Genomic DNA, 70,982 nt, shown 5'->3' with positions numbered 1-70,982 from the left:
CGCGGAGTCACCTGAAAATCCAAACCTATGACCAAAAATGGCTTTTGCTGAACACTGAACAGCAGTTTGAGAAAAACCAAAAATTACGAGCGTTCGTCTAATTTTGTCACCCAGTGTATTTGGCATCCGGGCCAAATCGATAGCAAATGGGTAGGGGAACATTTTCAGGCCGGATGCCATTGGCGGCCAGCTCCGCAAGTCGGACTTTTCCGCCAAAAAGCGCCGCTAAACACGACTTTTTTACATTTCGCTAAATAACTCGAGAACCGTTCGTGTGACGAAAAATTGTATTTTAAGTCTGACGAAAAATGTGTGAGAGGTCTCTATCATTTCTAACTGAGTCCCCCTTTTGCTTGTATTTAGGGTTTGACTCGTATGTGACCCTAAACAGGAACAATAACTAAAATGAAGTTCTGGTTTGTCCATTTCAGTGATCCCATTCAACAACCCCCCCTGTGAGTTCAAGTACGGAATCTACGCTGAAAGTTCCGCCTGCAGCACCAACTACATCAAGTGTGAAGAGGGCTACCCCTACTTGCAACCATGTGAACCCGGCCTAGCTTATGACGACAGAGTACACAAATGTAACTGGCCTGATGAGCTGAAGGACATTGGATGCAACTCTGAAGGTAAGTCGAAACTGCGATTGTGGGTTTGATCGAGTAGGTAGTTTTGTTGCTTCCTTGAGTCAAGGGACATGCATAGTGCATATCCAACATCCCCTTCACAGTAAAAATATTCATACCAGCCTAGTTACTCGTAGCTTGTTTGGTAGAGCGTCTGCCTTGTAAGCGCTGGGCCGCGGGGTCAATTCCTACCCGGGGCGGACTTTATCCTGAACGAATAATGTTCGTTCTCGGAACGGCTGGCTTTCTCCTATCCTGTCTTCCTTCTCTCTTGGATTTCGGGACGATAAATAAGAGACCTTGGCAGTTACAGTTCCTTTTTTCAAACCTCTTGGAAAAAAAATCCTTCAGACAATTTGGCTGATTGCTTTATTAAAGCACATTTTTTCTCCTTCTCAACAAAAATATTAATGCTCAAACATACCTATATTTTTTCTCCAATTGCAGCCATCGTTGGATTCAAGTGCCCAGACAGTGTCGACCCTCATTCAGTCGCCGCCAAGTTCTGGCCATACCCCAGATTCCCCGTTCCAGGAGACAGAGAGCGTCTGATCACCTGTGTTGATGGACACCCTCGTCTCATCTCGTGCGGAGATGGAAAACTGTTCGATGAAGCTTCTCTGACCTGCTTGGGCCCAGAGGATTATACTGATAAATACTGAAAGTGAGTTTGCGCCCAAAACAAGTTGGCAGTTTTAGTATCTAAAGGTGTATCCAAACATAGTCGACCGGTCGTCGATCGACGAGGTGAATCTATGTTGTCGAGGCAGTGTGGACGGTTCAGTCGACATCAATCGATGGTCGGTCGACTAAGTGTGGACAACTGTTGCAGATCAGGACTTTTTTTTGAGGATGGTGTTTGGTATTTTCCTTTATTCTCTAGTAGTCCTTGTACACTCATCAGAACTAACACTAAACGTTTTTGTTACAGAGAATCACATACAATAAACTATTTTGCCCTTGTCACTGTGCTTTTGCCTGTAATCCTTCAAACCCATTTGGTAAGTCAAGCTCTCTTCCTTTCTCCTATTTTTTTTTTTGTGAAGTAGGTACCCTAAAAGTGGGACAGTAAACAAGGAATAAGATTACCAGTCTTCCCATGTGTAGACACTTCTTACCTATGAGCTCCAGGCAAATAGGGTCCTAGTTGGTCCCTTTTGATTTTGGTGCTTCTTGTGTTGACCGATCATCTGAATATGTCTTTAATCGATATGCATAGGCGAATTTTCCGTCCACTAGTTTCTGGGAATCGAATATACGACCTCTTCAACACAAGAACACCAAAAATTCACCCAACAAACCATTTTTTGTAGGTGTGTGTATTAGAAGTCGAAACACAAAAGCAACTTTTTGTCGACTTTGGAAATGGAACACTCGGTATTCGAGGTTACTGATTGCGTTCTTGGACCAAGTCCATGTTCGTTATACCTCGTGATTCCACACTTTTCGCACGTCCTATAATAATTACACTTGTTTTATGATAATATGTGACGCGACGATGCATTTCACATAATAAATAACATTGTAGCCACATCCCAACATTCTCTACATAAAGTTTATCGAATATCGTCGCTTAACAACAATAGCGACTAACGACAAATTTGCAAATTTTCACGAAACAGGGTTTTTCGTAAAAAGTGGGGGTTTTTTTTTTTTTTTTTTTTTTTTTTTTTTTTTTCTACTATGCTGGAATCCGGTACTGGTGTGCAAGCCTATTATGATACCAACTTCGCCCACAGAGTTTGTTTAATACCACATTATTATTAGAGTTATATATTCCTATTTAATAATTATATCTATCTAATTTATCATTTTATTGACTGTAAACAATAGTATAATCTGCAAGATATTTTTTATATTATAAATTAAGAACAATAAAGGTTTATTGATAAATGTATGTTTGTCCCATTAGGTTCCAAATAAGAAGATTGTCAAGAAGTGGCGAACCAACAGTTGGAAGAGTGGTCACTATTCCACAGTCACTATCGATATAGAGCAGAGGTCGGATCATACTCAAGTTATTTTCAAACAGACTGGCGTCCCTGAAGGGTAAGTGAGACTAGGGATTAGAATAGCTTCTTTATCTTGTGTTTATGGGGTCGAGCGGATTTCGAACACAATTTCCCTAGCATACATACCAACAAAATCAATGTTAACAAATTCAATGTAAAGTCCACATCAGAAAAATCAACCCAAAATGACGAAGCTACCTAATATTGAGGCACATATTGATCATGATCATAAACAGTGTAAATAGGTGTAAAAAGTGTCAAATATATTTCCCCTCAGTTCATGCAATCAAGTGTCTTCTGACAGTTTCATTTGTCCATACTCGGTGGGTTTTGAGTCAGCTATGTGTGATACATTCCTAGGGTGTATCATGTTCTAGCATACATACCAACAAAATCAATGTTAACAAATTCAATGTAAAGTCCACATCAGAAAAATCAACCCAAAATGACGAAGCTACCTATATTGAGGCACATATTCATCATGATCATAAACAGTGTAAATAGGTGTAAAAAGTGTCAAATATATTTCCCCTCGGTTCATAAGTTCTGGCTTTGAACAATAAAATGTGTACCAGTATTTTTTTCTTCAACAGATAAATATCAAATAAATGTATGTTTGTCTTGTAGATATCAACTCTCATAACTGCTGTTTTTTTGTTTATTATTATTTTTTCAAATATTTGTGACCCTTTGTCTGGCTGGGGGTCGTCAAACAGGGAGTAGACCAGCTTAGTCAGGCTGGGGGACTTTAAGCAGGGAGTATACCAGCCTGAATTTCCCTTGCTAAAGAAATAGCGTATCATGTTCATGATTAATTCACCGGATATGGAGTTAATATTCCCCTAGCTGTGTGCTCTGCCTTAACACCCTGATGAACTCCAGCCATCTAACTTACTGCTGAGGTCCAGCAATAACATTATGGAAAAGTATTAGGTGCACGTCGGAGAATGACCTTTCTCAATGAGGTTGTAGATTAGAGAATGATTGTGCGTCAGGTTCCCGACATAAAAAGTATTGTGTATCCTCTAAAGTTTTAAGTTGTTAATCCACTCGTAAAATTTGTAGCCAAAACCAAATGTCAGCCCAAAGCAATCACCCTAGTTAGGGCTGATTGAGAGGCTGGCGAAAAACGCCGACTCCGTCTGTACACGGGAAAAGGCGAAGAAAAATCTAATACTTCTATACGTTATGGATAACGTGTAGAATAACCATGATGTTTGCCAACCTCCGGAACGGAGACGGCACCTCAAGAAGAAGAAGAAGAAGAAGAAGAAGAAGAAGAAGAAGAAGAAGAAGAAGAAGAAGAAGAAGAAGAAGAAGAAGAAGATTATTTTTTCAAACCCCAGTCCCCCTACTAATTTAACGCCATGATAAAATATACCCAATCCGCTCAATAGGCATTTTTTCCTGAGCCTTGAGCATTTTTTTCAACGTAGGTAACTAGGGACTTGCCTTCAATCTTCCCTAGGAAGAAGGGGAAAGCTCCAAGCCAGTTTATGATTTTACGGCTGCTAATAAACGCCAGAAAGTTAATGAGTATGCAATGTGCTACATTTAAAAAATCCCCTCCGATCCGATTCCATAAAAAAAAAAAAAAAAAAAATGTGCGTAGGTACGGTAATTTTTCAAGCTGTGTACGGTTTTTCTTTTCCACTCAATGTGGCAACACTGAACACTGTACCGGCCACAAAAAAAAAATTTCAGATGGCATGGTTTGTATTTGTAAATTTCTAGAACTTTGAAGTTGTGAAGTGAACTACAAAGATATTTGAAATTTGAACTTCTGGTCTTCTGTGTTTTTCTTGAAGTTAAAAGTTTACTATTTTGCCCTAAAGTTTTAAGTTGTTAAATGCTTTTGGCATAGTCACAGGCTTCTTTACAGGCTTTGGCAGATTTAATAATTCTAAATTGTTCTCACAACATGGCATCAATAAATATTTTCAAAATGACTCTTACATGTTCTTGAGTTAATTGTGATGGTCAGTACATTAATTGGACCTACTTGTCCACTGTGGCTGTTTTCCTAACATCTTCTAGGTTTTCAGCGACGAGGGTCCACAAACAAGTAAGTCTAATCCAATTAAAGCTTGACGTCATTTAACCCCACAATTGTCTTCTTTCAGGGAAGAAGATTCAACCCGCATCAACTGGAATAGATACTACTGGGAAGCACTGAAAAGAACTTTCGGATTTGGATTAACCCTATAGACCACGTAGTGAGGCGTCAGTATTTAATTTGTTTCAAGCCGTTTATTTTTTTCTCATTGCAGTTTCCTCTTTTTCACTATGAAATCCCACCTTTCTGGTTACTTTTTTGTTTAATATATTTATTATATTTCCTTACATGAGAAGGGAAGTTTTGCTTACCCTTTAGAAAGGAGAAGTAAATGGAAGTAGGTACTTGAGTAAAAAATTATATAAAAAAAAACCTTCACCCTGCCATTAATTTAATTATTTACGAATATACACCAACAATAAATTATTCTAATATTTTTAATTTAATTTAATCTATAAAACAGTAGTGAATATTGCGGTTTGACAGATTCAGAGTCGTATCAGAATTTAAGGGGGGGGGATAATTTTTGGAAAACTTTATACTACCTAGTTATTCCTTTGAAAATTGAAGATTTTAGGAGGCCTTAAATTAAACCGCCTTGAGATGAAGCTGTGCTCCCCTGTGGTTGTCATTACACGAAGTATAATTATTTCTGTAATGTGAATACTTTTCATTGGGAATTGGCATGTTAACGTGTCTCCTTATAACTCTGTGATACGATCCTCAGAGGATCCAAGTTACGAACTAAAGTATTTTCTCTTTATTCTTATGGGATTTCAGGAACTTTTGTAATGAAATTCTCTCGTAGAATGTAGATAGAAAGGGACAACTTAATATGCGCTTATCTTATAACAATGATGCATTAAGATATATCGTGGAAAACAAATTAGTATACAGATGTTCAATTTTGAACGGGTGAAAAGATATGAAAATAATACAAAAGTTGAAAACTTCACTGGATTGATTGTTATAAACATCACTTATTACGCATTTTGGTTTATTCAAGCTTCTTTAAAGTTATGAGTAGATTCTCTTTTATCATTTCTACTCTTTAGCTCTTTATTTTTATATCGAAAAACTTCAAATGTTTTTGTACATTTTCGATTAAAAGAATAAAAAAGAAAGAAAAAATAATTTAATTTAACTGTAAAAATGAGTTTTTATTTCATACATACGAACTATAAAAAATAATAAATTAAAAACGTAAAGTTATCGTAATTTTTAAGTTAATGATTAAGTCCTACTTTGAATGAAGTGTTTACCTACCTAATGTCTGTCGAGTTAAAAAAATAAATAATAATATATAATAATTCGGAAAGGTTCCGTGGTCCACAAACTGCGATACGAACTATAAAAAATAATAAATTAAAAACGTAAAGTTATCGTAATTTTTAAGTTAATGATTAAGTCCTACTTTGAATGAAGTGTTAACCTACCTTATGTCTGTCGAGTTAAAAAAATAAATAATAATAATTCGGAAAGGTTCCGTTCCGTGGTCCACAAACTGCAAGTGATTGATATGTCTACCTTGAACTGATGTCAGTATATCCCTACAGTATGAACAAGATTCATTCTATTTCAAGTATTCTATCTAACTTGTAGTGCACTTATGTATGTACCCTATATAAACCATGTCACAATTAATGTAAGCTGCTTCTCATAACTTACCCCGCTGCTGCAGCAGCTGCCAAGTTGGAATTCTGTCCATTATCTAGTGGGAACTGGCCATACTGCTGTGGATTATAGAACTGAGGGTTCTGGTTCTGTGGTATGTTATCAAATTGTGCATTCTGTTCATTGTCTGGCAGAGCATTGTTATTATCTTGAGCATTGATAGTGTCTTCACTTGGAAGGTTCAAGTCATCTGGTTGACCTCCGTCATTAGAATGGTCAGCCTTTATAGCTGATGCAGCATCATCAGATGCATCACCTGCTTTGGCATTGATAGAAGAGTCTGCACTTGCATCTTGGTCTTTGTCTTGTATTGCTTGTGTGGAATCTTGTGTGTCAGGTTGTGGTACTTGTGCCTCTTGATCTTGAGCAGCTTTCTGCTGTGCTGCAGCTGCATCTTGAGCATTTTGAATATTAGGATCAGGACCGGCAGCTGGAGACTGAGGATAATTTTGATTGTAGTTCTGCTGTGGATAGTTCTGTTGGGTTTGTTGAGGATAGTTTGCATTTGGTTGTGCTTGAGCTTGAGCTGGTTGCTGTGATAGTTTCGGTAAATTGTTTCCTATAGCATTTATGATAGCGTCATAAATACCTATACCTACTTATTACTAGGCGATAATCCGTAAGAATTATGCCATACTAGTGATAATATCATAGTCTGCAAGGATAATCGAGTATAGGTACCAGTATTGTCAAAACATCTATCAGTTATTTTGTCAACAAAATCTTTATCAACACCGTTGTAAAGTAGATTAGGTATACGAGTAGATTCTAATGCCAAATTGTCTAACATATGAACTAAATATGATATAGGTACCAGTATTGTCAAAACATCTATCAGTTATTTTGTCAACAAAATCTTTATCAACACCGTTGTAAAGTAGATTAGGTATACGGGTAGATTCTAATGCCAAATTGTCCAACATATTATGAACTAAATATGAAAAAAGTTATCTGTGTTACCTATGTACAAGACACGTAAAAATTTTAGCGGGTAAAGTGTTTTTACAGATTACATTTGTAGCATAGGAGCTTTAGGTTAAAGGGGTATTTTTTTCTGAATCTAATGAATTCCTCGAATCCAGATTTATTTTGAAAAAAAAAAAGTGTTTTAAAAATCCGATTATTATTATTATTATACGACCGTCAAAAGGATTGTAAACGTTTCCTTCAGATTATTGGAGTTAAAAAACATCAAGCGTAGCTGGCATCTTAATGGGTGACCTTTGAATTGGGGGACCGTCTTAAGATAGTTATAAGTGCTCTCATTAAGAACAAGCCTATTCCTGAAAGCAACTTGCCTGTTGAAAGGAGAAATTAGTCAATTAACCTGCAGGACTAACTGCATTCATCCAGATTTATTTTGAAAAAAAAAAAAAAAAAGTGTTTTAAAAATCCGAATCCAGTGAATGCAATGAAAGGGAATCCGAATTCATTGGATTCTCTAAATTCAAAACAATAATATACCCCTGGTCTTTTTTGTTGAATCAGTTAGGTACTGGCTACTGTCTTCTTTCTATAATTATAGGTACCTACCTGTTTATAAGAAAGTATATTTTTTCACATAGGTTTTACATACCTACCTGTTGTCGGAAATCGATTCCAGACCTCCTGCGTACAAGGCCTGTAACATAAAGTTTGAAAAAAAAAAGATCATTATATTTTTTCACATAGGTCTTCTTTCTATAATTATAGGTACCTACCTATTTATAAGAAAGTATATTTTTTCACATAGGTTTTACATACCTACCTCTTGTCGGGAATCGATTCCAGACCTCCTGCGTGCAAGGCCTGTAACATTATAGGTACATTAAGTTTGCTTCGCTTGATTAAAAAACAAAACGTGTAAAATCGTTCATGACACTGAGAACTGTCGGGAATCGATTCCAGACCTCCTGCGTACAAGGCCTGTAACATAAAGTTTGAAAAAAAAAAGATCATTATATTTTTTCACATAGGTACCTACCTGTTGTCTGGAATCGATTCCAGACCTCCTGCGTGCAAGGCCTGTAACACTATACATTAAGTTTGCTTCGCTTGATTTAAAAAACAAAACGTGTAAAATCGTTCATGACACTGAGAACAAAACTTTGTTATCGCTAGAGTCAAAATACTTGTCTAAATCAGGCACCCTAACGTCTGATAAAACATATTTAGACAAATTTTGATCAACGTCCTATAGGCCACACTCATCTTTGATTCTGGGAAAAATTAAACGGCCTTGCTGATAAATTCATTAAAAATGTACAAAAATCTAGGCTCGTGGTTAATTACAAAAAATAGGGCCTAAGAACCGGAAACATTTAGACGTCAACTCATCATTTCGAAGATGATTGGAAAAACATGAAGTTTCTTTTTTCCTTAGATTAATTTTATTCCTTCTTAGGTACATAGTTATTATTTATGTGATTGAGATGATCGTATTGATCAGTCGTACAATGTACATATTATTTTATTTGTATTTATTTAAATAGGTAGGAATTTATTTATTTTAAAAAGAAAAACTATTTATGGTTGAAGCCTTTGGTGAACATCTATAACCCCCAGGGGAGACCAAGTGATGTTACGCCACTGTTGGATTTAGATCATGTCAAGATAGTCTCAGTCAAGGTAATCTGCTTCTTTCACTTTGCCTTTATATCCCAATTTATTTCATTTGGGGGTCGACATTTCCCTCTTTTAACCATCCCCTTGACCCCCTCCACATAGGTACGATTCTATTAACAATGCGAAAGTCTGGCGGGGGGCTTTTTTAAACTAGGAGGATACCAGGTTGGAATTTCCTTTTCTAAAGAGATTAGAAATGGTTGAGTGGGAAGGGCAAACCAGTCGAAACCCAATGTCAGCCCAAAAGCAATCACACCAGATCTAATTGAGAGGCTGATGAAAAACGCTGTCCCCATTTGAACAACAAAGCGAAATCGCGAAATTTGTGCCGAGTTAAATGATATTTTTGATTGGCCAAAAAATCACACAGGTATACCGAATTTGCCAACAGTCACTTATATTATACCGGGTCAAAGAGGAATCACATTGAGTAAAATTTTTTGATTGTAGTTCTGCTGTGGATAGTTCTGTTGGGTTTGTTGAGGATAGTTTGCATTTGGTTGTGCTTGAGCTTGAGCTGGTTGCTGCGATAGTTTCGGTAAATTGTTTCCTATAGCATTTATGATAGCACCCATACCTCCCATTTGTCCCATACCCATTCCATTCATTCCCATTCCGTTCATACCCATACCATTCATACCACCCATTCCATTCATACCCATACCCATACCACCCATTCCGTTCATACCCATACCTCCCATTCCGTTCATACCTTGCATACCCCCACCGCCGCCATAGTTATTATAGTTGTTGTATTGTTGATTTTGTTGTTGTTGGTACATCTGTTGTTGATACATTTGCTGCTGTTGTTGTTGTGCTTGCTGCTGTTGTAGCTGTGCAGCTGCTGCTTGTGCTGCCGCTGCTGTCTGTGCCTGTGGTACTTCAGCATGCTCTTTCTCTTCTAGCTCATGTTCGTGCTCATCTTTTATCTCATGTTTCTTCCCGTCTTTCAAGTAAAGTTCTTCAAGTAATTTTTTGTGAGCTTTCTTTTTGTATTCTTCTTCTAGTGCAGCCTCCTTGGCGTGATGGGATTTTTCTTTTTCCAAATGGGCCTCGATATGGTGTGGATCATGTTCTTCTCCCATTTCATAATGATGTGCCTCATGTTCTCCATGACGTTCATAATGATGTGCCTCATGTTCTCCATGAGGTTCATAATGATGGGCCTCATGTTCTGCATGAGGTTCAAAGTGATGAGCCTCATGTTTTCCATGAGAATCAAAATGATGTGCCTCATGTTCTGCATGAGGGTCCAAGTGATGTGGCTCATGGCCTTCTCTGTGCATTTCTAAATGATGTGGCTCGTGCTCACCTGGGTGAAGTTTCTTCTCTCCATGTAGATGTTCATGAAATAGATCAGCATAGGTCTTTTCCATACCATGAACTTTTTGGCCCATCAGTTTATCAAGTCCTTTGTCGTGAAGTTTTTCTATGTGAGAAGCGTGCTCAGGAACGATTTTGCTCATCCAGGATCTGAATGCACTCCTTTTGTTGTCACCAACCTTGTTACGTTTTCTCAATTTTTCTGTAACAATATGAAAATCACTGTCATAGTGGTGGGGCTCGTCTTCTATCATATACTTTTGTAAAACATTGGTAGTTTGATCTAACGGTGGGTACCCTACCGTTTCTATTTCTTCTTCAATGGCCGAAGAATTACTATTAAAAGAAAAATCTTCCGTATCATTTATTATCGGTGGGAATAGTGTTGTTGAATAACCCTTTTTAACTTTACTAAAAACAATTATCTCACGAAATGGGTCATCTCTCGTTGTCATTTTTGGATCAAGGAGGTAATCCCTCTCACCGTCATCACTTTCAACATATTCACCTGAAGAATCATTTACATACATACGTCTTACTTTGCTATCGTCGTAATCTACTAATGACTCTAATATAGGGTTATTATTATAGTATACATCTGTTTGAAATCCACACTCATGCGAAGCAAGAGTGTGTTGTAATCCAGTTTTATTTTTAATAGGAATTCTAGGATGTAAAAGACGTGAGAGCATATTACCTTCATTCCCTGTTGAATCTAAGTCTCTTCTAACTCGGTTCAGTTTCTCTTTTCTTTCATCAACTCGTTTCATCTGGGGAGTAACAGCTCTTCTCTTATTGCGAATGACCACTGTTTGAGCCATCTCCTGAGTTTTCCTTTTTCTGCGTTCAGTCTTTCCTGGGGGTGGTCTGCCTCCCATATCGTACGGGCTAACCATTTTCCAATCATATTGATCATCTTGCTTAACCACTTTTTTCAATTTGGCTACTGCCCTCTTTACTCTTTTCTTTTTAGCACATTTTGGATTTTCGGTTCCGAAATAGTACCTCTTTGGGTATCTGCCGGGTCTATACTCAAAGTCTTTTGAGTTGAGCGGAGGGGGTCTACCTCCGAGGAAGTTTTCACTATTAATCCCACTGTGATAACCATTGGCACTTCTATCTTCGGGAATATTCCAATGTGCCCAAAGTTTTCTTGCATTCAGTCCACCATATCTTCCGTAATGTTTTTCAAAACTCCTCAATGGAGGGTAGCGTGGAAACATTAGCATAACTTCGTCATCAGCCCAATATTGAAGACCCAGTTTATAAGTTCCTTCTCTCTGCACGCCATACCTATTCACTCCGTACTTGTTGCGGTATTCTCCTGAAGCTGTCAGGTTGTACTTGTGCTGATCTGAGTCATATGAATCTACTGATCCTGATGGGAGTGGCGGGATGGTAAGTCTGTGAGGATGAATACGATGTGCAGGTCTCACTGATGTTTGAGGTTCTTCTTCTATCCTAGGTTTGGGCTGTGGTTTAGGAGGAGCATTGGCGATAGTTTGAACAATAACCGCAAACGTAATCAGAAGCGATGGCCATTTGTACGCGGATGAAGATGCATGTATAAACATACTTTAGATGTCATATGTTACGATATGTAACGCACTTGGCAATTTTGAAACTAAACAAAACACCATGTAGGAGAAATTGTTTTTTCATTATCACTTGCTACCATCTTATCAAAACATTCATTTAAATTACGTCTACTCTTACGTAGCACACATTACATGTACCTATATTATTATATTTAGAACTAGGTATGGAATGTCTTTCTCAAAAATTACTTTCGAGGTTAGCCTAAGTACGGGCTTGACATTTTTACTGTACTAAATGACAGTGTTCTATTTACATTAGTAAAGTAGACGAGGTTGGCCCTTTTTGGTCAACCTACCCTTCAGAATAGACATGATGACATCTCTTATGTCTCACATGAGACTAGTAGTACTGATCATACTTAGGTACATGACTAACTTGAACACGTCAACAGTTTACCAGAACTTCTTGAGCCCTTATACTACATTATTATTATTATTTGTCGATGTTAGGATTCGAACCTGGGACCTTCTGCATGGCAAGCGAACGAACGCGTTACCACTGGGCTAACCGTGTTCCCTCTGAATACCTACTTAATCTTTATCAACCACATTTTCCACCTTTGTATATTACAATAATTCTTTTAATTATTCTGAATCTAGATAACAACATAAGGAAGTAGGCAAGAACCTACGTAGGTATCCGCGGAAGTAATTACCCATATCACAAGTTAACAATTAAAACAATCTCTAAAGGTGAAAGAATGTGTGGTTTTTGAAACAAGATTTTGTTGGCCTCTCAGGTCCACCATTTTTTTTTTTTTTTAATTTGTCAGTAGGTCTGTATGATGTAATTTTCTTTGTAATCTAAACGGGGGACTGTCTGGATTATCACGTTTGTGCTCTAACTCATGATTCATAGCACTCTGAAATCACAGTGAACTATTGCCTGACTTACTATATTATTATTAGGTACACTTATTATTGTATCATTATAAAAAAGCCTTTGGAAGGTTCATAACTAGAATTTCTTCTGTTTCTCGGTTTTCAGCTGAAGCAGAAAGTGTGCAAGCATTTGCTGAACAAATACAAACTCCTCTGTGGCTGTGCTTAGATATTAAGGAATGCAGGAAGAAAAGACTTCGCAGGAAAAAAGGTTTTCCAAGGAAAAAAAGGACTTCCTCATGGCACATCTGAAGAAAATTTGTGTCTTTGCTTGCTGACTCAAGAGTTGATCACACTTACCAATCGCAAAGGAGAATGAGTGCTATTTCCGCACTCATAATGCTGCTGACTGACTGACACAACATTTAGCGGTCCAGTAAAATCTTGCTAGAAAAATTACCAGGAAAATTCATCAACAATCTATTAAACGCTCAAAAAGAACAGCAAAAATCTTGTGAATTGCTGAATTAATAGGCCCGTTCCCTCTTGTGAGTTTCGTCCGAATTTTTTCCAAATATCTTGTAGGCAATGTAATCTAAATGAGAGTGCTCCCACTACACACGATACGATTTTTTCCGAATGACAAGTGGGAACGAGCCTTTAAGCTTACGAGTACCAAGTCAGATTATCCTAGCTAAATTCCGACAGATTCTGACTTGGTATTCTAACTTTAATCTTACTTTCTTACTTGTGCAATTGTACGTGCGAAAAATTGCGAACTTACTAAACTTAATTGTACTTTCATGAACGCCTCACAAGTATCCATCCTTGATCACATCACAAAGATCAGAACTTAGATGTGCTTGACATTGATTGTATGAGTCAGGCTCGATAATGACTATTAATTAGTAATAGTAATAAAACTAATAATAGTCATACTGCCTCAGTAGTAAACGCTAATGACTCATCACACATAGATATCCTAAGGACAAGAACTTTACATTCATAAATAAGTAAAAACGATGGAGATTGGAAAAAAAACCTTGGTTCAAGGAATGAAGATCTGTATGAGCTATACTTCATCCATCAATTTATCTCTTGCTATATTTCTGCAGAAAATAGAACTGAGTCAATGCTAAGTATTTTTTAATCTACATGTTTCAAACAGATAAAAATCGCTACCTAGTAGTTTAGTTATTGTCCTACCAGAAAACCAGGGCCGATTGCTAAGGGGAATGAAGATATGACCGTCAAAAGGGTTGTAATCGTTTCCTTCAGATTATTGGAGTTAAAAAAACATCAAGCGTAGCTGGCATCTTAATGGGTGACCTCTGAATTGGGTGACCGTCTTAAGATAGTTATAAGTGCTCTCATTAAGAACAAGCCTATTCCTGAAAGCAACTTGCCAGTTGAAAGGAGAAATTAGTCAATTAACCTGCAGGACTAACTGCATTCTTTTTTTTTTCTGAGAGAAGTCACCATGAACTTACCTTGTGACCATGTACCTAGAAGCACCTGTGCCCTGTATCACCAAAGTATGGAAAAATATCTTACAAGTGCCAATGCAAAAGTAGAATTTTGAATGTGGACGAATTAAATCAAAATATGGAGTTGAACTTTTCCATATTTTGGTAATATAGGGCAATAGAATCGACCCTGCAAAGAATTTGCCTGAAAATTCGCTTAATGTATTTTTCTTTTTCTAATCTGAAGCAATACTATCAATTCCCCACATCTTCAGATAATGGTATCTTCAGGTGTTTATACGATAGCGCTGTGTAAGTTATAAATAATATAAACAATTCTGTTTTCTTCAGTTTCCGAAATCAGTGGATGTGTTGGTCGTGAACCAGTTTTCTTCTGGACCAGTTGTGCTTTTCACAGAGGAAATGGGAAATTACGTAATTTTTGTTTTGTGTTTAGTTGTTGTTTACACACAGGTAAGATTGTTACAAGTAGAGATATATATAGAACTGTATATTCATAAAGTCACAGAGGAAATGGGAAATTACGTAATTTTTGTTTTGTGTTTAGTTGTTGTTTACACACAGGTAAGATTGTTACAAGTAGAGATATATAGAACTGTACATTCATAAAGTCCCCCCTGGGACTTTATGAATGCACTGTATTATCCTAGTATTTGTGATTAAATAAACAGCAGTATCAGCTAAGTAGGTACCTACTCATTCACCTACTAAACCATCCAATGTGTTACCCATTTAATTGATTTATTAAAAAATTGCTATTGGAAACTTAGAGATCGGACCAAATGAAATTTAATATTATCTTCAAAAAACAATTGTTGGCAGTGTATCTGGTTGCTCGTAATCAAAATCCGAAAGATACAAGCTGACAAAAAGGGACTTTTCAGTCCTACGTTGGCATTCTAAATAAAGTATGTAATTATAATTATTGTAACAAATAAAATGAAAAAAAAACGGCATACCTATAAATAAACTTTTATAACTTCGGGGTATCTCTTCTAATAAAATACATCTTGTTTCCATTTTCCTTCCAGTTATCTTGGGCCAAGCCATGCCACCATGGTTGTGGCTGCGACTCGCCCTGCGCTCCTGAGGTCAAACCAACCCCCCTAGCCGTTCTAGATTTAGGGTATGCACCTCCTCCACCTTGCCCGATTATTCCAGAACCTTATGTATATAAAGGACCCCCTCTGCCGGTTGTAGTAAAAGAACCCTATCCGTACATACCGCCTGTGGTCCCTGTGGTAAATACTGTAAATATTGTACATAGTTGTAAATAGAACAATACTTTTTCATTATTAGTACGCTACGCTATACTTCGCTAGTAGACAGTAAAAAATTGCTGTTGGTAGCTGTAAATATCACTCTTACCCCCGGGTTTATGCCAACCACTCACGCTCAGACCTAAATCTGCCAGACGGTCTGCACGTGTGTTGCGGAAAAATCTTGAGACCTAGGTCTGACAGCCTCATCTCTCCCTCCACCTTGCCCGACCATCTGAGACTATCTGACAGACCTAGGTCTGAAGGTTTTCCCGACACACACGTTCAAACGGTCCGACAGACTGCGCTTTGGGTCTGTCAGACGGTCTGAGACTGAACACCCGGGGATAAGTACTTAGTTAGCTTAGTAGAACGGGTGATAGCTGTAAATACTCCTGGCACATAACATAATTTACCCCTAAATCTAGTAGAAAGACGTTGTACATTTTGTAAACATTGTATCCCTTTGTAAATAGTAGTACCGGTATCAGGGTTAACTGTGTTTAATTGTTTTGTAAATTAATGTGCAACCCCTTATTTGTATGTACTTAGAACTTTGCATGTTTTACAAGGTAAGTAGGTACCTATCTAAGTTATTTAAATCACTATAATACCTACTAATAACAGTCTCCGTGGCAATTATCTACTAAAACTAACATATCTAGATATTGGCTTTAGACAGGTGAGTACAAAAATCATTTCGTAAAATTATAATAAAATTTGTTAACCCTTTTCGGAAGGAAATTCCTTGTCACTTAACCTGTTAGCTACTAACTCCACTATATGTACTTATTACTAAAATTTAAGAATAATAAGAATAAAAACCAATCAAACTAACAACTAACAACCAGCTAAACTAACGTTTGAAATTGATCATCAATCATTAGGTTTGTGGCTCACCTCTCGTACTTTTTGTTTGGTTTATGTACTAACTTTTTACTGTCATTCATAAAGTCCCCCCCTGGGACTTTATGAATGCACTGTATTATCCTAGTATTTGTGATTAAATAAACAGCAGTATCAGCTAAGTAGGTACCTACTCATTCACCTACTAAACCATCCAATGTGTTACCCATTTAATTGATTTATTAAAAAATTGCTATTGGAAACTTAGAGATCGGACCAAATGAAATTTAATATTATCTTCAAAAAACAATTGTTGGCAGTGTATCTGGTTGCTCGTAATCAAAATCCGAAAGATACAAGCTGACAAAAAGGGACTTTTCAGTCCTACGTTGGCATTCTAAATAAAGTATGTAATTATAATTATTGTAACAAATAAAATGAAAAAAAAACGGCATACCTATAAATAAACTTTTATAACTTCGGGGTATCTCTTCTAATAAAATACATCTTGTTTCCATTTTCCTTCCAGTTATCTTGGGCCAAGCCATGCCACCATGGTTGTGGCTGCGACTCGCCCTGCGCTCCTGAGGTCAAACCAACCCCCCTAGCCGTTCTAGATTTAGGGTATGCACCTCCTCCACCTTGCCCGATTATTCCAGAACCTTATGTATATAAAGGACCCCCTCTGCCGGTTGTAGTATAGATTAATTTTATTCCTTCTTAGGTACATAGTTATTATTTATGTGATTGAGATGATCGTATTGATCAGTCGTACAATGTACATATTAATATTATTTTATTTGTATTTATTTAAATAGGTAGGTATTTATTTATTTTAAAAATAAAAACTATTTAATACTCGTAATGAGAACTTTAACTCATTGTGATAAAACTTGTGTTGTCTTCTTTCTAGATAGCTCAATTTTATTTCCTTTTGGGTCTTGAAATTTTACGGACTTTGCACTTTTCCGGGGTCCTCTGGGGAGGCTGGGACTATGTTTGCCTGATCTCCGCGCCTGCATAAGTTTACTTTTAAAAATGATATCAATGATTTGTAGGTACCAACGGGATTTTTTTGTGATATATTGATAAGAATTAGACTCAGTTGGAACAAAGTTTAACTCTATTCAGTATTTTCTACTCAGCATTAACTCCTCCACACTAATTATTTTTGATGGAAATAAGCCAAAAGAAAGTGTTTCGAGTTATTTAGTAAGTAAAAATGTATTTGGTGCATCTGTTCGTAATTTTGTGTCTCTTGAAATTTTCCCAATGTTACGTAAAAGTTGTGGCTCTCAACGGAACAAGCCTGCAGAAAATAGAGGATGATTACCAAGAAGCAGAACTTTTTATAAACAATAAATATTTTAACAAACTTAGCGAGGGTCCGTCGAGTGTTCGTAAACATTTAGGTAATGACAGTACAACTAAATCGCCTAAAAAATCTAGAAAGAAAAACAAAAATAGAAAAAATTCCAAGTGTTCTGGAGAGTTTGGTCGTGGTTGCCCCAAGCCAGTAGATACTAAGGATCCACCTGACATTCAAATAGAAACTGAAGTGTTCCAAATTGAAGATGATGCCATCAGTAGATTATTTCCCGTTAGGATATTGAATACAAGCCGGCAACCTGTAGATAAGATAAATAAATAGGTATGCAGGTAACTAACAACTCAGTTTTATTGGGCTGATTCAATTGAATCTTTGTTCACTTTTGTATTTTGGATGACACTATAATATTCTCCATCGACATTTTTGGATGTTTTCAAAAGCCTACATACTATTTATTGCTTTTATTTTCAACATAATATCAACTTATTGTTTAATTACAAATTTTGATCAGTAAATGGTTTCTTCAAATTAAATTGATCCCAAGGGCAAGGAAAACCTAGACCCTTGACAAATGGAGTGGCCCTGAAGGCATGTGATGTGTTCCAATCCACTCAACTTTGTAACATTTAATTTGACTTTTTTTTCAACATTGTTATTCCAGGAGCAAAGAACTCCATCTTGGTTCAAACTACGGAAGATAAAGATTCCACTCAGCTGTCGTCAGTAGAAGTCACTGCCATCAATGGAACCGTCCTAGCAAGGTTGCCGCTGAAACCCACCCCAAATAACGATGGCGTTTATTCCGGTGGTCCCTTTGTTCCCTATGATGACCCTTGCTTCATTGCCGTAAGAAAAATTTAATTTCAAAATAAATTTATTCAAAATAGGTACCTATATTGTGGATATTTATGATGCCTCTTAGCTTTTAGCCAGAGGTCTTATCATCTCGAAATTGAAGAGAAAACGAGGACAGGATAAGAGAACAGCCGTTCTGAGAACGAATCTTTTCGTTTTTTATACCTACCTACATACCTATATTTTGCTACTCGTTACTCTTTAGGTATCTAGAAAAAAATAATAAAAATAAATAAATCTTAGGAAAAGTTTTGATCGAGAATTTTTTACGATTTGTATGTCATCCTTCAATAAATGTAGATATGCAATGTGCGTAGCATAAAAATCATTTCAGCTTACACATACCTACCATAAACCACAGTGCAACTGTTCTAAATGAAAATTTATTGACGCGACCGACACACAATAGACCGGGAGCTGTGGTACATTTTTTCTACCTCATAAGGTACAAAATTTTCTTGCTATGGATCTGATGACAGTAGAAGACTGAACATCAACCATTATTTTGGACTTCTTTTCTTGCAGATAACCGGCAAAAAGTATGACGAAGAACACACGTCCTATCCCTTCAAGAGAATCTCGCCTACCGCGTTCAGTCCACAGAATCCAGAAAGTCCTCGTATTGAAATGGCCTCTCACCAAATCGAATGGATTGGATCTTCGGCTGTCCTCAGATGCAGTGTTAAATCTTTGGTACCCTTCGATGTCCGGTGGTTCAAAGATGGTTTGGTGAAATCCGTCAACTTCCACTATGAGTAAGGGACGATTTGGTTTTGTTCTACTTGGATTTGGGATGAAAAGAAGTCGGGTTTAATAGATAAGTTTTGATTTCCCAATATGTGTTTTAAATCCCAGGAAATTTATCCCCGGAAAAAGTTTGCTCTCATAGAATACAGGCTAAAGCTCCCTGTGTGCCTTAGACGTTAGGGACCATGTTATTTCCATACTGGCAGTATTGATCAGTGTCGACATCACATGTAAAACTTCTGATTTCAGACAATCCGCTGATGTAGAGTTCAAAATCCCCAATGTAACATTAGCGTCAGGGGGCGTATACACATGCAGAGCAAACAACATTGCCGGGCCCGCGTCCAAAAAGCTCCGTTTACAAATCAAAGGTCTTCCTCCGAAAGTAAAGGCAGGCTTGCAAAAGTCAGGCGTCTCTGGCCAGTCTGTCATCCTAACCTGCTCCGTTACTTCAAGTCTACCCTACAATCTAACGTGGTTGCATGTGAGGTCGAATTTTTCCTCAGGTAAAATTAATTTCATCTTTAATTCTACAGAATTGGTCTCAACGAAATGGTCTTCACATTTAAGATAAAAGAGCATCAACTTAATTGTATATTTATGTTCTCGGCCATCATACTCTTACGTACATCTTCATTAAAATTAGCTGAGGATCTCGGCCAGCGTTTTATTACTAAGGGAATCGTCAGGTACATCCAACTTCAGAAGATAGGAGGTTGGTCCAGTGGTAACGCGCTTGCTTGCCATGCAGAAGGTCCCGGGTTCGAATCCCGCCATCGACAAAAATTTGTACTCGTTTTTCGATTGCAAATATTTCAACGGGTTACTTTCTGGTGTTCTCGTGTTGACCCAGCACCTAAATGGGAAGTATTGTGTCTCTTCTCGCCCATCTGATGAGAGGCATACTACGGGATGGACATGCTACGACACAGGCCACATGCGTCTAATGTAGCAGTTGTTCCATTGCTACGAAAAAAAAACGGCGGTGGAACACTCATCTTTTAAAAACCCAAATCTTTAAATCTTTAAAGATGTGGAGATATACCAGTGGAGATATTGAAGTAGAAACATACTTATCCACAACAGAGACGGACTGTAAAGTAATATTGAACAAGATATGGAGTAATATGAACTAAGGTGACCGAACGTATACGTGACGAATAAGTGTGCGTGAACCTTAAACGTAGAAACACACCACTATCACATCACGTCACGGCAGGTTACGTGTACTCATGGGGAGTAAGAAAGATGTAGTTCAAAGTTTTCCCTTAATAATGTAGCTAGGTAAATCCGTTGATAGTAGCCACAGCTCACGTGACGTGATAGTGTGTCTTTCTTTCGGACCTTAAAGACGAGATCTTTAAGGTCGTTTACCTCTCTTACTGATTTGTTGGTTGCTTGGTATCAAACGCTGGGAATTGACTATCGGGTAATTTTCCTTTATTATCTTCCCTCAAGAGACCATCCTTTTTCAAATTTTCAGCTCAATCCCGAGATATTCGAAACGAAGCTCGATTCATAACCACAACCAAAAACGACCTCCTCATCAGTCCCGTCCTACCAATGGATCAAGGATGGTATTTATGCGTCGCGAACAACTCAGAGGGCCAAAGTGGCTCAGATAAAGTGATGCTGACGGTACAGAAGAAACCTCAGATTAAGATAACGTCCGACACCGTGGAGTTCAAGAAAAACGACGACATTGTGATGTCGTGTTTCGTTTTAGACGGTATCCCTCCGCCTACGCTGGCGTGGAAGAAAGACGGTCAATTTATCAAAGAAGTGAGTCAATTATTAAGTTTTCAGGCGTCCAATGAGGTTGGAGTGTTAGTAGTAACTTTGTAACCGAGCTTCGTCCAGATTAACCTGTTTTAACTATGGATTCTCTAATGCCCAATCTTATAGTGTGTCCACACATAGTCGACCGGCCGTCAATCGATGTCGACTGAACCGTCCACACTGCCTCGACAACATAGATTCATCTCGTCAATCGACGGCCAGTCGACTATGTTTGGACTCACCTTATGGCTAAAGTCACTTGTACCCTAGAATCTAGTCTAGAGGATTCAACCCCTTTTTTACGACCTTGAAAATTTACAATCAATAATGGTAGGTATTATAGACCCTTACCTACATCGTAAAATGGATAAATATACCTATTTACCTAGGTTGGTACTTACGAATACCTGTATTACATTAGTTTCCGAGTAATATTTGTTTTTAAGAAGGCCTTCAAAGAGGTCACCTGTTTATTGTCCATGCTTCTAGGGAACTGTAAGTAAATCCTGTAGGTATGCACATGAACAAGGCCTTTATAACTTACCCTAAATCTCCTTTGGTAACAAACGTCTTAATGTGGCAGCAAAAAATTGGAGTATTTCTGGTATGCATGCATCGAACAATTTTTTGTGTTTTCGCCCCATTTTCTCGTGGGGTAAATTTGGTAAATTAACCGTCAGAGTTCGCTGTCAAAATCGGAAAGCTCGTAATCTTTTGTTTGCATACCTGATATTGGAGGTGCCTTGTATCTAAATAAATTATAACAAATAATACCAGTGTAAATAAAACATCTTTAGAAAGGCAAAACTCTTTGGTTTCTTACCCCGACCCGTATTCCATAATAAAGCAATCTTTATCCTTTACTAATACAGGGTCTCCCTGTATTGATAACTCGTAAAATTTGTAGCCCAAACCAAATGTCAGCCCACACTGCCTGACTGCCCACAGCAATTACCCTAGTTAGGGCTGATCAAGAGGCTGAGGAAAAACGTTGACCCCGTCTTACACTTGAAAAGGCGAAAAAAAATACAGGGTGTTCCTAAACCATGTGAAATGACTGGGTATGCGAGGCGGAAAAAAAAGTTCTTCTGTAGAATAGAATGTTATCAATATACCCTGTTTATACTGCCAGAATTACGACCTGACGTAGCGTCGTCAGATCCTGAGGTGTGCCCACACAGTCGATCGGCCGTCGATGTCGACTGAACCGTCTACACTGCCTCGACAACATAGATTAATCTTGTCGATCGATGGACGGTGTGTCCAAATATAAACAAATTTTAAACACCTTAAGGAGTATGTACCGACACACCTTTAGGAGTATAGGTTGTAGTAAAAGAACCCTATCCGTACATACCGCCTGTGGTCCCTGTGGTAAATACTGTAAATATTGTACATAGTTGTAAATAGAACGATACTTTTTCATTACTAGTACGCTACGCTATACTTCACCAATAGAAAGTAAAAAATTGCTGGTGGTAGCTGTAAATATCACTCTTACCCCCGGGTTTATGCCAACCACTCACGCTCAGACCTAAATCTGCCAGACGGTCTGAAAGTGTGTTGCGGAAAAATCTTGACACTTAGGTCTGACAGCCTCATCTCTCCCTCCACCTTGCCCGACCATCTGAGACTATCTGACAGACCTAGGTCTGAGGCTTTTCCCGCCACACACGTTCAAACGGTCCGACAGACTGCGCTTAGTTAGCTTAGTAGAATGGGTGATAGCTGTAAATACTCCTGGCACATAACATTTAAATTACCACCACTAAATCTAGTAGAAAGAAATTGTAAATATTGTATCCCTTTGTAAATAGTAGTACCGGTATCAGGGTTAAGCCCGTACACAATTGTTTTGTAAATTAATGTGCAACCCCTTGTTTGTATGTACTTGGAACTTTGCATGTTTCACAAGGTAAGTAGGTACCTATCTAAGTTATAGGTACCTTATCTACTAAAACTAACATATCTAGATATTGGCTTTAGACAGGTGAGTACAAAAATCATTTCGTAAAATTATAACTAAATTTGTTAACCCTTTTCGGAAGAAAATTCCTTGTCACTTAACCTGTTAGCTACTAACTCCTTTATATGTACTTATTACTAAAATTTAAGAATAATAAGAATGAAAACTAATCAAACTAACAACCAACTAAACTAACGTTTGAAATTGATCATTAGGTTTGTGGCTCACCACTCGTACTTTTTGTCTGGTTTATGTACTAACTTTTTACTGTCATTTAATTTTATATTGAATTTTGCAAGTGTAATTCGTCGGGTGAAGTGTAAAGCTGTGATTTCAAATTTACAGTTTTCGTGTACTTACTGTACAAATATATCTAAGTACATGAAAAATATACCTATTTGATTTAATATCTGTTGATAATGAGTAATGAGGTACGCCTCTTTGAAAATTTTTCCGTTCTCATTTTAGCCTGCCCCAATTGTTCCTGAACCATGTACCGGGCATGCGGTTGTTCCAGCCCCATGTTGTCCGGTTCCAAAACTTGACAAACTCGGCCTTCTCAAGCTTGCTCTCCAACATGGGAAGACACTAATTATTTTTGATGGAAATAAGCCAAAAGAAAGTGTTTCGAGTTATTTAGTAAGTAAAAATGTATTTGGTGCATCTGTTCGTAGTTTTGTGTCTCTTGAAATTTTCCCAATGTTACGTAAAAGTCGTGGCTCTCAACGGAACAAGCCTGCAGAAAATAGAGGATGATTACCAAGAAGCAGAACTTTTTATAAACAATAAATATTTTAACAAACTTAGCAAGGGTCCGTCGAGTGTTCGTAAGCATTTAGGTAATGACAGTACAACTAAATCGCCTAAAAAATCTAGAAAGAAAAACAAAAATAGAAAAAATTCCAAGTGTTCTGGAGAGTTTGGTCGTGGTTGCCCCAAGCCAGTAGATACTAAGGATCCACCTGACATTCAAATAGAAACTGAAGTGTTCCAAATTGAAGATGATGCCATCAGTAGATTATTTCCCGATGGGATATTCAACATAAGCCGGCAACCTGTAGATGGAAGCTTGCTGTAAGTATAAACTTCATTGCGATTGTAAGAAGCTTGCTGTAAGTATAAACTTCATTGCGATTGTAAGAAGCTTGCTGCCTGTAGATGTTTTCACGTCTGAAATAGGAATCATGCAAAGTGATCAAGTGCTGAGAAGCTCTAGTGCGTATGGTGACAGACTGGGGGAGAAAGTTGGTACAGCCTCCCTAACATTTGTATTCGATTCTACGGGATCCATGTGGGACGATTTGACACATGTGAAAATTGGGGCTGCCAAAATACTCGATACAATGCTGGAACGATCGAACAAACCAATTTACAATTTTGTGCTTGTTCCATTCAGAGACCCAAGTAAGTTACTTTTCCTAGTTTATTAGTTCCTAGTCCCCCATATTACGTAAATACGGTCTAGTCATCACAAAGAAATTAGTAGTAAAGAGGAAAGTTTACTTCGTTACAGTTCAATTGAAACTTTCTGTTTATCAAACAAAAATGGCAGAAAAAGTTTCTAACAATGACGATGACGGAAACAGCTGATATACATACCTACATACAGCTTATGCAATAATCGAAACACCGCTGTTATTCAAATTGATCTAGGGAGATAATTTCAAAGAGTGTTGGATAGAAATGCTTCTTTACGTCCTTTGTATGCTACAGAGTTGAATAAATCTATAGTGTTTTCTCTGCGGAAGTGCTTGTTCTCACGAGGCCTATGTAGGTTGTAGGCCCTGGCTGGCCCATGAATAGATAGTCAGCAGCACGTGATGTGCTAATAGTGCCCGGACGGTCACTGACCACAAGGTAGTCCAGGGCCCTAGTCCACGATTCGGCACTCCCCTCTCCTGAAATTTTACTCCACTCACAAAAAAAAACGTCTTACCAGTGTTCGACACTTTCTGCGAGTGGAGTAAATAGTGAGAAATTGGAAGTGCAGATTCGTTCGTAAAAAGGGCCACTTGACCTCCTCTGCAAGCCTCTCAGGCTCAGACTGTCTGACAGACCTAGACAAAACCTAACACACTTAGGTCAGACTTAACAGACCTGTTAGGTGAGATCTAACAGACCTAGGACTCTCAGACAGTCTGATCGTGACAGGCCACTCTTAGAACCCGCCTCTCCCGTTTCTAGCCGTGGGTCCTGTAACAGTGACCAAGGATCACAAGGAATTCAAGGAAAAACTCCAGGAAATCAGCGTTCTTGGCGGAGCAGACTGTCCGGAAAACACGTTCGCTGCTCTGTACGAAGCAGTGAACATATCGGAACCAGGGTCCTATATTTACGTGTTCACTGACGCGCGGTCCAGCGATTATGATTTGTACAGCGAAGTCTCGACGTTGATACAGAGGAAACAATCTCAGGTACGCCACCGCTAGGTCGCGCGTCTACCTTGTAAGCGCTAGGTCGTGGGTTCGATTCCCACCCGGGGCGGATTTGTTTCGGGTATTTATTACGTTTTCGGACGATAAGACCTTAGCACTTAAGTTCCTCTATCAAACCTCTGGAAAAAATTTCAGGTGATAAATTGATTATCCTTTCAAATCATGAAGCAGCGTCTACAGTTCGTTACAGTTCAATTGAAACTTTCTGTTTATCAAACAAAAATGGCAGAAAAAGTTTCTAACAATGACGATGACGGAAACAGCTGATGTACATACAGATTATGCAATAATCGAAACACCGCTGTTATTCGAAATGATCTGGGGCATAATATTGAGATTGAGTTGTGTTGAATGGAAATAATCCTGTGTGTGAATTGAGTGTATATTCGTTCGTAAAAAGAGCCACTTGACCTCTTATGCCTGCCACTCACACTCACAATGTCTGACAGACCTAGGTTAGACCTAACACACCTAGATCTGTCAGACAGTCTGATCGTGACAGCCCAGCCTTAGAACCCACCTCTCCCGTTTCCAGACGTGGGTCCTGTAACTGTAACCAAGGATCACAAGGAATTCAAGGAAAAACTCCAGGAAATCAGCGTTCTTGGCGGAGCAGACTGTCCGGAAAACACGTTCGCTGCTCTGTACGAAGCAGTGAACATATCGGAACCAGGGTCCTATATTTACGTGTTCACTGACGCGCGGTCCAGCGATTATGATTTGTACAGCGAAGTCTCGACGTTGATACAGAGGAAACAATCTCAGGTACGCCACCGCTAGGTCGCGCGTCTACCTTGTAAGCGCTAGGTCGTGGGTTCGATTCCCACCCGGGGCGGATTTGTTTCGGGTATTTATTACGTTTTCGGACGATAAGACCTTAGCACTTAAGTTCCTCTATCAAACCTCTGGAAAAAATTTCAGGTGATAAATTGATTATCCTTTCAAATCATGAAGCAGCGTCTACAGCTACACTATATCCAGGTGATTAGTGATTATGATTACGCATACGTCTTACCTGTGTGATAATATCTACTGATTAGAATCACGTTTCTGTCGGCCAGGACTTGGTAGTCCTATCTGATAAAGTTACATGCGTACCTACCTCTCAGGTCCACCTGTGAGGTCTACCTGACACACTATCGATACAATGAACAAGAAGCATCATCGCTACTCCCTCAATCGTTAAAATAAACAATAAAATATAAATACATAAATACCTAGGTAACAATAGAAATACATAATTGAAAAAAAGAAGAAAAAAAATATGTAAACAATGTTGAATTAGGTGACATAATGACATTCAAAGTAAAACATGTAGGTACATAATTATGTATGCGTACTCACTACTTCCATTCTAATGCATTAGGTACACAAAACATAATTATGTCCAACTTCAATTGACTATCTACAAAAAGACGTAGGTACTTTTGTGCCTATATAAAAGTCAGGACCGTATACAGGATTTCAGAGAGAGACACCTAATATGGGGTGGAAATTTGCAGATAAAACATCACGGTAAATCAAGACCTTAGGTGAGAGTTAGGTGGCAGAGAACGCCCAAGGCGTTTACCTCTCTTACTGATTTGTTGGTTGCTTGGTATCAAACCATGATTCATAGCACTCTGAAATCACAGTGAACTATTGCCTGACTTACTATATTATTATTAGGTACACTTATTATTGTATCATTATAAAAAAGCCTTTGGAAGGTTCATAACTAGAATTTCTTCTGTTTCTCGGTTTTCAGCTGAAGCAGAAAGTGTGCAAGCATTTGCTGAACAAATACAAACTCCTCTGTGGCTGTGCTTAGATATTAAGGAATGCAGGAAGAAAAGACTTCGCAGGAAAAAAAGGACTTCCTCATGGCACATCTGAAGAAAATTTGTGTCTTTGCTTGCTGACTCAAGAGTTGATCACACTTACCAATCGCAAAGGAGAATGAGTGCTATTTCCGCACTCATAATGCTGCTGACTGACTGACACAACATTTAGCGGTCCAGTAAAATCTTGCTAGAAAAATTACCAGGAAAATTCATCAACAATCTATTAAACGCTCAAAAAGAACAGCAAAAATCTTGTGAATTGCTGAATTAATAGGCCCGTTCCCCCTTGTGAGTTTCGTCCGAATTTTTTCCAAATGTCCTGTAGGCAATGTAATCTAAATGAGAGTGCTCCCACTACACACGACACGATTTTTTCCGAATGACAAGTGGGAACGAGCCTTTACGCTTACGAGTACCAAGTCAGATTATCCTAGCTAAATTCCGACAGATTCTGACTTGGTAAGTTCCAACTTTAATCTTACTTTCTTACTTGTGCAATTGTACGTGCGAAAAATTGCGAACTTGCTAAACTTAATTGTACTTTCATGAACGCCTCACAAGTATCCGTCCTTGATCACACAAAGATCAGAACTTAGATGTGCTTGACATTGATTGTATGAGTCAGGCTCGATAATTACTATTAATTAGTAATAGTAATAAAACTAATAATAGTCATACTGCCTCAGTAGTAAACGCTAATGACTCATCTCACATAGATATCCTAAGGACAAGAACTTTACATTCATAAATACGGCGTAGTGTACCATCTGAACAAGAAAGAAGTGGATGAGGTAAATCAAATCATAAATTTATTTGTGTTAAAGCAGAGCCTTTTCACAAATTTTGTGGATATCACAGCATAAACTCTGTATGTATTCTCTAGCTGCTAGAGAGTCTAGCAATTTAGAGATACCAAAATTTCTACCATAATTATGCCCAAGGCGTAGTGTACCATCTGAACAAGAAAGAAGTGGATGAGGTAAATCAAATCATAAATTTATTTGTGTTAAAGCAGAGCCTTTTCACAACTTTTGTGGATATCACAGCATAAACTCTGTATGTATTCTCTAGCTAGCAATTTAGAGATAGCAAAATTTCTACCATAATTATGCCCAATTACGTACTAGACATTATTTCCACTCCAAAGGAATTTTAGTTGTGTCAAGTATAAATGCTTGTCACGAATGTAGTTCGCCGCTAAATATACTACGCTAAATTTTATGACTTGACTTGTGGACTCGAACCACCAACCTCCGAATCCAGAGTCCACCGTGCTAACCACTACACCACTGAGGTTGTTCCTTATTTCCATCTCTTCCAGGTATTGAACTTTGTCAGGCTGTCCCTCAACTCATTGAAAGTAAACCTATTCAGTGTGGATAATCCCAACCCCACTGTGGGCGAAAACCACGGCATCCCCATTGACAAAACACTGAAAGAATTCACCGTGTCAGTGGCGGGGTTGAAGCCTTTGGTGAACATCTATAACCCCCAGGGGAGACCAAGTGATGTTACGCCACTGTTGGATTTAGATCATGTCAAGATAGTTTCAGTCAAGGTAGGTAATCTGCTTCTTTCACTTTGCCTTTATGTCCCAATTTATTTCATTTGGGGGTCGGTATTTCCCTCTTTTAATCATCCCCTTGACCCCCTCCACATAGGTGCGATTCTATTAACAATGCGAAAGTCTGGCGGGGGGGCTTTTTTAAACTAGGAGGATACCAGGTTGGAATTTCCTTTTCTAAAGAGATTAGAAATGGTTGAGTGGGAAGGGCAAATCAGTCGAAACCCAATGTCAGCCCAAAATCAATCACACCAGATCTAATTGAGAGGCTGATGAAAAACGCTGTCCCCATTTGAACAACGAAGCGAAATCGCGAAATTTGTGCTGAGTTAAATGATATTTTTGATTGGCCAAAAAATCACACAGGTATACCGAGTTTGCCAACAGTCACATATATTATACCAGGTCAAAGAGGAATCACATTGAGTAAAATTCGTCATTCTTTTCTATAGGATCCTGAGCCTGGGGTGTGGACAGTTCAAATTTCGAGCGACTCTCAACATTCTGTCAGATCTACAGGATTGAGCAGCACAGATTTCGTGCATGGGTTCGCCCTCAAACCTACCACCAATATAAGGAACACCTATCATAGACCTTTGAAAGGTAAACTATAAAATCAAAATTAGTATCTATCGTACCTATTATACAATTATTTATTTTACCAATCATACATCCACACTTCACAGATAAATAAATAGGTATGCAGGTAACTAACAACTCAGTTTTATTGGGCTGATTCAATTGAATCTTTGTTCACTTTTGTATTTTGGATTTGGATGACACTATAATATTCTCCATCGACATTTTTGGATGTTTTCAAAAGCCAACATACTATTTATTGCTTTTATTTTCAACATAATATCAACTTATTGTTTAATTGCAAATTTTGATCAGTAAATGGTTTCTTCAAATTAAATTGATCCCAAGGGCAAGGTAATGCCTAGACTCTAGACCCTTGACAAATGGAGTGTGCCTGAAGGCATGTGATGTGTTCCAATCCACTCAACTTTGTAACATTTATTTATTTATTTATTTTTTCAACTTTGTTATTCCAGGAGCGAAGAACTCCATCTTGGTTCAAACTACGGAAGATAAAGATTCCACTCAGCTGTCGTCAGTAGAAGTCACTGCCATCAATGGAACCGTCCTAGCAAGGTTGCCACTGAAACCCACCCCAAATAACGATGGCGTTTATTCCGGTGGTCCCTTTGTTCCCTATGATGACCCTTGCTTTATTGCCGTAAGAAAAATTCAATTTCAAAATAAATTTATTCAAAATAGGTACCTATATTATGGATATTTATGATGCCTCTTAGCTTTTAGCCAGAGGTCTTATCATCTCGAAATTGAAGAGAAAAGGCGGACAGGATAAGAGAACAGCCGTTCTGAGAACGAATCTTTTCGTTTTTTATACCTACCTACATACCTATATTTTGCTACTCGTTACTCTTTAGGTATCTAGGTAGAAAAATAAAAAAAATAAACCTTAGGAAAAGTTTCTGATCTAGAATTTTTTACGATTTGTATGTCATCCTTCAATAAATGTAGATATGCAATGTGCGTAGCATGCAAAGCATTTCAGCTTACACATACCTACCATAAACCACAGTGCAACTATTCTAAATGAAAATTTATTGACGCGACCGACACACAATAGACCGGGAGCTGTGGTACATTTTTTCTACCTCATAAGGTATAAAAAATTCTTGCTATGGATCTGATGACAGTAGAAGACAACGACCATCAACCATTATTTTGGACTCCTTTTCTTCCAGATAACCGGCAAAAAGTACGACGAAGAACACACGTCCTATCCCTTCAAGAGAATCTCGCCTACCGCGTTCAGTCCACAGAATCCAGAAAGTCCTCGTATTGAAATGGCCTCTCACCAGATAGAATGGATCGGGTCCTCGGCTGTCCTCAGATGCAGTGTTAAATCTTTGGTACCCTTCGATGTCCGGTGGTTCAAAGATGGTTTGGTGAAATCCGTCAACTTCCACTATGAGTAAGGGACGATTTGGTTTTGTTCTACTTAGATTTGGGACAAATTCGAGTTCAATGGACAAGTTTTGATTTCCCTATGTGTATTCTAAATCCAAGGAAAGGTGTCCCCGGGGCAAAGTTTTCTCTGTTACAGAATACAGGCTAAAGCTTACTGTGTGTCCCGGACATGAAAATTTTCTCACCTATAAGCTACCACTTCCATACTGACAATGCAATGGATATTAATTAGTCTCGGCATTACATCTAAAATTTCTGATTTCAGACAATCCGCTGATGTAGAGTTCAAAATCCCCAATGTAACATTAGCGTCAGGGGGCGTATACACATGCAGAGCAAACAACATTGCCGGGCCCGCGTCCAAAAAGCTCCGTTTACAAATCAAAGGTCTTCCTCCGAAAGTAAAGGCAGGCTTGCAAAAGTCAGGCGTCTCTGGCCAGTCTGTCATCCTAACCTGCTCCGTTACTTCAAGTCTACCCTACAATCTAACGTGGTTGCATGTGAGGTCGAATTTTTCCTCAGGTAAAATTAATTTCATCTTTAATTCCACAGAATTGGTCTCAACGAAATGGTCTTCACATTTAAGATAAAAGAGCATCAACTTAATTGTATATTTATGTTCTCGGCCATCATACTCTTACGTACATCTTCATTAAAATTAGCTGAGGATCTCGGCCAGCGTTTTATTACTAAGGGAATCGTCAGGTACATCCAACTTCAGAAGATAGGAGGTTGGTCCAGTGGTAACGCGCTTGCTTGCCATGCAGAAGGCAATGAAACAACTGCTACATTGGACGCAAGTGGTCTGTGTCGTAGCATGCCCATCCCGTAGTATGCCTCTCATCAGATGGACGAGAAGAGGCACAATACTCCCCATTTAGGTGCTGGGTCAACACGAGAACACCAGAAAGTAACCCGTTGAAATATTTGCAATCGAAAAACGAGTACAAATTTTTGTCGATGGTGGGATTCGAACCCTGGACCTTCTGCATGGCAAGCAAGCGCGTTACTACTGGACTAACCTCCACCTACTTTAACTTCAAGAGTTGTAAAGGTTTCGTCACATTGGGGTTTCCCAACGAAACTGAATACTTGCAAATTAGATGTTAGGAGTTGAACACCTAATATGGAGGAGTTGAACACCTAATATGGGGTGGAAATTTGCAGATAAAACATCACGGTAAATCAAGACCTTAGGTGAGAGTTAGGTGGCAGAGAACGCCCAAGTTTACCTCTCTTACTGATTTGTTGGTTGCTTGGTATCAAATGCTGGGAATTGACTATCGGGTAATTTTCCTTTATTATCTTCCCTCAAGAGACCATCCTTTTTCAAATTTTCAGCTCAATCCCGAGATATTCGAAACGAAGCTCGATTCATAACCACAACCAAAAACGACCTCCTCATCAGTCCCGTCCTACCAATGGATCAAGGATGGTATTTATGCGTCGCGAACAACTCAGAGGGCCAAAGTGGCTCAGATAAAGTGATGCTGACGGTACAGAAGAAACCTCAGATTAAGATAACGTCCGACACCGTGGAGTTCAAGAAAAACGACGACATTGTGATGTCGTGTTTCGTTTTAGACGGTATCCCTCCGCCTACGCTGGCGTGGAAGAAAGACGGTCAATTTATCAAAGAAGTGAGTCAATTATTAAGTTTTCAGGCGTCCAATGAGGTTGGAGTTAGTAAATAACTTTGTAACCGAGCTTCGTACAGATTAACCTGTTTTAACTATGGATTCTCTAATGCCCAATCTTATAGTGTGTACACACATAGTCGACCGGCCGTCGATTGATGTCGACTGAACCGTCCACACTGCCTCGACAACATAGATTCACCGCGGCCAGTCGACTATGTTTGGACTCACCTTATGGCTAAAGTCACTTGTACCCTAGAGTCTAGTCTAGAGGATTCAACCCCTTTTTTACGACCTTGTAAATTAACAATCAATATGGTAGGTATTATAGACCCTTACCTACATCGTAAAATGGATAAATATACCTATTTACCTAGGTTGGTACTACGAATACCTGTATTACATTAGTTTCCGAGTAATATTTGTTTTTAAGAAGGCCTTCGACGGATTTCGCCGCGGGTGTGCCCCTGTCAGTTTAAAGTTCATCCTAATTACTTTATCAATCTTCATGCTACCATCTTGCCAGCGGATAATGATAATGAACTATGATAAAATGATTCATGGTATGATTTGTCCTAGGGCCTTATTCTATTCTCCTGTATAGAATTTTATTCAATTCCGAGAACAAACCATTTTCAAATCGGGTTAGGGGCTTTTTTTATTGTTATCTCCTGGGCCCCCCTTAAATACAACCCTGAAACTAGTTTCTACGAATGTTCTAATGTATTCGCAATTCTCATACAAATACAATGCTTCTGTGTTCCCTAAAGGTGAATTTCGTGATGACAGGAGACTGTGGGGACCAAAATCATCCTGGCTACCTGGCATTTGACAAGATAGCATCCATGAGTTCTGGCGTAGTGTTTATTGTTATTTTTCTGGTGGATTAAAAAACCATACACCCACTTTATGGGTCAGGGTTTTGTTCAATATCAAATAATTTTTATTTATTGAGAATAATAGTGAATCTACCTATATCCGTTTGTTCTTTTATCACAGACAATAATTTTAGAACGGTCAATTTGATATAACCCAGTATAGCTCTAAAATAGCGGAACTTTGGTATTGAATAACAGCCGAACCGTACCTTCTGGAAACAGGGCCCAGGGACATTTTTGATCTACTTTCTATAATGAACCTCTCTGCAAAGTTTGAGCTTCCAGAGAAGTCCGACATCCTTTCGACCTTTTTCCAAAGTTTAACCCTTCATAGAATGAATGGACAGAATTTTCAGCAACTTTTTTTTCTTCCTTTTCCAGGAGACACAGGAAACGTATTTCAACAATGAGCTCGACATTCACATTATTGAAGCGGACCAATCGGATGCCGGGGTTTATGAATGTCAGGCGTCCAATGAGGTTGGAGTTAGTAAGTAACTTTATAACCAAGCTTTGTCCAGATTATCCTGGTTTAACCAAGGATTCTCTAATGCCCAAACTTGAGGTGTGTCCACACATATTCGACCGGCCATCGATCGATGTTGACTGAATCGTCCACACTGCCTCGACAACGTAGATTTACCGCGGCCGGTCGACTATGTTTGAACACACATTTACCTACTACAGAGAATTTTCAGTTTATCCAGAGTTTAAGAAATACCCTACTGGCCTGTGTAAATCAAATGGGTGAATTCAAAGAAAACCCTTGACACTGTGTTAACTCTCAGTGTTAAGATTGGCCCGTCTTTTGTAGACATCAATGGCCTCTTTTCTGTCCATCTTTTACGAACAAAGAACCCTTTACGGTAAAAATAAAAAGAAGAAGTTTTTCTCCTATTTCGTTTTTGGTCTAAAAATAGTAAATCTCTTACCTTGAAAAGATACTTTCATTGGTTGTGAATGTTACACTAGTACAATACCTACCTTTACTCTCTTTCCTTCAGAGCTTGAATAATGTGTAAAACTTTTAAGAGTCTTTAGACGGTTCAAGTTACATAGGTACATTAACATGGGATACATTAATATGCACAAATTACGTCAAATGCCTTTTCGTGTCATGCAACACGTAACGTCTATTTCGTTTTTGGTCTAAAAATAGTAAATCTCTTACCTTGAAAAGATACTTTCATTGGTTGTGAATGTTACACTAGTACAATACCTTTACTCTCTTTCCTTCAGAGTTTGAATAATGTGTAAAACTTTTAAGAGTCTTTAGACGGTTCAGGTTACATAGGTACATTAACATGGGATACATTAATATGCACAAATTACGTCAAATGCCTTTTCGTATCATGCAACACGTAACGTTTTTTTAGTGTTCTATGGCGAAATGCGCCTCCCTTGTGTAACGCGACCGTAAATATTTCACCAGAAAACAAAAGTATAAATTTTAAGAGCTATTAATAATATGGCGAAATGCGCCTCCCTTGTGTAACGCGACCGTAAATATTTCACCAGAAAACAAAAGTATAAATTTTAAGAGCTATTAATAATAGGTAAAGCTAGATACAGATAGTGCATTTGAACGTCACGTTATGCGAGTATTCAGATGAGAGCTTACGTAAGGATTTCTGACAATATTGACCTCATATTATCAGATCATGAGAGTAAACCATGGGAGCTTTCGACGCTAAATATTGAGAAAAGGTCGCTACAGTTCTAGTTCGTTTAACTTTTCCAAGTGGAGTATCGATCATTATTATTCCATGTGAATATCGGCATTATGAATAATGTTGTCTAGTTTGTTTAGGAAAAACGTTAAGTTTTATGGACAGCTCTCAGGTGCTGGCTAACAACTTTATATCGCTAAATTGCAAGCCATTTTCGAGATTGAAATCGTGGAGAGTAAGACTCTTGAGAACTTAACTAGGCAAGGTTAATGTCGAAAACACTCTCTAACACCTAACAGTGAAGCTGTATCAGGTATTGTACGGTACCATGGGAGCTTTCGACGCTAAATATTGAGAAAAGGTCGCTACAGTTCTAGTTCGTTTAACTTTTCCAAGTGGAGTATCGATCATTATTCTTCTATGTGAATATCTGTATTATGAATAATGTTGTCTAGTTTGTTTAGGAAAAACGTTAAGTTTTATGGACAGCTCTTAGGTGCTGGCTAACAACTTTATATCGCTAAATTGTTAGCCATTTTCGAGATCAAAATGGTGGAGAGTAAGACTCTTGAGATCTTAACTAGGCAAGGTTAATGTCGAAAACACTCTCTAACACCTAACAGTGAAGCTGTATCAGGTATTGTACGGTAAGGTGGACATTGAAATAGTCGGTCTTGGTAAGCTTTCATAAAGTTGATTTTTCTCACGGGAAATCAGAGTTTAGGCTATAAAACTCAACGCTAATTACTTTCTTGAACTTCTATCTCGAAGTATCTATGCAATCAATTGTTCGTTTCGGAAATAGTCCGCTGGTTTAATGGTTCTATGTTCACAAACTTTATTGACTACAACTGCATACATGGATGTGCTCACCTTTATAATATGATTTTCTTGAGGTGCCACAAAATATGAACATATTCATCTACGTATTTGAAGGACAACTATAAATGTGGCTGAGATATTCTCATAATTATGTATTTTAATATGTACCAGAATAGCTATCTACTAGTACTAGATGCTTCAACAAGTATAATATTGATAGTAGATACAATCCTTTGCATAATGATATTTGCTTTACATAATGATGGTACTTTTACTTTACGATATCGGTGGCCGATTGTCAAAGTCATTCTTGCATTCGTCCATTTGCATACAGTCCAACAACCTTGTTTGTTTTGATGTTCTGTCATCTCGATCTTTAACACTCTCTACAGAATCTTATGAATGGTGTACAGTAGCATAGCCAATCATGTCCAACTAAATCCTCTATTTACTATTCCAGTACCGCCTGTTATAAAGAAGGACTATTCATCAGCTACTAGGAAAGTACTGAATGGAGAAGACATTACTCTCAGTTGCACAATTGTTGAAGGAAACCCGTTCCCGAAAATAGTTTGGTTTAAAGATGGAAGAGCTATCAATGTGTGGTCGAAAAAAATCTTGAATGTAAGTGACAGGAGGCATAGAAAATAATACCCTTTTGTTCAAACTGACCACCACCAAATCTCAAATTTATTATGAGGCATGAGGCAAATACCGACATACAAAGAATATAAAAGAAAACAAGCTAACAAAGTTTTCAGATGGTTTCATCAATTACCAGTACGGTATGTTGTTATATTAGGTAGGCGTCAATTTAAGTTAGTTATTCGGCGTCAATTTCACATTCTTTCTAACAACTTGATTTCAGAAAGGGGAGCAATTGGTACTTGAGAATATGAACAGTCAAAATGTCGGGAACTATGAATGTCGAGCTAGCAATGTTGCTGGATCTGATACCAATGCATTCCAGATACAGCTACATGGTAAGATTTTGCTCAAGCTTTTTCGGATTCACATTGATGTTTACGAAGACTATGATGCTTGGGTACTTTTGTACCCCAAATTACATCAAACTAGTTGCTGCCCATTGGCCTGCTTCATCAAGTGCATAGAGTGTTAGTTTTCTAGAATAGGCAAGGTGCCAGGCTGACATCCATGTATGCAGTTGTAGTCAATAAAGTTTGTGAACATAGAACCATTAAACCAGCGGACTATTTCCGAAACGAACAATTGATTGTATAGATACTTCGAGATAGAAGTTCAAGAAGTAATTAGTGTTGAGTTTTATAGCCTAAACTCTGATTTCCCGTGAGAAAAATCAACTTTATGAAAGCTTACCAAGACCGACTATTTCAATGTCCACCATTACAGTATCGACTCCAAAGGTATTTTCTGCCTGACACATGTACAATCCTCCATCTTCCATTTTCGCGTCTGTTGAGCAGAGGATCTGATTTCCCGTGAGAAAAATCAACTTTATGAAAGCTTACCAAGACCGACTATTTCAATGTCCACCATTACAGTATCGACTCCAAAGATATTTTCTGCCTGACACATGTACAATCCTCCATCTTCCATTTTCGCGTCTGTTGAGCAGAGGAAAAAAATCAAATTACACCTAAATGGATTTCAGATTCAGGTTTCGCTGTACCTATATACTCCTTACATAATGGGTGAAGAGTATTGAAGAAAATGTAATTGCTCAAAGCAATTTTGTTGAATTTTCTTCGTGTGATTTCAATTTGACCTTGTACCATGATTATGCTTTGTTTAGCAAAATTACCAATATCATCCAATGTTAAAGAAAGAAGATACGTTCCAAAAAATTGAACTTTGATTTGTTTTAGAAGAAGAACTTCTGGTGAATCACGAAATTGAAGAAAAAAAAAAAGAAAAAAAAAAGTGGGTAGCTATATAATCATGATTTCCAAGTGTAACAAGTACCATAGACTATGTTCACAGACGTAGAGAATATAGCAATGTTTCAGCACAATGTATTCTGATGATGTACTGTCAGAATTATGTTGTAGGGTGACAGTGTCAGTATGTCAGACTTGTCATAAGATTTCATCACATAATTCTTATAGACGACTAAGTTGACAGTACAAAGAGCTTTTACGTTTTTGCATCAAGTACAGAAACTGTCAAATACCTGCTTAAGTTCTTAACATAGGCACCTTGTAACCTTAATGACCGTTTACAGTGAGTATTAAGCAATTAAGCAGTGGATATTAAGCAATTAAGGTTATAGACGACTAAGTTGACAGTACAAAGAGCTTTTACGTTTTTGCATCAAGTACAGAAACTGTCAAATACCTGCTTAAGTTCTTAACTAGGCACCTTGTAACCTTAATGACCGTTTACAGTCAGTATTAAGCAATTAAGCAGTGGATATTAAGCAATTAGGGATCATCTGATATCTAGAACCCTTTTTGAAATCACGTGGTTTGCCGCCGGCGTCGCTTCGTTCCGATTCATGAAACCGAATACCTCGTGGTGTAGTGGTTTAGCCGCTCGCCTGGTAATCAGGAGAACGTGGGTTCAATCCCGGTCGAGGTAAGAACTTTATCAACATGGTTTGAGAACATGACCAAATTTATTAATAGAAGTAGGTAGTCCACTGCTGGGGTAAAGGAGGTAAAGTCAATTATTATACAGCTTATTTATCTTGGATGTCTATTACTAGACTCAGACTGGAAAGGTAAACAAACGAGAGGTTAATGCCTGAGGCATATTCTATCACCTCACCCGCATAGACACAGAAAAATTATTCAATTCATAGACACACGAACAAACTTTATACAGTAGAACCTCGATTATTTCAACTAATTAGGACCGGTTGATATGATTGAGGTTGAAATGATCACTTTCTATAATCTTTTTCTCTGATAAGATAGGATATCCTTTGAAAGATAGAAAAAAACAATGGAATTTGGAGTTGAAATAATCGAGGTTCTACTATAATTAATGGGTCGTCGTGAAGTGATTACCTGTAATGGTAAGAGTGTTATTGAGTGTCTTCTTGAACACTCCGCGGATTGGCTTTAGCTTGCGCCAGTGTATGGAGGGATCCGGACTCCTATCCTGTCTTCTTTCTCTCTTCGATTTCGGGACGATAAGACCATAGCAGTTAGAGTTCCCTCTGTCAAACCTCTTAAAAAAAAGGATCATCTGATATCTAGAACCCTTTTTGAAATCACGTGGTTTGCCGCCGGCGTCGCGTCGTTCCGATTCATGAAACCGAATACCTCGTGGTGTATTGGCTCAGCCGCTCGTCTGGTAACCAGGAGAACGTGGTTTCAATCCCGGTCGAGGTAAGAACTTTATCAACATTGTTCGAGAACATGACCAAATTTATTAATAGAAGTAGGTAGTCCACTGCTGGGGTAAAGGAGGTAAAGTTAATTATTATACAGCTTATTTATCTTGGATGTCTATTACTAGACTCAGACTGGAAAGGTAAACAAACGAAAGGGTAATGCCTGAGGCATATTCTATCACCTCACCCGCATAGACACAGAAAAACTATTCAATTCATAGACACACAAACAAACTTTATACAGTAGAACCTCGATTATTTCAACTAATTAGGACCGGTTGATATGATTGAGGTTGAAATGATCAGTTTCTATAATCTTTTTCTCTGATAAGATAGGATATCCTTTGAAAGATAGAAAAAAACAATGGAATTTGGAGTTGAAATAATCGAGGTTCTACTATAATTAATGGGACTGGACAAACTGTATAATTCTCGTCGTGAAGTGATTACCTGTGATAGTAAGAGTGTTATTGAGTGTCTTCTTGAACACTCCTCGGATTGGCTTTAGCTTGCGCCAGTGTATGGAGGGATCCGGGTAACCACTTGCCAGACAACAGAGGCTAATGTTGGACCCGATGTTAACTTGAGTGACTGGAAAAGAAGTTTCAAGTTAAGCTTAAGAAAGGTCTTCTTCTGACTCAGTTATTTTATGTCGCTACCGGGGTTCAAACCGCATCAAATGGATTCATCCCCTTGGTTATTAATAAAATACCTTAGCAACTAAACTGCGAAAAGCAATTAGAGGAACGCTGTCATTTTTTCAAGTTTTCTTCCGTGCCCTTTACTCTTCTTGGCGCAAATCGATTTTATTTGAAACTGAACTGGCCAAAATGTAAGAAAATCATGTGTTTTATGATACGAATACCAAAGACCACAGACCACGATCTGTGAAAACTGTGAAGTAAGTATTAAGTACTCGTAACTGATAATCCTGCGTCCCGTCCCATTATCCAAACAGAGGAAACAAGAAAGACCCCCATTGCATTTTTCAAGTTTTTTTCCGTGCCCTTTGCTCTTCTTGGCTCAAATCGATTTTATTTGAAACTGTGAACTGGCCAAAATATATGAAAATCATGTGTTTTATGATACGAATACCAAAGACCACAGACTGCCATCTGTGAAAACTGTGAAGTAAGTAAGTACTCGTAATTCATAATCCTGCGTCCCGTCCCATTATCCAAACAGAGGAAACAAGAAAGACCCCATTAGAAATAGGTAAATCAATTCAGGATTTTGAAAAGCTCACCATTCATATTAGGCTGAATTCTCGGCCGACTTCCCACAGTCAGGGTGACTTTAGCTTCAGCTACACCGACTTTATTTTCTCCTCTACAAATATAGACACCGCCATCTTGTATCCCCACGTGCTTTATTAGAAGCTCTTGCATAGATTGGACCTGGAACTGAATCAGTTATTTTGTTGAGGTGAGTAAATTCCAGTTATAGAGGAAAAGATAAACATTGTTACTTTTGGTAGGTTGGTCGGTACATACTACTAAAGGTGTTTAAAATTTGATTATATTTGGACGCACCGTCCATCGATCGACAAGATTAATCTATGTTGTCGAGGCAGTGTAGACGGTTCAGACGACATCGATTGATGTCGATCGACGGCCGATCGACTATGTGTGGGCACTGGGCACACCTCAGGATCTGACGACGCTATGTCAGGTCGTAATTCTGGCAGTATAAACAGGGTATATTGATAACATTCTATTCTACAGAAGAACTTTTTTTCCCGCCTCGCATACCCAGTCATTTCACATGGTTTAGGAACACCCTGTATTTTTTTTCTTTTTCTTCGCCTTTTCCCGTGTAAGACGGGGTCGGCATTTTTCCTCAGCCTCTTAATCAGCCCTAACTAGGGTAATTGCTGTGGGCAGTGTGAGCTGACATTTGGTTTTGGCTACAAATTTTACGAGTTATCAATACAGGGAGACCCTGTATTAGTAAAGGATAGAGATTGCTTTATTATGGAATACGGGTCGGGGTAAGAAACCAAACAGTTTTGCCTTTCTAAAGATGTTTTATTTACACTGGTATTATTTGTTATAATTTATTTAGATACAAGGCACCTCCAATATCAGGTATGCAAACAAAAGATTACGAGCTTTCCGATTTTGACAGCGAACTCTGACGGTTAATTTACCAAATTTACCCCACGAGAAAATGGGGCGAAAACACAAAAAATTGTTCGATGCATGCATACCAGAAATACTCCAATTTTTTGCTGCCACATTAAGACGTTTGTTACCAAAGGAGATTTATAGTAAGTTATAAAGGCCTTGTTCATGTGCATACCTACAGGATTTACTTACAGTTCCCTAGAAGCATGGACAATAAACAGGTGACCTCTTGTCATAAGGTCTTCTTTGTAGTTCTTGTAAGGTTTGAATCTAGAACGATGGTAACCTGTGTTATCTAAGGTAAGCTATGCTTATAAGTCGTAACAATACTCGATACTCATCGTTTGGAATATTTTATTGAAAAGTTTAACTTATCGATTCAACCGAAAGTTCCGGATTTGGTTCGAACGTGAGATTTATGCTTTGGGATTTATTGTACCCTCAAGATATTGGTAACTAGGAGCAAGAAGACAGAAGGAAGTAGTTGGCTTCGTGATGAAGGGTGATGGATGCCTTTCTAAAGATGTTTTATTTACACTGGTATTATTTGTTATAATTTATTTAGATACAAGGCACCTCCAATATCAGGTATGCAAACGAAAGATTACGAGCTTTCCGATTTTGACAGCGAACTCTGACGGTTAATTTACCAAAGTTACCCCACGAGAAAACGGGGCGAAAACACAAAAAATTGTCCGATGCATACCAGAAATACTCCAATTTTTCGCTGCCACATTAAGACGTTTGTTACCAAAGGAGATTTATAGTAAGTTATAAAGGCCTTGTTCATGTGCATACCTACAGGATTTACTTACAGTTCCCTAGAAGCATGGACAATAAACAGGTGACCTCTTGTCATAAGGTCTTCTTTGTAGTTCTTGTAAGGTTTGAATCTAGAACGATGGTAACCTGTGTTATCTAAGGTAAGCTATGCTTATAAGTCGTAACAATACTCGATACTCATCGTTTGGAATGTTTTATTAAAAAGTTTAACTTATCGATTCAACCGAAAGTTCCGGATTTGGTTCGAACGTTAGATTTATTTATGCTTTGGGATTTATTGCACCCTCAAGATATTGGTAACTAGGAGCAAGAAGACAGAAGGAAGTAGTTGGCTTCGTGATGAAGGGTGATGGATTGGAACAGGATGACTCCTATTTATTTTACTAGCCAGAACACTAAGGATGGATTCTATAGTTACTTTTGGCTATATTTTACAGAAAATAAGGAAGAAGAGATGGCTGATTTGTCAATTGTAGCCCAGATACATGACGTTATTGGGATCGAAAATTTCATGATCTTTAGTTTATGGCTACAAACAAGAAAATACAAAAGAGTAGACTGAGAGAGATGGTTTGGGCCTATATATAGAAAGAAGAGACGAGAGTTACATAGGTGAAAAAGTAGAGAAATTAGCCATACGGGGGAAGAGAAAGAGAGTTAAATAATAATAATAATAATAGTGCTTATTTATACTGCTCGCATAGGACTGAAAAGTCCCTTTACTCCAGCAGTAGGCTACAGATAATAGTGCTTATTTATACTGCTCGCATAGGACTGAAAAGTCCCTTTACTCCAGCAGTAGGCTACTACTATTATTGTTATTCTCAAATTATATTGAGGATAAAATTCCATACCTCGGCTGGGATTGAACCCACGCCCTCCTGTTTACCAGGCGAGCTCCTTGACCACTACACCACTGAGGTAGAGTTGAGGAAGACTTGAGAGAGAAGGGATGGAGAAGGGAGGAGGCATTAGATAGGAGGGTATGGAGGGGTAGGATCAAGGAGGGTAACGCCGACCCCAAATAAGATTGGGAAAAGGTGCAGTAAAAGAAGAAGTTTATCTCTACAAACCTTATCTGTGAGATCGTTTGCTCTGATCGGGGTGTAGTTGGCAAATAGCCAGGTGATGCTTGGGGTAGGCGTACCACGGGCGTGACACACGGTAGAGAAATTATCCCCGTCTCTGATCAGTACCTCATTCTCCTCCAGGAACACCTGAGGCTCTTCCACATAGGACAGAACGGTGAAGTTGGAACCTGAAACCGAGTAGCATAATTTGGAGTCCCCCCGCAAGATTTCGTCTGAGGGACCCTGGTTTGAGGGGCCGTATAAAGTTCGAGGGGGGGGGGGGTCGAACTTCACTTTTCTCCTTTACTATAGGCCAGACTCTGAAGATTTGGAGCGCATTCACCCCTCCCCCATGACAAAATCCTGAATACAGCCCTGGGGTGGTGGATGCTCCAAATAATAGCCAGGGGACCCCAAATTTCCTAGTCCCAGCTGAGCTAATTAAATTCATCTTTACTTGATCGATAATTGTACCGTACAATACCTGATACAGCTTCACTGGTGGGGGGCCCGGGTTTGAGGGGGCGTATAAAGTTCGGGGGGGGGGGGGGGTCGAACTTCACTTTTCTCCTTTACTATAGGCCAGACTCTGAAGATTTGGAGCGCATTCACCCCTCCCCCATGACAAAATCCTGAATACAGCCCTGGGGTGGTGGATGCTCCAAATAATAGCCAGGGGACCCCAAATTTCCTAGTCCCAGCTGAGCTAATTAAATTCATCTTTACTTGATCGATAATTGTACCGTACAATACCTGATACAGCTTCACTGTTAGGTGTTAGAGAGTGTTTTCGACATTAACCTTGCCTAGTTAAGTTCTCAAGAGTCTTACTCTCCACGATTTCAATCTCGAAAATGGCTTGCAATTTAGCGATATAAAGTTGTTAGCCAGCACCTAAGAGCTGTCCATAAAACTTAACGTTTTTCCTAAACAAACTAGACAACATTATTCATAATGCCGATATTCACATGGAATAATAATGATCGATACTCCACTTGGAAAAGTTAAACGAACTAGAACTGTAGCGACCTTTTCTCAATATTTAGCGTCGAAAGCTCCCATGGTTTACTCTCATGATCTGATAATATGAGGTCAATATTGTCAGAAATCCTTACGTAAGCTCTCATCTGAATACTCGCATAACGTGACGTTCAAATGCACTATCTGTATCTAGCTTTATTATTAATAGCTCTTAAAATTTATACTTTTGTTTTCTGGTGAAATATTTACGGTCGCGTTACACAAGGGAGGCGCATTTCGCCATAGAACACTAAAAAAAACGTTACGTGTTGCATGACACGAAAAGGCATTTGACGTAATTTGTGCATATTAATGTATCCCATGTTAATGTACCTATGTAACTTGAACCGTCTAAAGACTCTTAAAAGTTTTACACATTATTCAAGCTCTGAAGGAAAGAGAGTAAAGGTAGGTATTGTACTAGTGTAACATTCACAACCAATGAAAGTATCTTTTCAAGGTAAGAGATTTACTATTTTTAGACCAAAAACGAAATAGGAGAAAAACTTCTTCTTTTTATTTTTACCGTAAAGGGTTCTTTGTTCGTAAAAGATGGACAGAAAAGAGGCCATTGATATGTCTACAAAAGACGGGCCAATCTTAACACTGAGAGTTAACACAGTGTCAAGGGTTTTCTTTGAATTCACCTCAGCAGTACATATTCGTTAATGATTCAGGGATTTATTTAGGGGGGGGGGCATGGTGCCCGGGCCTCCCCCGACCCCTCGAGCTTCATTTTTCTCCTTTACTGTAGGCCAGACTCCGAAAATTTGGAGCATCCTCCCGGTACATCAGTGTTTGGATTCTTGGGAGCCCCGCTCGATAAAATCCTGTATAAGGGCCCTGGAATTATTCGTGAACAAAATTATCGATTATGATAAATCCTCCTAACGCCCCCACTAAATTGGAATATTGGGTATTATGTTGGAATATTAGGTATCTACTATTCCATACGTACATTTCTATTAAGTTCAATTAGGTTCAAACGCCGTTGTTCTCGGAAAAACTTGTTCTTTAACCATTTCCTGGTTCAAGAACTGAGAATTCATAAGGAATCTATGTTAAGCTATTCTAAAGCAACTTATCTACCGAGTTATTTATGTATTACAAAATTGCCTTGGCATCATCAATATTTTTTTCCTCCAATATTGTGTCTTTTTTCTTTAGATCTATTTTTTTTTCTTTCTTTCTTTCTTTAACTGCTAGGATGAGACTGAAAAGTCCCTATTCACTCACTCAGATGTCCCATTTCTCAAACAGGTTACCTGGAAGAAGATCAGTCCCACAGGAGAGCTTCCCGTAACAGAGCACACCGTTCCAGACATTATCTTCGAGCCCCCGCAGTTCAACTATGTCCTACATTTCCCTTCGGTGCAGACCAAACACTCTGGCTTGTATCAGTGTACGGCAGCTAACGATATAGAACAGAGTGATGACTACAGAGTTAGCCGACAGTTCAATCTGCAAGTTTTAGGTGAGAATTTCGTTGACAGTTCGTTGATAGTCACAATGGTTGACTGAGGTTCAGGAGGAGCCAATTAAAATGACAAGATACCGTCAGAGTCATCCTGGTGTGTGCTTGATTTAAAAAAAAAGTTCTTTCTCTTTAGTCACCCCAATCAGCTGAAGCTAAACCCACAACAACATGAAAAGTAGTAACTTTTGCTTCTTTCATGCCCAGTTTCGTCGGTCAATAAGTTTCAACTTCGCCTACACCTAGGTTTACACATACAGTCATGACTAGCTTTGCGGAATACTAACGTAGCAACATCTTCAGATAAGTTCATGTCGTTTACATTACACAACGCCATTAGATACTCATTATACAGGCAAGATCAATGTTTCACAAATCTCAGAAAAATACTCAGAACTGAGTGAAATATTTATTTTACTTTGAAATATCATAAATACTCGTACAAATATCGATTGGGAAGGTACATCCACCTTATATAGGTACATGGTTTTGTAATTTCAAGATACATTATATTATGGGCTATGGACCCACACCAGATTATATGCACAAGATGGGAAATCTCGTAGTTCGTGGTTAAACATAAAATGTTCGTGAGTTGTTAATAATAACCCAATTGTGTTGAAAATAATTATACCTAGATTTATTTCTTTGTTTCTGATTTTAGAACCGCCATTTATTCGCAACAAGCCAGCCACAGACAGGGTATGGTGTTTCGCCCTTCTGTGGCACCATTCCTGGCCGCTCAACCCGCTAAAAAACCTCCCCGCTCTTCTTTCTTGGTCCCGGAACTTTTCTGTTATGACTTCGGGAGGGTTAAGCTTATACGAATCTACTACCAAACAAAATTTCCTGTGTTTTCAGTTCCTCCGAAGATCCAAGAAAACGGGATCTCCCCCAATTTGACGCTGAAAGAGGGAGAAGTGTTTTCCATACCGTGTATAGCCACGGGTAATCCTGACCCTCAAATCAGTTGGCACATCCAATCCAAATCCCGAACCATACATTCGGGCTATCACGAAGGTGAGTTTAGAATGCGAACATGTCAAAGGTCAATGGAGACTTATCGTCCAACTAAGGAAATTGTGAGGTAGACTACCTTGATTTGAGAATTGTCGACTTTGCGGCACGCAGGTTCACTGTGCGTCTGTTTGCAAACAAACGCTACGCAGGCAAACACAGAACTTGATGTTTGAGACCCAAATTCAGCAAAGTTAAGTTCATCAGTAGATCATCTCGGACAACATCACAACACTGGAGGGCTCCCTATAACACCATGTTTAGCAGAGTCGTATTTTCCTTTCGAAAACTGAGACGATTTCCCCTTTTCTGAAGCTCATTTCCCCTCTTTTAAAGGAAAATGGAATTAGTTCAACCACTAGGTGGCGTGGTAGCGCCTGCACTAAACCATTGGAAAACCAAGACGGCGCATTCCCAACCATCGAAGGTCTAGTGTTCAGTTCTCCCTTTCCGTAAGGAAAACACCAGGCCATCTTTGTAACCTTTACCATGACTTACCTAAAATATTTTGAAGAGTATAAGTTATTTCTTTTAAATCTATTCTTCAGTTTTTTGATTGAATACAACAGTAATTTTCAGTCATTTAATTTAATACTACAGTAAAGAAGCAAAGAGAAGGAGTAAGTAGTTAATAGTAACGATTAAGAGGTGCAAATGTCTTGGCCTTTAACCTTTTCCACGGGTCAGAATATGTATTTTTATTGAGCTGTCGAATTTTGATTACATAGCTTTCGGAATACCGTCTAAATTTACGATAGGTTATAAACTACTCTCAACACTTTGTAAATAATAGGTAATGATAATGTTTATTGTCATCTGGTCATAATTTTATTATTTTATCTACACTCGTGTAGGTACATTATAGTTACGTATTTTTAGATACGTTTGTTAGGCTTAGATTTTGTATGATGTATAGGTATGTTAGGCATTACTTACCTATATTTTCTTCTTCTTTATTGTCATCTGGTCATAATTTTATTATTTTATCTACACTCGTGTAGGTACATTATAGTTACGTATTTTTAGATACGTTTGTTAGGCTTGGATTTTGTATGATGTATAGGTATGTTAGGCATTACTTACCTATATTTTCTTCTTCTTTTTCTTCTTCTTCTTCTCTTCCTTCTTCTTCGTCTTCGTCTCCTCCTCCTCTTCCTCCTCCTTCTTCTTTAAGTTTAGGCCCCCATGAAATTATTTAACTCTATTATAGAAAATTCAATGTTAAACTAATTAATCTAAATTTCATACCGAACAATTAAAAACTCATTAAACATTTACTTAGGTTTTATTTTCTGTAAATATAAGTCCGAGGTCGATACCTATGCGGAAAATGATTAATTCATTTGAATTTAAAAAAGAAAAAAAAAAAATCATCTTGTCATTTCAAAAACTCAAATTTCAGCTCCAATTTTTTTCTCAGACAGCAAAAGCACGATCTGCTCATTAGAGTCATTAGATATGCATAATTATTTTGATCATTATTATAATTTTGATCGTTAATATCATTTTGATAAAATTGATTATAATTATCAAAACATGACCTTTATGTTTAACAATTATCGTTGGTTAAAATTGGTCTGAGGACCCACGTTATTTGGGACTTATAATGCGAATGGGATCTGAGACGTCCAAGCCAGAAACGAAAAAGAGGAAAAACGTTCAAGTTTTAACTAAAAAAATAAATAACATATTTTCGTTTCGCAAGAGAGAGAAAAAGATTTGAATTTTTAGTGGATGTGCCAAGAGTTCCCAACTAATTTCTATTATTTTCGTTTCGCAAGAGAGAGAAAAAGATTTGAATTTTTAGTGGATGTGCCAAGAGTTCCCAACTAATTTCTATGTATATCTCGGTCCCAGCAACTCTTGAACTTTGACTCCATTTTTCTCAAAACGGGTTTTTTTCACTTAGTCCACTCTGCCTCTTAGTGCCTCAATATTGCTGGATCTGATACCAATGCATTTCACATACAACTACACGGTTCGTATATTACTGTTCAGAATTCTAATAAAATAATGAATCCTTTAATAGTGACCTCTCTTCTGTCTTCAAACTTTTTCAGAATCTTAGCGTAGGTTCAAACCTAACGTAAAAGTTTCTAAATGGACTCCTAAGGATACACGTAAATCAATCACCTCGGTATCTACTTATTTTCCAACGCTAAATCAATGTCACCTACCGCAGGAAACTAGAGAAGGCTCTACGTTCCGTGATCTACTCGAGAGTCTTAGCTAAAGTGACGTTAAACACGTCTGAGTGACATTTCAATGTCCATAGTCAAAATCAAATAAGTTAGGCCGAAGAGTAATCATGAGTGAATTGATTTGCATATTCTTCACTTCTGAACATATCAAGTTCAAGATGTTATACAGGATGCTCTATTGAATCTTAGACTCTTTCTCTTTCGGACAACACTTCTTCTATTATACTTTGATTGACTTTTGAAAGCGCTTTTTAAGTAAATATAGCTATGGCAATTTAAAACTCAATTGTCAAAGACTTTTACATCGCATTGGGATGGATGACTCTGTAACTTTGAGAAGACTTTCAATTAAATGTGATAGCGATTGCGTACAGTAGATATTAAAATTGGTATGTTTTCAACTGACAACTCTTGACGACTCTAAACACTTGAAAGATACGCTTTGATTGACTTTTGAAAGCGCTTTTTAAGTAAATATAGCTATGGCAATTTAAAACTCAATTGTCAAAGACTTTTACATCGCATTGGTATGAATGACTCTGTAACTTTGAGAAGACTTTCAATTAAATTTCAATTAAATGTGATAGCGATTGCGTACAGTATTAAAATTGGTATGTTTTTAACTGACAACTCTTGACGACTCTAAACACTTGAAAGATACGTTTTCGTTTCAGAACCTCCCACAATTAAGGAACCCTGGACAAGTTATCAAGAGGTACTTGAAGGATCTTCTGTACAACTCCCATGTCTGGCAGAAGGAGACCTGACACTTACTTTTTCTTGGAGCGCTGAAGGAAAACCTATCAATGACTCAAGTAAATGGTAATGAGTTTATTTGCATTTCATTTTGTTATTCAGAATCCAGATCAAGTGATTGTGCTCATCTGAGATGTTCAGGGTCTTGTGTGAGAAGAAGCATTAGTTATCAAAAGTACGATCTTTTCATCTGTGGGTTCCCTCATAAATTAATGTACCTTTCAGGTGTCTGGTAGAATATTATATGCTGCATTAATTTAAAATGAAAACGACTGATAGAGTTCAAGTTCAAAAGTTTATTTGTCAATTGAAGGATCACGCTTTTGATGAGGAGGTATTTTATTTGTATCCAAGCAGCTAGGTAAATACAACAATTATTTATCATCTGTTACGTTGGTTGAATTCCAGGTATGTGGCGCGGAATGGTAGTTTGATTATGAGCCATGTGTCTGAGGAAGACACCAATGCCTATACCTGCACAGTATCAAATGCTGTAGGCTCTACGTCCAAAACTATTCAAATGAACGTCCTAGTTTGTGTGAGAAGAAGCATTAGTTATCAAAAGTACGATCTTTTCATCTGTGGGTTCCCTCATAAATTAATGTACCTTTCAGGTGTCTGGTGGAATATTATATGCTGCATTAATTTAAAATGAAAACGACTGATAGAGTTCAAGTTCAAAAGTTTATTTGTCAATGAAAGGATCACGCTTTTGATGAAGAGGTATTTTATTTGTATCCAAGCAGCTAGGTAAATACAACAATTATTTATCATCTGTTACGTTGGTTGAATTCTAGGTATGTGGCGCGGAATGGTAGTTTGATTATGAGCCATGTGTCTGAGGAAGACACCAATGCCTATACCTGCACAGTTTCAAATGCTGTAGGCTCTACGTCCAAAACTATTCAAATGAACGTCTTAGTGCCGCCATTTTTCAAGGACGAACAACAAGAAAATGTTGCTGTTGTTGTAAATCACCCTGTGAATATTTCATGTTCACACTATGGAGTTCCATCACCTGATTTCACTTGGTATAAGGATGACACATTACTTCGTATTGAGTCTCTTTATGTTGCTGTTGTTGTAAATCACCCTGTGAATATTTCATGTTCACACTATGGAGTTCCAACGCCTGATTTCAGTTGGTATAAGGATGACACATTACTTCGTATTGAGTCTCTTTACATTACGTGAGTTTTACATTTTATGATAACTTTCTAAGTAGGACGCGCAAAACATGCTAACATTTAATTGTCTGTTTCTGTTTGAAATAAAAGTTAAAGTTTTAATACCAAATTACCAATCAGCGAACGCGAACTTGATAACTTTCTAAGTAGGACGCGCAAAACATGCTAACATTTAATTGTCTGTTTCTGTTTGAAATAAAAGTTAAAGTTTTAATACCAATCAGCGAACGCGAACCTAAAATCATTTGATGTCAAAGGTCCATTGGACATTCTCAAAATAGTACTAAATTTCGGTTCTTGCAGTTATCCTGACGCAATGACAGCTCAGCTAGTCTCTCTGTGGTATGAATTTTATTATTCATCTGTGTTGAACTTTAGTACCAACTACTATAATTTTAGTAAGTGGATGTCAAAGGTCCATTGGACATTCTCAAAATAGTACTAAATTTCGGTTCTTGCAGTTATCCTGACGCAATGACAGCTCAGCTAGTCTGTGGTATGAATTTTATTATTCATCTGTGTTGAACTTTAGTACCAACTACTATAATTTTAGTAAGTATACATCTAACCTCTGTACCTACAAGAAAAGATTCCTGCACGTATAAACACAACACCTACTAAGGGCATTAATCAGGTAATTGATTTACGTATGTTGCAGATTAGGTTCCCAAGTGAATGATAGAGGAGTTTATAGTTGCTATGTCAAAAATAAGGCAGGGGAAATCAGCAGGAAAATCAATATGACAGTTTTGGGTAAGTAGACTATAAGATAGTAAGGTTTTCAGGGCTCATCCAACATTTGTAATATCAGTAGTCACATTTCATTTTAGACGTCAACATATACTTACTAATCGCAACCAAATCGTTAATTAGCTGCCTGTTAGCTTATTTTTACCTTTTTCGAAGTAGGTAAGTATCCAACTATCCATATCATTTTTTCACTATCTTCACAAAGATAAATATCATATTGTTGCTGTAATAAAGACGCTCATTTGCTCATACATGAGTAGGCACCTACCTACATGAAGCAACATGATTTAACTCTTCTATCAAATTACTTTCAGCTTTTTAATAATTTCCAGAACCACCTTCAATCCATCGCGATAGCCAAGAGAAAATCACCGTGGTTCAAGGGAACTCTGTCGGATTAATTTGCAATGCATCTGGATATCCAACACCGAAGATTAGCTGGAACTCCTCCGTTGCAGCACTTGAGGAAAACTCTATCAAATTTCAACTTGATTTCAGAAAGGGGAGCAATTGGTACTTGAGAATATGAACAGTCAGAATGTCGGGAACTATGAATGTCGAGCAAGCAATGTTGCTGGATCTGATACCAATGCATTCCAGATACAACTACACGGTAAGTGTTACTAATGTATCCTAATCCACGATCGATTCCTGTTCTCACTTCGGTATCTTTACGGCATTGGTTCTTGCGGACATGGAAAATAAGGATCTTTATAGCACTACTACTGTCTTAACTATTTGAACACGTTCTTTCTTTCAGAACCTCCCACAATCAAGGAACCCTGGACAAGTTATCAAGAGGTACTTGAAGGATCTTCTGTACAACTTCCATGTCTGGCAGAAGGAGAGCTGACACCTACATATTCTTGGAGCGCTGAAGGAAAACCCATAAATAACTCCAATAGATGGTAATCGCCACTTTTGTTCTTCAAATTTCAATCTTTTCACTTGTAATAGAACCAGATACTTCTTTATCATCAATAATTTGACTTGGAGTTGAAATATTTTCCTTGACACTTTGTGTTTTGCAGGTATGTTACGCGGAACGGTAGTTTTGTTATAAACAACATTGCTGAGAAAGACACCAATGTCTATACCTGCACAGTATCAAATGCTGCAGGCTCTACGTCCAAAACTATTCAAATGAACGTCCTAGTCCCGCCATTTTTCAAGGACGAACAACAAGAAAGTGTCGCCATTGTTGTAAATCACCCTATGAATATATCATGTTCACACTATGGAGTTCCAACACCTGATTTCAGTTGGTATAAAGATGGCAGCTTACTTCGTATTCAGTCCCATTATATTACGTAAGTTTTGCATTTTATAAACACCTACGCCTGTTTTAAAGCCTTGTGCTAGGTGGTCCAATGGTGTCTAGTGAAGTGAATCACGTTCTTTTCTTCAATTAGCAATTAGAACAAAGTTTCCTTAAATGTGTTAACGAGTTCAAGACTGTTCAAAAAGAAGCCAAATGACTGAAAAGGAATTGAAACGAGACCTCTCACCTTGTTAAATGTAATAGCATTCGACACTAAAGGTTGACTCTTTGCTCGAATCAACTTATTGGTTCGTAATACTCTGCAGACCATTCATGAGGACATTGTTGTATGTTGCAGATTAGGTTCCCAAGTAAATGATAGTGGACTTTACAGTTGCTATGTCAAAAATAAAGCGGGTGAAATCAACAGGAAAGTTAATCTGACAGTTCTGGGTAAGTATCTTGGTTTCTTATGAATTTATGATTTACCTAAAGTGTTTATCCACGACTTTGTAGACAGAAAACGGCACATAATAATTTTTATAGTTGAAACAAAATCCTTTTTAGATTCTTTTTGTTCTTCCAGCGACTCCTGTTATAGAGAAAGACAATTCACCAGCTACACGGAAAGTTATCAATGGAGAAAATATTACTTTGAATTGTACAATTGCTCAGGGATATCCAATACCGAAAATAGTTTGGTTCAAAGATGGAAGACCTATCAGTGCATGGTTCAAATTATTGAATGTAAGTACCTACCTATTGATGGTTTGTTGTACATTGGAAGTAAATGGAATATTCAAGTCTCCGTACAGCCGAAATCAGGTTTAAACCGGGGTGTCTAACTTACCAGTCAACGGAAGTCCTATTCTGCCAACAGTAACAGTCCTCATGTTATTAGACCAGATAAGTATTAATCTTTGAAAAACTTGATTTCAGAAAGGGGAGCAATTGGTACTTGAGAATATGAACAGTCAGAATGTCGGGAACTATGAATGTCGAGCTAGCAATATTGCTTGGCACCATTCCTGGCCGCTCAACCCGCTAAAAAACCTCCCCGCTCTTCTTTCTTGGTCCCGGAACTTTTCTGTTATGACTTCGGGAGGGTTAAGCTTATACGAATCTACTACCAACGCCCTTCTGTGGCACCATTCCTGGCCGCTCAACCCGCTAAAAAACCTCCCCGCTCTTCTTTCTTGGTCCCGGAACTTTTCTGTTATGCCTTCGGGAGGGTTAAGCTTATACGAATCTACTACCAGACAAAATTTCCTGTGTTTTCAGTTCCTCCGAAGATCCAAGAAAACGGGATCTCCCCCAATTTGACGCTGAAAGAGGGAGAAGTGTTTTCCATACCGTGTATAGCCACGGGTAATCCTGACCCTCAAATCAGTTGGCACATCCAATCCAAATCCCGAACCATACATTCGGGCTATCACGAAGGTGAGTTTAGAATGCGAACATGTCAAAGGTCAATGGAGACTTATCGTCCAACTAAGGAAATTGTGAGGTAGACTACCTTGATTTGAGAATTGTCGACTTTGCGGCACGCAGGTTCACTGTGCGTCTGTTTGCAAACAAACGCTACGCAGGCAAACACAGAACTTGATGTTTGAGACCCAAATTCAGCAAAGTTAAGTTCATCAGTAGATCATCTCGGACATATTTGAAGAGCTCTCTATAACATCACGTTTAGCAGAGTCGTATGTTCCTTTCGAAAACTGAGACGATTTTCCCTGAAACTCATATCCCCTTTTTAAAGGAAAATCAAATTAGTTCAACCACTAGGTGGCGTGGTAGCGTCTGTACCTACTAAACCATTGGAAAACCAAAATGGCGCATTCCCAACCATCGAAGGTCTAGTGTTCAATTCTCATGGTGGATAGGCAGATGGAGGAGTTCAGTACGAATCTAAACGTCATTGGAGGTAGCTATTAACCGTTCTCTCCCTCTCCGAAAGGAAAACACCAGGCCATCTTTGTAACCTTTACCATGACTTACCTAAAATATTTCAGATAACATGTTGGTGTTGACAGACAACACTCTAGTTCTTACTGAGGTTTCCGCCAATGACACTTACACCTGTGTTGCTTCTAATAGTGCTGGCATAGACAAGAAGAATTATTCTATCACTATTGAGGGTGAGTACTGAGACAAAGTCATTCTGTTTACTCTTCTCATTTAGTTTTATTGTTTTTTTATTTAGGACCTAAATTTTAGGTACTATTTTTTATAGGCATCACAAACAGTGATTTTTGTACCGACATAGTTTTTTCTTTCTTCTATTGATCTATTGTGTTGGTAGACTCGAGTATTGCACATTCTTTGTACTCCACATACCTACATATCGGTCCGGCATTTATTTAAAAATGTCAGGTCCGGTAGTCAGGCTGTTGTAGTAATCCATGGCTTTAATTAAGGGGGATTTAATTATAAGGGGGGAAAAAATTTAGGACCTAAAAAAAGGGGGATTTTTTATTTAGGACCTAAATTTTAGGTACTATTTTTTATAGGCATGTTTGTGATTTTTGTACCGACATGGTTTTTTCTTTCTTCTATTGATCTATTGTGTTGGTAGACTCGAGTATTGCACTTTCTTTGTACTCCACATACCTACATATTGAATGCCAATAGATATTTTAATCAGTGTGAGAAGATTTAATTTGTTGACTATTAAAACCACAAAGAACTGATTTACCTACACGGTCTGACAAACCACTAATACGAGGTTTAATTTGTACGTCATAATGATAATAATATGTGGTGATGTGATGCACATTGGTGCTTACTTCATCGGTGTAGTTATTTAGACTAGACAACAGAGATGGTTCATCCCATATGCTGTTTTGCATTATAATCAGTCTAATTGCACCACAAAGAATCATGATCGGGTTGCCCTTAGGGACACCCACATTTTGCTGACCGAGGTTACTGTGGCTGAGTTGAAGATCTCTGTGGTTGGACAGCAGCACTGGATCTCAACCTAGAGGTCCTGGGTTCGACTCTGGGTTGAAATGCTGACCAGGGTGAAAGGGATAGAAAAAAGATACCTAAATCAAGGATGTCCTCGAAAGAAACGCGAAAGTGGTACCGCTGCATGTGGTTTTTCTCCTCCTCCTCCTCCTCCTCCTTATTCTTCTTCTTCTCCTAATCGTTCTTCTTCTTCTTCTCCCTCTTCTTTGTTCTTCTTTTTCTGCCCTTAGGGACACCCACATTTTGCTGACCGAGGTTACTGTGGCTGAGTTGAAGATCTCTGTGGTTGGACAGCAGCACTGGATCTCATCCTAGAGGTCCTGGGTTCGACTCTGGGTTGAAATTCTGACCAGGGTGAAAGGGATAGAAAAAAGATACCTAAAGATACCGAAAGGATGTCCTCGAAAGAAACGCGAAAGTGGTACCGATGCATGTGGTTTTCCTCCTCCTCCTCCTTCTCCTCCTCCTTATTCTTCTTCTTCTCCTTCTCCTAATCGTTCTTCTTCTTCTTCTCCCTCTTCTTTGTTCTTCTCCTTCTTCGTCGTCTAAATAGTCACTGAATACATAGGTACTTCACTTTTCACCAACCTCAGTGGTGTTGTGGTTAGCACGGTGGACTTTGAATGTGGAGGTTGCTGGTTCGAGTCCAAGTCAGGTCAGGAAATTTAGCATAGTGCATTAAGCGGGGAACGAAATTTGTGACAAGCATTCTTCTTCTCCTTCCTTAACACACTTTCTTCTCTCTGCTTAACACAATTAAAATTCATTTTACTCCACTTTTCAGAGAATCCCATTTACGTGACGGACCCAGAAGTTGAGCAGGTGAACGTGATGGAATCAGACACGGTACAAATGGAGTGTGATGTAGATGAGGACACACCGGTAGACCATTGGTTGATAAATGTAAGACCTTTAGCTCTAGCGACCTTTTTTACCCCCAAGTTTACTGCCGGTTAATAAACCCGGAATGGTTAAACCATGTTAATGGTCTAGCTGGGGGACGTTAAACAGAAGTAGACCAGCTTATTCTGGCTGGGGGACTTTAAACAGGGAGGATACCAGCCTGAAATTTCCCTTGCTAAAGAAATAGCTAAGGTTGAGTTCCAAGGGCATCCACTTATAAAATTTTTGATACCAAAATCAAAATTTGGTTTAGGTATCAAAAATTTTGTCAGCTAAAAGCAATCACCAAAGGACTGATTGAGAGGCTGACGAATAACGCCGATCCCGTCTGAAAACGGGTAAAGGCGAAGGAATAGTTTCTTTTAAGTAGTAAGGTTCTAAAGTTGAGCAGGTGAACGTGATGGAATCAGACACGGTACAAATGGAGTGTGATGTAGATGAGGACACACCGGTAGACCATTGGTTGATTAACGTAAGACCTTTAGCTCTAGCAACCTTTTTCACCCCCAAGTTTACTGCCGGTTAATAAACCCGGAATGGTTAAACCATGTTAATGGTCTGGCTGGGGGACGTTAAACAGGAGTGAACCAGCTTAGTCTGGCTGGGGGACTTTAAACAGGGAGGATACCAGCCTGAAATTTCCCTTGCTAAAGAAATAGCAAAGGTTGAGTGGGAAGGGCATCCACTTATAAAATTTTTGATACCAAAACCAAATGTTAGCTAAAAGCAATCACCAAAGGACTGATTGAGAGGCTGACGAAAAACGCCGATCCCGTCTGAAAACGGGTAAAGGCGAAGGAATAGTTTCTTTTAAGTAGTAAGGTTCTCCTGAAGGAGCTCTCCCAATCTTTTCCTCTCTGTGAGCCTGTATCTTCCATCTTCCTTGTATCCCACAGGGTAAACCCATCCCCAAAATCATCAAAATCGAGCGAGGGGACGAAATACATTTCTCCTACTCGGAAGACAAGCAAGTCCTGTCCGTCCTGAATGTTCCTGACTCATCCTTTAACGGTATTTACCAATGTGTCGATGAAACTGGTAAAGTGATAAAGTCGTTCAAGTTGAATGTGTTGAGTACGCCGCAATTTGACAGCGATGCCAGTTTCAAGTCGGACATTATTGTCGAGCAAGGCAGCAAGGTGTCGATGAATTGTTCAGCCAATGGATTCCCAAAGCCTCTGGTAAGTAGAATAGAATAGAATCTGTTGAAATGAAATTTTCCTTTCTGTGTCTGTGTCCTCTTTTTTTTTAAACTGTTTTTGTCCTCTTTTCACGAGAAAACGGCTCGACCGACCGATTTGAATGAATTCTTTGTGCTTCTCGGGTACAGCGTCATGTTAACCACTCGATTTGAGAGGATCAGAGAGCGATCTGTTTGGTTTATTTTGGTATCAGTTTTTTTTTTTTTTTTGGGGATAAGAGGGGATTTTTTTTGGTTTTTTTTGTTTTCTTTTTTTTTTTTTTTTTTTTTTTTTGTAATTTTGAACTGATGAACTGATTTTGTCTGGATGCTGGCTATTAGATGCACAAAATTGTTGTTTATTATGAACACGTGTTTTACGTAAAGCTTGTTGTTTGGCCAGTTCATTGCATAGTGAATAGTCCATCAATTTTTTACTCTGTGAGCCTGTATCTTCCATCTTCCTTGTATCCCACAGGGTAAACCCATCCCCAAAATCATCAAAATCGAGCGAGGGGACGAAATCCATTTCTCCTACTCGGAAAACAAGCAAGTCCTATCCGTCCTGAATGTTCCTGACTCATCCTTTACCGGTATTTACCAATGTGTCGATGAGACTGGTAAGGTGATAAAGTCGTTCAAGTTGAATGTGTTGAGTACGCCGCAATTTGACAGCGATGCCAGTTTCAAGTCGTCGGAGGGCGATTTTGTTGGTTTATTTTGGTATCAGTTTTTTTTTTTTTTTTTTTTTTGTAATTTTGAACTGATGAACTGATTTTGTCTGGATGCTGGCTATTAGATGCACAAAATTGTTGTTTATTATGAACACGTGTTTTACGTAAAGCTTGTTGTTTGGCCAGTTCATTGCATAGTGAATAGTCCATCAATTTTTTACGTAACACCAATTGTCTAGGCTGCGGTTTCATTTCGTACCTAATTCCGGAATAAAGTTCCGCGTTTGCAGTTGGTGGATTTTGAAATTGATTTTGTTCTAGAGTTCAGGGAAATGTAAGTTTCCAGCGGTACTCGTGAGTCAGGGCTGTATTTAGGAGGGGCCAAGGGAGCCCCCCTCCCCCTCTCGAGCTTCATTTTTCTCCTTTACTGTAGGCAAGACTCCAAAAATTTGGAGCATCCTCATCCTCCCGGTACATCAGTATTTGGATTCTTGGGAGCCCCGCTCGATAAAATCCTGTATAAGGCCCTGGAATTATTCGTGAACAAAATTATCCATTATGATAAATCCTCCTAACTCCCCCACTAAATTGGAATATTGGGTATTATGTTGGAACATTAGGTATCTACTATTCCATACGTACATTTCTATTAGGTTCAATTAGGTTCAAACGCCGTTGTTCTCGGAAAAACTTGTTCTTTAACCATTTCCTGGTTCAAGAACTGAGAATTCATAAGGAATCTATGTTAAGCTATTCTAAAGCAACTTATCTACCGAGTTATTTATGTATTACAAAATTGCCTTGGCATCATCAATATTTTTTTCCTCCAATATTGTGTCTTTTTTCTTTAGATCTATTTTTTTTTCTTTCTTTCTTTCTTTAACTGCTAGGATGAGACTGAAAAGTCCCTATTCACTCACTCAGATGTCCCAAATTGCCTTGGCATCATCAATATTTTTTTCCTCCAATATTGTGTCTTTTTTCTTTAGATCTATTTTTTTTTCTTTCTTTCTTTCTTTCTTTCTTTAACTGCTAGGATGAGACTGAAAAGTCCCTATTCACTCACTCAGATGTCCTATTTCTCAAACAGGTTACCTGGAAGAAGATCAGTCCCACAGGAGAGCTTCCCGTAACAGAGCACACCGTTCCAGACATTATCTTCGAGCCCCCGCAGTTCAACTATGTCCTACATTTCCCTTCGGTGCAGACCAAACACTCTGGCTTGTATCAGTGTACGGCAGCTAACGATATAGAACAGAGTGATGACTACAGAGTTAGCCGACAGTTCAATCTGCAAGTTTTAGGTGAGAATTTCGTTGACAGTTCGTTGATAGTCACAATGGTTGACTGAGGTTCAGGAGGAGCCAATTAAAATGACAAGATACCGTCAGAGTCATCCTGGTGTGTGCTTGATTTAAAAAAAAAGTTCTTTCTCTTTAGTCACCCCAATCAGCTGAAGCTAAACCCACAACAACATGAAAAGTAGTAACTTTTGCTTCTTTCATGCCCAGTTTCGTCGGTCAATAAGTTTCAACTTCGCCTACACCTAGGTTTACACATACAGTCATGACTAGCTTTGCGGAATACTAACGTAGCAACATCTTCAGATAAGTTCATGTCGTTTACATTACACAACGCCATTAGATACTCATTATACAGGCAATAATTTCTATGTATATCTCGGGAGTCTACCTCGGGAGTGAGAAGAGAAAGAGCGATTTTTGGTGGATGTGCTAAAAATACTAATTTAAGTAGGTACTCTATTTTCGAACCATCATAAGTTGGAAATTTAGTAGATTCGGCAACTATTTAAAAATAAAATAAATAAAAATATTAATAAAACTGCATTTAGGTAAGATAAGCCGTTCTCCAAATCTTAAAGGGCAAACAAATAACAAACTTTTATCCTTAATAACTGTAAGAATGACGCTAATAGTTGTATTTTTACAATCAAAAAACCTCACTGGGGTCTTGTAGGTATAAAATTCGTTCGACATTGAAAGGTGATGTGTTTAAATTGAGTTTATTTCAAAACATGAAGATGACATTCGTTCCTATCTGGTCAAGAAATGAAAGTCACGTCTTCAAAAACGCAAAAATTCAGCGGGCAATTTGTCTTGAAACGATTTGTCCAAATCAAGGCTCAAATTATTGATTTCAATGCTAAATTGCTGACCACAAAGTTGTGTTGATGATGCGTACGTATGTCAACTTGATAGACACCAAGGTATTCGTGATCAATGATCAGTTGATCATAGATAAATTCTTTGCTAATACGAAACAACCACTAATAAAGTAATAAATAATCTTCTAATGGAGTCAATCAATAAATGATAGGTCTGCAAATATCAGAAATGTTTTAGAAAAATGCTGAATTTTCCTCTACATTCTTTCACACTCTGTTTTATAGGTTTTTAATGAATACAGGCAAGATCAATGTTTCACAAATCTCAGAAAAATACTCAGAACTGAGTGAAATATTTATTTTACTTTGAAATATCATAAATACAAATATCGATTGGGAAGGTACATCCACCTTATATAGGTACATGGTTTTGTAATTTCAAGATACATTATATTATGGGCTATGGACCCACACCAGATTATATGCACAAGATGGGAAATCTCGTAGTTCGTGGTTAAACATAAAATGTTCGTGAGTTGTTAATAATAACCCAATTGTGTTGAAAATAATTATACCTAGATTTATTTCTTTGTTTCTGATTTTAGAACCGCCATTTATTCGCAACAAGCCAGCCACAGACTTGGTTCAGATTCAACAGAACTCCGAACTCAAATTATCTTGTGACGTAGAGGGAAATCCAACCCCAGAAATCATGTGGCATCGGGCCGGAGCACAAATTGATTCTTCTGCTGTAAAACAAGTTGTACCTCCTGATGAAGGCATCAATACATTCAGAATCATCAGCACGTTGAGTATTCCCAACATACAAACTGAACAGCGAGGGGAGTTTGCGTGCATTGCTTCTAATAAGATCGGTGTGGCGGAGCAAAGTTTTCATGTCACTGTAAATGCCACTTGATTTACACGAAAAAATGGATTTTCGTAAAATAATTAAGAGCTTATGTGATCCATTGGGATTTTGTATATTTACCACGATATATTTATTGCCGCTGGCTTAAATCCCATTATTATTAAATGTGTTTATATTAGACATCCTAGGTTATAAAGTTATGAAATAGGTAACTACAAAACTTATTACCTTTATATGATACAATGGATACACGTTCCGGTTTTGATCTTATCCGACTCGGGATCCCATGCATTGTTAACACACTAAATTTCCATGAAAGGTCCCAGGTTTAATCATCAGATTCGACAAAGTTCCATTTATTCATATTCTATTGTAGTCCTTTTTCATTTGTGGGTGCTCTTGTAGTCCAGCTACCTTCTTAATAGAGAGGAACCTGTTTACACGCCTGAACTCGATTTAGGACTCCACTAATCTTCAGTTTTTATTAAATATGTTTATATTAGACATCCTAGGTTATAAAGTTATGAAATAGGTAACTACAAAACTTATTACCTTTATATGATACAATAATGGATACACGTTCCGGTTTTGATATTATCCGACTCGGGATCCCATTGTTAACACACTAAATTTCCATGAAAAGGTCCCAGGTTTGATCATCAGATTCGACAAAGTTCTATTTATTCATATTCTATTGTAGTCCTTTTTCATTTGTGGGTGCTTTTGTGGTCCAGCTACCTTCTTAATAGAGAGGAACCTATTTACACGCCTGAACTCGATTTAGGACTCCAGTAATCTTCAGTTAAAATTTCTATCCACATGCTAGCATGGCGTATAAAACCGACTTTAAATATAATAAATAATACGCGTATAAACAGCATTTCTTTAGAAAAAAATGGTAATAACTAGGTATATCATAAGAGAAAAAATTGATGTTGCCTATGCAACAAATTTCATTTTTAAATTCTTAATGAGGCTGTGAGACAGATCCTCATTTCGTTAGTCGTGTAGGAAAGGTTGTGACTTCTGTGATCTAAGACATTAGATAGGAGTACATGCAACGTTGTACACTGTCTGATCTTCTTAGCATGTAGCAGCGTTGCGCCCTTCTAAACAATGAACGTACCGTGCACTTTGCACGTTATGGTATACCTACTCATGTGTGTTATACCTGTAGACCAGTAACTCAGGTGAGCTACCAGACTAGAAGTAAGAGTGAGTAATGACCCAGAAAGTTCGTAGATTTGTAGAAGCTTAATCCTTTAGGCTGTTTGCCCCTACACTTCTTTTTTAAGTAGTCCCTCCATCCACCCCTGGTGGGCATTTGAAAGGAGGCATCTGCTAGCTTTCGCCTCAATCCCCCAAAACTAAGCCTCGGAGTGGGCTTTTTGTGAATGGAGTTAACCCTGAAAGTTCACTAGGGTTTCAAAAAACTACTGTGCTAACTACCAGACGAGTGACTAGCAAGCAGGATACCGCTGGTTCGGATCTCGACCGAAGCCGAGAATTCATTACTATTTTCTTTTCTTAATTTGTCTACTATAACTATCGCAACATGGAGTTAGACGGTACAAGGCTTTTGGCATTAGCTAACCTAGACCTTGGATTTTATCTTTGATACTTTGATTATTGTACGCGTATACAAAGGTGCCTACCGCTCTTGTCTTTCATTATGTGATTTTATCTTTTTATTATCTACTTACCTGGGGTATCTTTTATTATTTCATTATTGCCTTGTTTACATTGATGAGCTTGTTCATGAGTATCTTCAATTGTATTTAGGTACAATAACATCATCACTTCATCAGTCATTCATTCATCCATCCATCCATCCATATTTGTTTATGCCTTCTTTTTTATTTCAATCTGTTATCCTCATTTTGTCATTGAAGATAGACTCTTTCTTGAAATTGCCCTTGATCTCTTTTCTTTCTTCTAAATTGAACATCTACAACCACAATTTTCAGGGAATATTTCCCAATGGGTTTTCCTAGCCATTCAGTTTTCCTGCAATCATCTTTGAAGAAAATCAGTTATTACAATAGGGTTCACATTTAAAGTCTCTTCACATGAGATAAATAGGGGTACCTACCTTAAAGTCAACATGACTTGCTTGAGTGAGCATCGTGTGTAATAGAAACTCAAATAAAACTATATCCATGATTTATTTTATGTCTTTACCTATGTTTATAACTAAGCATTGTTACGATAAAAGCCCCCCTAAGTTTCGCGATGAACTTTTAGGGGCATTACCTACAACACGGGCAATTTTACACTTTTTACGACCTTTTAAACGTTCTTCAAAAGGGATTTATCATGAGATTATTATGGCATGATATCTTTTTGTGTTTTACTTTATTTATCTTTCTTCTACTAATAGATTTTATTGTAGTTCTTCTTGCAATTTCTCCCTTTCTATTGGACAAAATGACCTCATTGTCAAGTAGGTAGATAATTTAGCAGATAAACGTTTGAATGCAATACGAAGCCATTCAATTAGAGGCACTCGGAGATGAACATAGGAACAAAAGAATGATAACATCACAGAGACTTTATCCAGATAAACCCACTATTTCCCAATAATACAATGCCTACATTGTAAATTGTTCAGTTCATTATTCATAGAAAGATGACAATGACGAATTCAAAAGTGGTAAAGATCTTTCTTGCATTGCAGAAGGCATGGTTTCGATGCCCGCCATCGACAAAAAGTTTACTTTCTGGTTTTCAACAGGTTACAATGAGTGATAATGTCGACAGTTGTACCTATAGGAATTATTATTATTATTATCATTACTATTATTCAGCTCAGTACCGTCTAATTAGAACCTTAGACCACGTTCACGTAATTGCCATTTGTATGAGCACAAAAAAAGCTCACGTAGGGCTATTTTTTTTTTTTTTTTTTTTTTTTTTTTTTTTTTTACAAAGATCGATGATTGATCGAAGGTCAAGTTGAAAAAAAAATACAAAATACAGTCCGTTTCCTTATGATTATCGATTATATTGGAAACTGGAAAATTTTCGTGGGTTAAGGTCGATGTTACCTAGCATTTATGATCTTAACATTCTTAACCTACGTTTGACATTTATTTTGTATAGGTACCTAGTCGATTATATTATTAGAGGTTTGTTCCACTCGACAAAATTTGAGAAGCATTGTTTTTCAGAAAATTCCTTTCATTTGAATACACTGATTGTTATATTTTTTTACTTTTGTCACGTTGTTTAAGTTCTTGGAAACTTTTATTCGGTTGATTGTTGATTGTGATGACTGAAGAATTTATTTGGCTGTCAAGTTCAAAAATACAAAGCAAAGATTGCTAGTTATTGTCAAAATATTGTCTCCTCCTTATTATCGATAATTTGCAAAGGAAAATGGTCCCGGAACCTTTTAGGCCGTTAGTAAAAACCTACAATCCTTGTCTTGTGTTATCCTGCCATATCGGTGAGTAGATAACACATTTCAAATGGCTATTTCGCGATACACTCAGCCTCGTGATAATTGATAAAAGATAGAAACTCTGGGGAAAAAAGGCCAGATGGCATAAAGATACGATCTTAGTTGAAGAGGATGGCCCTCACTTTTTTAACTGCTGAGCTAATAGACTTTTATTTTTCCTGGAATAAGCAAGGTGTATTCCATTTTCCTCATACAATTTCTATCCACATGCTAGCATGGCGTATAAAACCGACTTTAAATATAATAAATAATACGCGTATAAACAGCATTTCTTTAGAAAAAAATGGTAATAACTAGGTATATCATAAGAGCCTCATACAAACATATTATTAGTCGCATTCTTTCATTCTTATGATTTTATCATTATGATTTCACTACACCTTTTCAAAGAGGAAGATCCAATTATCACTGCGACCTTTAATATCTAAGTACAGATCTACTGTATTGTAACACCTATAACGCCCATACAAAACATAATAAAATTATAGAGAGGAACAAAGGAAACTTCTAATAAAAATGTAACATTAGAAGTTCGATGGTTTATGGTAAATTAACAATGACGTCATCCGTGATGGTGTTTTATTTAGACTTTGGACTTGGAGGTCCCATGTTGAGTTCATGAATCATGTTACAAATCGGTTCATGTTACAATCTAGTTCATGTTACAATTCAGTCCATGTTACTTTCTAATGGTGGATCAGGGACGAAGGTGCTAGGGAATTTGCTGTGACAACGGTCATTAGCATTTTTTTTTTCTTTCGTTCTACATAGATTTATTTTGTTCTATCTGACTTATTTCAGGCATCAATTAGACTTATTACACCAAGTTTGTTATAGGCATCTTCATTTTTTTCTTCTTCTTTTTTGAAAAACCTAGGCTCACGTTTTTTGGTTTGGTCGAATATGGCATAAAAAAATTATGCTAAGGAAACATTCGGGGTTACAAAATGAGAACATCATGAACTTAAAATGGCAAATAGCGTGATGTCAAAAATAAAAGTCAAAATTATTTGCTTAAATTCCTTTTTAGAGTAGATATGTATATTTTTTCCTCAACTGTTTTATTATCTACATGTAGGTATACAAAGATAGGTAATACACATAATTATTCCTTTGTGGATAAATTTCTCAAGTTGGTATATAGATTGGAGAAATTTATTCCTTCTTGACCTTCAAATAGTGACCATCGGATTTAGACCATTCCCCAACGAAAGATTCAATCCAGAGTAATCAAACTCTCGTTGATGCTTCGTTTTAATTGTATTGGGGGATTCTGAAGGATTTCATATCGAGTGAAAATCAAAGAACCCAGTGAAATGAATTTATTCTTGTCTACCTACTTGTAGTGAAGGTTATTAAAAATTATAGGGCAAAATCATGATTCATGCATCTGCTTTATGAATAAAAACTTTTTAAATGTTAAATCCTTAAACATCGAGTAATTCACACACCAAATCCCTCTCCTTTGAAACTGAACTTATTCTTTATTGTATTATAGTAAAAGTTTAGGAGCTGGTGATTCCTTTGTCTTACTTGTAACCTGAAATGTAGTTCGCTCACTAGTGATTCAAACACATTTCCCAATACATCGGATATAAAATCACTTAACTGGAAGCTTTAGTCGTTCGTATTTTCTCTCCTCCATGAATTTGACCCGAAGAGTCCTTAGGTGCAAACCATTTTGAAGAGTCAACCTCACGAGAAACTTATAGGTAATTATCAATTTTTAATGGGTAATAAAAAAAAGTTACACTTCAGAGGCCTTCTAATTCTCCATGCTAAATTATTTCTTTCATAATAATACCGAAATCTATGAGAGCAGATGAGTAAACATATTAAATCCAACTTGGCTCATACTCTAACAGCAAATGAATGAAAAAACTCCGATAACTTTAGACTAAAAAAGAAGAAAAAAGTATACCTACTTGTATTTCTACTTAGGTATTGTATAGTCGATAGAGTGTTATAATAAAAACGAAATTGAGTTCACTATGGAAGATATTAAGCGTCAGTCAGTGGTAGAGCACATTACTTTCTTAAAGTTCATCTTTTTCAGTCCGGTATCCAGATTTATAGGTATTTCCAGAACTGCTCTTCAATCACAACCCAATTTGACATATATGGATCCACAAGTTTAGGTTTAAAAAACTACCTGGGTTCTCTACCAAAAATAAATTTGTAGGTATTTACAAGGCATCTAAAATACAATATCACAACTAGGTATTCGACAGTATTCCATCAAGTGATTCTACTAAGACAGAAAAGAAGAAGAGTGAAAACTTGAAAAGTCAAGTCTAAATACATCGCTACCTTGTTTGAGTTTGAAACTCGGAGGAAGCAAGAAATTGCATAATAAAAGCTATTAGTCGAATTATCTATTGTCCAAATATCATTCATAATTCCAACCATTCAAGTCAGAACTAAAACAGGCTCTTCAAGCAATTAATACTGGGCTCATTATAATATATTTGGCAAATTTAAGCCGTGTTATAATGTTATATAGGTACCATGTTATATGCTGTGTGTGATAACACCAAGGTCTTCTCATGAGTTTACACAGTAAACATGTTTCCAACCTAAATAGATTCTTTGCATAATTCCCTAAATCTGAAGAAAAAAAAATCCCAATTGTGTTAGATGTTTTCAGAATTATTTAATTTTTGTTACACATTAAAGTAAACAATACCTAGGACTGTTACAGCTGGGACTGTTACAGCTTGGACTGTTTTGGTTGGGAATATTGATTGTACAGGGACTGTTTTGGCTTTGACTATTTTGGCTTGGACTGTTTCGCGGTGAATGGACTAAAGGGGAATTCCAATCCAGTTCCAATAAAACGGAGCTATTTCGACATGGATTTTCGTATGGGTCTCAAAGCTCTCAATCACAGTCCTTGAAGAAATAAAATCAATAAACAACATTCCGTGGATTTACCCCTGGTTGCTCAGGCAATCCAAATCGACTGGTCAATGAACAATGAAAATAGAAAGAAAAAAAAACACTATCGAAACAAGAAAATCACATTATTCATGTGGTTTAGAGTGGAATTGTAGATCCTCTCCTCAGTACAACAATAATTGTATACAAAATATAAATGGCCTACTCTTCTAAAAAAATATTGGAAAAGTTTTGCTAAAGTTGTGTAGAAATAACAAAATGTAGAGTCTTTAGATAAAGGTGACACATAGGCTATAAATAATTATATTAATACATTATCTAATACCTTCATTTGAAATTATTACAATATTTTATCAAGTTTTATGTCTTTTCTTTGTCTCATTTTTGTGATGACTCTGACTCCAAGTCTCTTAATGCCAATTTCGTAATGATGAGATTTTAATGGCTTTAACCCCAGAGATGAAGTTATTGTTTAAAACTCAAGTTTAGTAAGAAATCCTATTGAGCACGTAGGTACAGTAAAGAGACATAAAATGAATTTAGAAAATGATCAATGGCAGTAAATATTCTCATTGAATGAAAAAATAATACATCTTCGATTTTACGATTGCTCAGTTGTAATTATAAGCATGTATCATTTGTAGACGAATGGTTTTGGTCTTGACTTTTTAGAAAGGAACTCTTAAAAATAAGTAAATGCATACAAATTGTTTAGTGGAAATAAGAAGATGTATTATAATTTATAATACTGACTAATACTCGTATTACTCTTTTGAGTAACACGAGTAGGAATCTTGGCAAGTATCGTATTTCTTAAATCTGACATTAGGTACCTTCAAATAGAAAATGTGACAAATATCCTTATCCCAAAATAACACCACCCAGCCCATTCCTTATAATGGGACGTCAACTTCATCCCATAGGACTAGTGCCCTCATACGGACGCACCCACTAATTTTAGAAAAAAATAATTATGTACCTTTTAATAAATGTTTTTTAAAAAAAATAATATCTAATAAATAAAAATTATGTAGGTACCTACCTACGAGATTGAGGTTACCACCTGGATTCTTACATCTGCCATACCTACCTATTACAAATTACATCATTTCTAGATCTAGGTATACCTACTCATAATTTCACCTTTCAGCCTTTTCTTTTCAAAAGTCAGAACTCATAAAAACTATTTTTTCACCTAAATTTGAAGAGTCGAATAAAGCCATAACGATTTTCCTCTGAACTTTAAAGCTCCAGATGTTACTTGTAGAAGGTACAGAAAGAAAACATGGGCACTCTACAATAAAATTATGTGGAGGCAGTAAACAATAAGGCTCGTTATCTTCCCGTCATGTGCCGGTAATAATACCAAAGCCAGAGCAATGATTCATTTTGCTCAGCTTCTAAAGAAAATCAGCTAAAAATAGAATTCTAATTTTAAGCCAGACATCGATCCTATTGACTTTGACATTGATGGCCTTCAACTTTGAAGAGAAGAAGGGTATCAAGCGTTTCTTCTCTCAGCCAATCGCATGGCGAGGATTGTGAATCCTTACTTCCACCACCCTAGTGAATCTTCAAATTGGGGATCCATATAAAAACATTTCTCAGTAACTTTAATCTCATATACACATAAAAGCTTACGATCTGCGTTTGTGTAGTCAGTTGAGAAAAACCGTAAAAATGATAAATCGTTATGTTTAAAACCATGCTCGTGTAACGATTTACATATTTCCTTTTCTTAAATTTTAACATCTTCTCCTTTTTCGAAAAATAACATCGAGTTTTAGTGAAAATCTTTATTTAGTTGAGTTTAAAGAATCATACCTAATTTATTTAAATATTTTTTGATCAAGTGGTGCCGTGAGTGTATATTTTTTTCAGTGTCAATTCAACAATATACAATTATATTTTTGGAATTGAAATATCTTGGATTCTCAAAGTTTTAGGAGCTCCCCCAACTATTATTTGGATTACTTTTGGATTCGTATGTTCATAATCGGTAAGTAGCCTTTATGTTCTAACTTTCGACATTTAGATACCAAAAAGTAAGTAGACTTTTTCGAAAACGTTATCTGTGCATAGCTTGAAATTTTCTCCTTGATAAAAGCCTAAAGATCATGAGTAGCTTTACTAGTCTTGGCAGTTGTAATCGAAAAAATAAGATCAAAATTGGGCTAGTACCTAGATAAAAAATAAAATAAAAGTAAATCAGACTCATACCAATTCAAATACCAAACAAGAAAGCTTGAAAGTTTGTAGGACAAATAGCTATGTAGTGTTTAATTAATACGCTTAGAGTTTTCCACGTACAAAGTCAGTGTCCAGGCCAATAGGTACTCTGAGCCGATTCCACTGAAGTATGTACCAAATGTATCACTAGATAGGTATGAGCCAAAAGAAATCAATAGCTTACCTATACTATTAAAGAATTAAATAAATAAAAGAGACAATAATCTAAAATATAATTAGTTATTACTTGATTAGGTATAATATAGGTAGCTTTTCAGTTTTACCGTCAAAAAACCATGCCTAGGTATAAGAAAAAGAAAATTTCATTGTACCATTGTAGGTACCTATAAAGAAACTCTGGTAGTTCCAGTATTAATTATCTACTAATTACCCAGAGTTATTTGACTTTATAATATGCTCAGTGGGTTTTTCATGCCAACTTTAAAGTTCATTAAGGAAGAAGAAAAATGGGGGAGGAATTTTAATTTCATTGGTTTTTCCATGTGATTTTATTTCCTCAACTAGATTTGGAAAATCATCAAATAAAAATCCTAATTAGGTACTGATTTTATGAACATTATTATCAATGTAAATAGATAAAGTCTTTTTGAACTAGTACAATGGGATTTTTTATTACAAGTTTACAGTGTGTAAATTAATAAGGTTTTGAATGAAACAGGCAATTGAATAAATTAAATTACTTAGGCTCATTTATAGCACTATTCTATTTTGTGAGATCGATGGCAAATCAGGAAGTAGGTAAATTGAATGTCAGGGCCAGAGATTTCCAGATTTTTATTAGAAATTTGTGGTCATGGTTTTCATCTGTAAAGTAGAAAGGTTAAGTTTTTCTATTACCTACTCCTACTTGAATATTAATTAGGAAAACAC

General features: G+C 37.6%; 7 protein-coding genes and 1 long non-coding RNA gene across 8 annotated transcripts in view; 7 read left to right on the top strand and 1 right to left on the bottom strand.

The window, feature by feature from the left end:
• LOC103511363 (protein obstructor-E-like) overlaps positions 1-1,575 on the top strand; it is a 5,827-nt gene extending 4,252 nt beyond the window's left edge. The window contains exons 2-4 of the mRNA XM_026825082.1: positions 412-629; positions 1,074-1,290; positions 1,558-1,575. Coding sequence (XP_026680883.1) covers positions 412-629; positions 1,074-1,288 — 433 coding nt within the window. The 3' untranslated portion in view covers positions 1,289-1,290; positions 1,558-1,575. The remainder of the gene's footprint in view (positions 1-411; positions 630-1,073; positions 1,291-1,557) is intronic.
• A 734-nt stretch (positions 1,576-2,309) lies between these two features.
• Positions 2,310-5,838, top strand: LOC103511351 (activator of 90 kDa heat shock protein ATPase homolog 1-like). The gene is made up of 3 exons (XM_008476075.3): positions 2,310-2,366; positions 2,539-2,675; positions 4,762-5,838. Exons 1-3 carry the CDS (start codon positions 2,310-2,312, stop codon positions 4,844-4,846), a joined length of 279 nt encoding a protein of 92 aa, XP_008474297.1. The 3' UTR covers positions 4,847-5,838.
• A 326-nt stretch (positions 5,839-6,164) lies between these two features.
• On the bottom strand, positions 6,165-11,935 carry LOC103511341. The gene is made up of 3 exons (XM_008476064.3): positions 10,993-11,935; positions 9,472-10,497; positions 6,165-6,876 (listed from the first exon to the last, which is right to left on the bottom strand). The coding sequence occupies exons 1-3, from the start codon at positions 11,867-11,869 to the stop codon at positions 6,359-6,361; spliced, it is 2,421 nt and encodes an 806-aa protein (XP_008474286.2). The 5' UTR covers positions 11,870-11,935; the 3' UTR covers positions 6,165-6,358.
• Positions 6,954-7,464, top strand: LOC103511234. The gene is made up of 2 exons (XR_541462.1): positions 6,954-7,045; positions 7,179-7,464. It is a non-coding gene; the product is annotated as an uncharacterized LOC103511234 (long non-coding RNA).
• A 2,524-nt stretch (positions 11,936-14,459) lies between the features above and the next one.
• LOC103511330 (extensin-1-like) lies at positions 14,460-17,010 on the top strand. The gene is made up of 4 exons (XM_008476053.1): positions 14,460-14,493; positions 14,750-14,766; positions 15,234-15,443; positions 16,837-17,010. Exons 1-4 carry the CDS (start codon positions 14,460-14,462, stop codon positions 17,008-17,010), a joined length of 435 nt encoding a protein of 144 aa, XP_008474275.1.
• Positions 17,011-17,529: 519 nt separating this feature from the next.
• LOC103511320 (hemicentin-1-like) lies at positions 17,530-23,576 on the top strand. Its single transcript, XM_008476044.1, has 7 exons — positions 17,530-17,893; positions 18,299-18,483; positions 19,018-19,247; positions 19,489-19,745; positions 20,723-21,021; positions 21,508-21,513; positions 23,502-23,576. The coding sequence occupies exons 1-7, from the start codon at positions 17,530-17,532 to the stop codon at positions 23,574-23,576; spliced, it is 1,416 nt and encodes a 471-aa protein (XP_008474266.1).
• Positions 23,577-24,141: 565 nt separating this feature from the next.
• On the top strand, positions 24,142-33,887 carry LOC103511310 (hemicentin-1-like). Its single transcript, XM_026825065.1, has 12 exons — positions 24,142-24,388; positions 25,169-25,402; positions 25,955-26,184; positions 27,167-27,218; positions 27,969-28,033; positions 28,564-28,800; positions 29,259-29,409; positions 29,862-30,046; positions 30,582-30,811; positions 31,073-31,329; positions 32,149-32,447; positions 33,704-33,887. The coding sequence occupies exons 1-12, from the start codon at positions 24,169-24,171 to the stop codon at positions 33,818-33,820; spliced, it is 2,277 nt and encodes a 758-aa protein (XP_026680866.1). The 5' UTR covers positions 24,142-24,168; the 3' UTR covers positions 33,821-33,887.
• A 1,654-nt stretch (positions 33,888-35,541) lies between these two features.
• On the top strand, positions 35,542-61,563 carry LOC103511302 (hemicentin-1-like). The gene is made up of 20 exons (XM_026825061.1): positions 35,542-35,551; positions 35,616-35,669; positions 36,275-36,438; positions 36,683-36,797; positions 49,499-49,646; positions 49,989-50,144; positions 50,378-50,549; positions 52,016-52,130; positions 52,278-52,425; positions 52,549-52,827; positions 53,137-53,231; positions 53,365-53,525; positions 53,718-53,792; positions 54,038-54,218; positions 54,791-54,916; positions 56,533-56,570; positions 57,043-57,123; positions 57,548-57,832; positions 59,596-59,809; positions 61,236-61,563. Exons 1-20 carry the CDS (start codon positions 35,542-35,544, stop codon positions 61,547-61,549), a joined length of 2,931 nt encoding a protein of 976 aa, XP_026680862.1. The 3' UTR covers positions 61,550-61,563.
• The last annotated feature ends 9,419 nt before the right edge of the window (positions 61,564-70,982 follow it).

The sequence above is a fragment of the Diaphorina citri genome, unplaced genomic scaffold, assembly GCF_000475195.1.
Source record: "Diaphorina citri unplaced genomic scaffold, Diaci psyllid genome assembly version 1.1 scaffold31, whole genome shotgun sequence".
In the NCBI taxonomy this organism is placed as follows: Eukaryota; Metazoa; Arthropoda; class Insecta; order Hemiptera; family Psyllidae; genus Diaphorina; species Diaphorina citri.
The sequence above is the reverse complement of the archived record's forward strand: the minus strand, read 5'-3'. Positions and strand labels throughout refer to the sequence as shown.

Bases quoted from the DNA above. Each gene is read 5' to 3' on its own strand.
- LOC103511351 (XM_008476075.3), top strand. From the start codon at position 2,310: ATGCTGGAATCCGGTACTGGTGTGCAAGCCTATTATGATACCAACTTC. The intron at 2,367-2,538 runs GTTTGTTTAATA...TTGTCCCATTAG, and splicing joins ATACCAACTTCGCCCACAGA to GTTCCAAATAAGAAGATTGT. The intron at 2,676-4,761 runs GTAAGTGAGACT...GTCTTCTTTCAG, and splicing joins CAGACTGGCGTCCCTGAAGG to GGAAGAAGATTCAACCCGCA.
- LOC103511341 (XM_008476064.3), bottom strand. From the start codon at position 11,869: ATGTTTATACATGCATCTTCATCCGCGTACAAATGGCCATCGCTTCTG. The intron at 10,498-10,992 runs GTAATATGCTCT...ATATTGTTACAG, and splicing joins AGATTCAACAGGGAATGAAG to AAAAATTGAGAAAACGTAAC. The intron at 6,877-9,471 runs CAAATGCAAACT...CTCAAGCACAAC, and splicing joins AGCTCAAGCTCAAGCACAAC to CAAATGCAAACTATCCTCAA.
- LOC103511330 (XM_008476053.1), top strand. From the start codon at position 14,460: ATGGTATCTTCAGGTGTTTATACGATAGCGCTGT. The intron at 15,444-16,836 runs GTAAATACTGTA...TTTTCCTTCCAG, and splicing joins TACCGCCTGTGGTCCCTGTG to TTATCTTGGGCCAAGCCATG.
- LOC103511320 (XM_008476044.1), top strand. From the start codon at position 17,530: ATGTATTTGGTGCATCTGTTCGTAATTTTGTGTCTCTTGAAATTTTCC. The intron at 19,248-19,488 runs GTAAGGGACGAT...TTCTGATTTCAG, and splicing joins TCCGTCAACTTCCACTATGA to ACAATCCGCTGATGTAGAGT. The intron at 19,746-20,722 runs GTAAAATTAATT...TCAAATTTTCAG, and splicing joins GAGGTCGAATTTTTCCTCAG to CTCAATCCCGAGATATTCGA.
- LOC103511310 (XM_026825065.1), top strand. From the start codon at position 24,169: ATGCAAAGTGATCAAGTGCTGAGAAGCTCTAGTGCGTATGGTGACAGA. The intron at 27,219-27,968 runs GCTGTGCTTAGA...AGATATCCTAAG, and splicing joins CAAATACAAACTCCTCTGTG to GACAAGAACTTTACATTCAT. The intron at 30,047-30,581 runs GTAAGAAAAATT...CTTTTCTTCCAG, and splicing joins ATGACCCTTGCTTTATTGCC to ATAACCGGCAAAAAGTACGA.
- LOC103511302 (XM_026825061.1), top strand. The intron at 53,526-53,717 runs GTAAGTACCTAC...ACTTGATTTCAG, and splicing joins CATGGTTCAAATTATTGAAT to AAAGGGGAGCAATTGGTACT. The intron at 54,917-56,532 runs GTGAGTACTGAG...TCCACTTTTCAG, and splicing joins TTATTCTATCACTATTGAGG to AGAATCCCATTTACGTGACG.